The following is a 72,089-nucleotide window of genomic DNA, read 5'->3' on the forward strand; positions in this document are numbered from 1 at the left end:
ATGATAATGACACTGATGATGCTGATGATGATAAAATTGATGATGATGATGATGATGGTGATATTGATGATGATGACAGTGATGTTGCTGATGGTGATAACACTGATGATGATGATATCGATAATAATATTGACACTGATGATGATGGTGGTGCTAACACTGAGGATGATGATGATGATGATGATAACATTGATGATGATGATGATGATGGTGATAGTGATATTGATAATGATGATGGTGATATTGATGATGATGACAATGATGCTGCTGATGGTGATAACATTGATGATGGTGACATTGATCATGATGATACTGATGATGGTGACACTGATGATGCTGATAGTGATAAAATTGATGATGATGATGATGATGACATTGATGATGGTGACATTATGATGATATTTTTGATGATATTGGCACTGATGATGATGGTGCTAATACTGATGATGATGATGATGATAATAACATTGATGATGATGATGATGATCATGATGACACCGATGATGCTGATGGGAATAACATTGATGATAATGATAGTGATATCGATGATGATGATGATGATGACACTGATGATGATGATGATAACACTGAGAATGAGGATGATTGATGATGATGCAGCTCTCAGTTTCCTTAGACATTTGGTATCTAAAGCTCTTCACAACTTGGCTCCTTTTCATCTTTCTAGTTTTGTTGCACTTTCCCCCCGACTAAAATTGTTTCGGTGACATTGGCCCACTTGCAGTGACTTGAAGGAGGTTCCTCATCTCTCCGCTGGGCCTTTGTCCTAGCTGTCCTTCATGTTTGGGCTTTCTTCAAGACTCAGCTCCTCTGAGAGGTCTTTATCCTCAAAACACCCCAGCCCCATCCCTGCTAGTGCCCTTCTTCCCCAGAATGCTCCGCATCTACCTTACGTACACCTGGCATTTGCCTAGTTGTTTACATTCTGGCACAGACCTGGAGTCAGGAAAGATGTGAATTCAAATCCAGTCTCAGACACTTAGCATCTGACCCTTGGAAAGTCACTTTTTCTCTGTCTAACTCACTTTCCTTATCCATTCAAAAGAGGAAAATAATAGCATATGCTTCCCAGCATTGTTGTGAGAATAAAAGGAATAAATATTTCTTTTTTTCAATTAAAGCTTTTTACTTTCAAAGTATATACATGAATCATTTTTATCATCCACCCTTACAAAACCTTGTGCTCTAAATTTACTCCCCTTCCCTTAAATGGCAAGTAACCCAATATATGTTAAACATGTACAATTCTCCTTTTCATATTTCCACATTTATCATGCTGCACAAGAAAAATCAGATCAAAAAGGGAAAAAATGAGAAAGAAAACAAAATGCAAACAACAAAAAAGTGAAAATTCTATGTTGTGATCCACACCCAATCCTCATACTCCTCTCTCTGGGTGCAGCTGGCTCTTTTCATCACAAGATCTTTGGAACTGGCCTGAATCATCTCATTGTTGATGAGAGTCATATCCATCACAATTGATCATCACATAATCTTCTTGTGGCTGTGTACCATGATCTCCTGGTTCTGCTCATTTCACTCAGCATCAGTTCATGTAAGTTTCGCCAGGCCTTTCTGAAATCATTCTGCTGATTGTTTCTTATAGAACAATAATATTCCATAACGTTCATATACTATATCTAGGAATAAGTGTTTCTAAAGCACTTTGTGAACCTAAAAGTAGTAGATAAATGCTAGTTATGAGAATAAGGATGATGATAGTGAGGATGAAGATGATAATAATGTACTGCTCCAGTCTAACCCTATGATCCTCTGATCTGTGTGACCATGAGGAAAGGTGGTGGGAGTGGAAAAAAGCCATGAGTACATACTACTACTATGAAGGGTCCAAAGACAGTGTCTGGACTAAGGACCGAGGAGTAGGAAGTCATTTGGAAAAGAGGAAGGCCACATAAGGGAGGTGTATGACCACTGCCCACAACCTCAAATTAGGCTTTTTTTGCTTTTTTATTCATTCATTATTTCCTGAAGGTGAGCCTGGATTCTTCGATCAGACCATGAGCTCAAAAGGGGATGCATCTGTTCCCTTAGCTCTTATCTTTCCTTAGTCTCCCCTGCTCCTGGGCACAGGGCTCAAGAAGATTTACTAAAACTACCATATTTAAATAGTGGGGAAACTGAGGCTGAGAAAGATGAAGTGACTTATCCAGGGGTCCCACGATTACTTTACATCATGAATCTAAATCAGGAAAGGCTCCGATAAGTTATCTAACACCACATCTTCATTTTCCAGTTGACAAAACTAAGAACAATGAAAGTTAAGTGAGTTTTCTAAAATGACACATGTAGTAAAAGCACATGAGAGATTTGAACTCAGGTCCTCTGATTCCAGACCCAGTGTTCTTAATAATAACAATAACAAATGTTATTATTGTGTTGTAAGATTTGCAGAGCACTTTACATATGCTCACTCAGCAATCTGGGAGAGCAGATGCTCTTATCATCCTAATTTTACAGATGAGAAAACTAAAGAAGTCAGGGATAAAATGACTAGGGTCACAATTGTCTGCATCCAGATTTGATCTCAAGTTTTCTGAACTTCAAGTCCAAGGCTTTATCCACTGTCCTACCAAGCCACCTTTATAGCATACATTCTTATTGTTCTATTCAATTGCGTAAGTGGGCATTCACCCAGAAGCTACTGCTAAGCCTCCATACCTTCCAGACAGAAGAGTTGGATCATGACTGTGGAGCTCTGCCTACAGTGTCCAGTTTGGTTGGTATGTTGGTTAGTTTTGTTGAAATGCTTTTTTTTCTCTTCCTTTTTTATCTGTTATAAGATTCTTTTTTACGTGACATGGGGGATAGATATATCAGGAAATGAAAGTGATTTAAAAATTTTGCAATAGGTTTGTTTCTCTCTCAAAATGCTGTTCCTATTATGTTCAAGGAATGGGGATACAAAGATAAATCCATTGTAGACCCTCTTCTCAAGAGACTTACCATGTGTTGCATGGGTGAATCAGACCTTCCCAAAGGCTGAATGGTCTGCCCCCTCCCCAAAGCCAATAGATTTTTACAGTTTCATTGTCAACCCACAAGAAGCCTTAAATGCTTGTCAATGGATCGATTGGTCCATTTATCGAAGGTCAGTTTTGAGAGTTAAGACTGTCTTGGTAACCCTACTGCATGGCACATAGTGGGTGTTCAGTTAATACTTGCTTGCCTGATTGATTGATTGATTGATCAGAGCCACCAGTGAGAATAAGGTCCAAGCTCGGTGACTCTACTTATAGTGAAAAACTCACTGATGAAATGCAAAGATGGGTTCCAAACCTCAGTGGCTGCAGCCTCAGCCCAGGACTCATGGAGACTGGGAGAAAAGAGAAAGGGATATATTCCCACAGATAGAGCTAAATTCCTCTCCTTTAATTTATCCAGACCCTCCACTGATCAGTCAGTCAACAAATATAATAGCACCTACTAGAGATGCAAAGAAAGGCAAAAACACAGTCTGCCTTCAAGGAACCCATTTATTGGCTAGTAGTGTGACCTGATCAAATCAAACCCTTTTGGAACTGCATTTATCATCTGAGTGAGAAAAGAATAGCAACTGATGGGACACAGAGCAAGAGAGAGAGTGAGGAGCCTTGGATGGCACATAGCTTGGGAACTTGGGTGACTAGGAGAATGATGGTACCCTGGACAGCAGCAAATTTAATTCCCCTAGATTCAACAGACATTGTTAAAGGTCTACACTGAGCAAAGCATCGTGCCTTAAAAATCCAATTGAGGAAGTCCCAGGTTGGTTTGTACCATCAGGGCTTCATCTGTCTTCCTAGTCCTGTGGATCATGGGCCTCTCTTTGAGGCATCTCTGTCCCCTAGTAAAGACTTCCAGGAGCCACACATTTCGCCCTCTCCTAGAGCCTTTTCTAGCCAATGAGACCTGGGAGAGATTAGCTCATTGAGAGTTTTGTGTTTCTAAGCCCCTGATACAGAGGAGGAACTTCAGCTATGTTTATTGGTCTTTCTTCTTAAAATCTGTCCTCACCCTCTGAGTACTGTGTGCATGAGCAGATCCTCTCCAGTCAGAGACTGATTAAAGGCGGTTGGTCACCAGGATAGAAAAGTCATAAGGTGGAGACTGAGGACTTGGGAGAGGGGTGTCTGAGTCTCTTGCCTAGGGGACAGAATTCACTATCTTTCCCGGGGATTGCCCACACTTTCAAACTTCCCTTGCCTTTCCCCTCAGCTCATGACCTCAGTTTCATCCTTGCCTCTTCCTCTTCTTGCCCTTCCAATAACCAATCTATTGCCAAATATCATTGCCCTCCCATTGTAACGTCTCTCCAATACATCCTCTTCTCTCCTCTGACACTCTCATTATCTTAACACCCCCTCTCACTTGATGCTGGGTCTCCCTGCCCACTCAGCTGCCAAAGGGATCTTCAAATACAGGTCTTGCCAGGTCACATCCTACTCGATAAACTTCAGGGACTTCTTCTCACCTCTAGGAACAAGCTTAAAATCTGTTGTTTGGACTTTAAAACTTTCATAGCCAGATCCCTTAGATTACACAGCCACAGCATTCTGTGATTCAGCTATACTGGTCTTTTCACTCTTCATTAAATACTACCCGTCATTGCCAGTCTCCATGCCTTTTTCTGGAAAGCTTTCCCTCACCTCAGTCTTCAGACTTCCCTCTCTTCCTTCAGATACAAATCTCAGACTCTTTTTCTGTTGCAAATCAGAGTTGAGTTGTTTCAACCCTTAAAGGCAGAGGTTTCCTAAAAGTCTCCAGTCTGATCCAGTCCACTAAACTCTCTGCCGTTAGGGATTGAAAAACTATGGGGAGATAGGAGTTAAAGCACTCAGGGAGCTGAGAGAGAACCCATTCCTATACCCAGAAAACAATTGAGGAAGAAAAAGCATACCCTTGAGTTGGATACAATGTAATGGAACAAACAAGTGACCACAGACCACAGATTCTCTTTCCTAATTGCCTTCCGCCTTGTAGTATTTATTTAACTCTTCTTTTAGAAGAGCTTTGCTTTCCATAGCATGTCTCTCATTTGAAACTTTCTCCCTGCCCTCCACACTTCCCTTTACTCCCATTACAATCTAAGACCATTACCATTGTAAGAAGGAAAAAAATAAATCCAAAACCTTTGAAACAAACCCACATAATCAACACAGCTTCCTATATTGGCCATTTCCTGAGATCTATATCTCATCCTACGCCCTCAATCCATCAATTCTCTGTCAAGAAAGGGATAACATGCTTCATCATTGGTTCCCTGGGAACTTGTTTGGTTTTGATTGGAGTTTTAAAGTCATTTAATGTTATTTGCCTTTACAATATGTTATTATTATATAAATTGTTCTCCTGGATCCGTTCACTTCACTTTGCATCAGTTCAAGCAAGTCTTCCAAAGTTACATTGAAACCATCCCCTTTATCACTTCTTAAAGCACAGTAGTATTCCATCCCATACATATGCCATGATTTATTCTCCCTTTTTTGACTCTTATATTCCCGCCACTTTTAATTATCATTCTCATACAGATTAAGACAACTCTGAGATATCACTATACAAGTGGCTAAATTTGACTAAGATGACAGGAAAAAATAATGATGAATGTTGAAAGAAATGTGGGAAAACCGGGACACTAATACATTGTTGGTGGAGTTGTGGACTGATCCAACTATGCTGGAGAGCAATATGGAACTATGTCCAAAGGGCTATCAAATTGTGTGTGCCCTTTGATCCAGCAGTGTCTCTATTGGACCTGTAACCCCAAGAGATCTTAAAGGACAGAAAGGGACCCACATATGCAAAAATGCTTGTAGCAGTTCTTTTTGTAAGAAACTGGAAACTGAGTGGATGCCCATCAATTGGGGAGTGACTGATTAAGTTATGGCATATGAATGTTATGGAATATTATTGTTCTATAATAAACAATCAGCAGGATGATTTCAGGGAGGTCTGGAGAGATTTGCATGAGCTGATGCTGAGGGAAGTGAGTAGACAACATTGTACAGAGCAACAGGAAGATTATACGATGATTGGACATAGCTCTTTTCAACATTGAGATGATTCAGGCCAATTCCAAAAGTCTTGTGATGAAGAGAGCCATCTACGCCCAGAGACAGACTGTGGGAACTGAGTGTGGATTACAACATAGTATTTTCACTTTTTTTGTTGTTTTCTTGTTTTTTATTTTATTTCTCATTTTTTTCCTTTTTGATCTGATTTATCTTGTGCAGCATTATTTGTAGAAATATGTATAGAAGAATTGTACATGTTTAACATATATTGTATTACTTGCCATCTAAGGGAGGGAGTGGGGAGAAGAGAGGGAAATTTAGAGCACCTTTTCTTATGGCTAAAAATGATTTGAACTTCTTCATCCGAAAATTGTCTGTTCATATCCTTTGACCATTTATCAATTAGAGAATGGCTTGAATTTTTATAAATTTGAGTTGATTCTCTATGTATTTTAGAAATGAGCCCTTTATCAAAACCCTTGAATGTAATTTTTTTCCAGTTTATTGCTTCCCTTCTAATCTTGTCCACATTGGTTTTGTTTGTACAAAAACTTTTTAATTTAATATAATCTAAATTATCTCTTTTGTGTTCAATAATGAACTCTAGTACTTCTCTGGCCACAGAGTCCTTCCTTGTCCACAGATCTGAGAGGTATTGCTCTTTATGTCTAAATCACGAACCCATTTCAACCTTATCTTGGAAAATGATGTTAGGCGTGGATTAATGCCCAGTTTCCTGAGCAGAAGTATTAAACACATGAGCCTGCACCCAGCAGCTCATTTAGTTTGAACCAGATTAAAATGTATTGAGAAAATGTTTAATAAATAAATAAAAATATATTAGAACATAGATAATGTTAATATAAGGCCTTCTAAATTAACATGCAGCCTGCAAGAATCTTTATGTATAGTTTTAGTGGCCCCTCTTTTTATCTGATTTTGATATCACTGATTTGGAGTATTTTTTTCATATGTTGTTAACTTATATTTCTTCCTTCTAAAACTACTTGCTTATATCCTTTGAACTCATCAGTTGGGGAGTAGCTCTTGTGCTTATAAATACACATCAGCTACTTAGGTGTTTTGGAAAAGAAATCTTTATCAGAGAAACAATGAAATTTTTTCCCACTTAAGTCTTTTTCTCCTGATTTTTAGTTACAATGGTTTTATTTTTGCAAAAACATTTAAATTTTATGTAATCTAGATTGCCAATTTTATCTTCTGTATTTCTGTATTTCCATTTAGTCATAAACTTTCCCCCCATCCATAAATCAGAAAAGTAATTCCTTTCTCACTTCTTTAATTTATAATGTGAACTTTATGTTTAGTCATTTATTCACTTGGAACTTAATTATTGTGTGTGAGAAATGTGTGTATCATGGTAAATAGACTCTCATGTATTTTATACATTTTATAGTTATTTTAAATGGAATTTGTCTTTTTTTTTCTCTTCCTGCTGGGTTTTGTTGGTAGTACACAGAAATGCTGACAACTTAAGTGAATTTATTCTTTCAATTTTAATGAAGTTATCAGCTTAATTTTTTAAGTTAACTCTTTAGTATTCTCTTACCAGATCATTATATTATCTCAAAAAGTGATAAATTTGTTAGTTCTTTATGGCTATTTCTTTCATTCTTTTTCTTGTCTTTTTTTTTTAGCATTGATAGCACTATGGTAAATAGTAATGGTGATAATGGATATCCCTGTTTTCACCCTGATCTTATTATTAGGAAGGCCTATTATTTATCTTTATTATGTATAAAGCTAGCTCCAGATTGTATATATAGATACCACTTACCCTATTAAAGAAAGATTCATCTATTCCTGTTTTCTAATGTTTTGACAGAAATAGATATTGCAGTGTCAAAACTTTTTATACATTTGTTGATATGTGATTTTTCTTATTTTTCTTATTAATATCATCCATTATGTTTATAGTTTTCCTAATATTGAACCAACCCTGTATTTCTGGTTTAAAAAATCCATCTTTGGCATAGCATATAATTTTTGTTATATGTTGCTGTAGCTTATTTGCTAATGTTTGACTTAAAATTTTGCATCCAGTTTCAGTTGGGAGATTGTTCTATAATTTTCTTTCTCTATGTCTCTCCCCAGTTTTAAATATTAAAGATATTCAATATTCAAATATCAAATATTAAGACCATATTTTTCTCATAGAAGAGATTTGGTAGGACCCCTTTGATTATTTTTGCAAACAATTTATATGATACTGTACTTAATTGTTCTTTGAGTGTTTATTTATCTGCTTGTGAGGTTTTTCCCTCTTTGGTAATTTATATATGGCTTGTTCAATTTATTCTTCTGACCTTGAGTTATTCAAATTCTCTGTTTTTTATTCTTCTAATAGAATTGTGATCAGAAGCAAAACACTCAGAGGAACAGAAGAAAGAGAGATAGAGAAGGATAAACAAGGGGAAAATAAAATGGAGGGAAATACAGTTAGTAGTCAGAAGCGTTGATGTGAATGAGCTGAATTTACCCAGAAAATAAAAGCAGATAATAGAGTGAATTTTAAAAACAGACTTCTACAATGTGTTGTTTACAAGAAACACATTTGAAGCAGAGATACACACAAAAATTAAAGGTAAGGAGGTAGAGCAGAATCTATGAAGTTTCAGCTGAAGTAAGAAAAAAAAAGCAGAAGTAGCAATCATGGTCACATACAAAACAAAAGTAAAAATAGATCTCATTAAAGGAGATAGAAAAAAAAAACTACATCTTGCTAAGAGGTATTATAGACTATCGATACCATATGTATATATATCCAAACTTTTTTACTTTGGTTGAAATATGAAAATTTGCTCTAGCCCCTTATTTTAACTCTGTTCGTTATAAATGTTCCTTGTAAATGTTGGATTTTGCTTTGAAATCCATGATGATCTCCTCTTCTGTTTTATGGGTGAGTTCATCCCATTCACACTTTCAATTATGATTATTAACTGTGTGTTTCCTTCCATCTTATTCTCTTTAATTTCTTCCTCTCTCTGCTCTTTGCCCCATTTTTACAAAGAAGGTGATAAGATTGCTTTTAGCTTCTGTGTTCTATGCTTGATACAATCTATATTTTCTCCAGTGATCCCAGTGATAGATTCTTACCTTTTCTTTCTTTCCTTCTAAATCTCTCTTCGAGATCTTCCAAGATCAGAGTTTGTTTTGCTTATGACTCATCATTTTTACCTACTTATTCCCTTCCCTCTTCCTGTTTCTTCTTATTTCTCAAGTCCAGAGAAATATCTGGCACAGTAAAAGTGATAGCAGTATTTCTTTTTGACCAATTGACAAGGAAAGTTACTCAGAGAGAAAGGACAAGGCAGGCAGAGGAAAGAGGAAGACCTGCCTGAGTCCGCGGTGGAGAAAGCAGCCCTGCTTGGTCAGAGTTGGAGGGAATCAAGTCATAGAAAATCAGAGCCAATTTGTGAGTCCCCAAGTCCACCCCACTTCTGTTTTCCAGGCGAAGAAACCGAGGTCCATCCAGATGAAGGGATTTGGCCAAGATCGCCCCGGCAGCAAGCGAGAACACAGACTCTAGAGCTGGCAGGGATCGTGAAGGTAGTTGAGTTCAGCCTCCTTACTATGCAGGTAAGAGAACAGAAGTGCAGATTTGTGAAGGAACTTACCCAATAGCTCATAGCTTGTGAGTCACAGAACCGCACCACAAGTCGGTTTTCCTGGCTCTCCGAGCTGGGCCCTGCCCCAGAGCAGCTCCAGGCTCTCCCTGGCCTGCTGCACTGCCTCAGCAGCGCCTTCTTCCTCAATGATCAGGGTGGTTCCTGAGATTTTCACACCTTCATACCTCCAGAGGAAGGGGCCCCCTTACCTTAAGCCGCTGAAATCTCCAGCTGAGAAGAAGGAGGTTCTCTTCAGGCAGGGATCACCAGCTCGGGGGCCTTGTCTCCCCTGGCTTCCCCACTCTCCCAGATGGCCCCTGGGGCTGGGAATCAGTGAGCTGCTAACTGAGCGCGAGGGTTTCAAACATCCTGCCCAGCTCCGCCCACAAGGCTCCTTTCTGGAGTGGATGCTAGCCACAGCAGAAGCCCCTGCCCCTTTGCCCTCCCCACCACCCCTGCTGCTCTGACAGCTGACACCTGTTTTTCTGCCTTCCCAGCACCGCTTCCTGCCAGGCTGCCCAGATGCCCTGAGCAGAGCCTAGGTTAGGCACTGGAGTTAAAGGGAAGGGACCCACACCCATTCTCACGCCCACGCCCCCCCCCCCACGTGCGCGCGCCCCGCCCCCACATTCACATCCACACCCAACCCACTGAAGATTCACCTTTTTTACCCATAGGGCATAGATTCGGGACCACCCATACCTCTTCCCTTAGCCATAGCCCACCCCTCATGCTCCCAGCACCGCCACTTATGGGAAGCCTTTCCTGATCCGGACCTCAGGAGGGCAGGGACTATTTTTAACTCGGTGTGATAATCCCAAAGGACCCAGAACCATGACTAACTGCAGACAATATTCTTGACTAACAGTTTATTGAATTGAATCAACCTTTGGGTGGATTGTGTTGGGTTAAAGGTCTGGCTGTGATGCAATCTGAGTCCCTTGCGACAAATCACTTTTATCTCCGGGTTAGACTTTATACATTCTGCAGCAAATTTTAATCTGTTCTCAATCTCAAACTTTTCCGGGCCATGCTTTCTTCTGTTATCAGTTGTGCACACCTAAACGTGAAGGAAGGTACTGCTTGGGGGCACCGTGAATGCAAAAGGGCTACAGATCATGAGGGACCCGAAGGGATTGGCAAATGATGAGGAGCCCAGGGAGCCCCAAAGAGCTGTTTGGATGCTCTGAGTGTGTTGGTGCAAATGCACATGTATCCTAGTAGACCAGACCCTGTGAAGGTGGGAATAATGCTCTAGCATCTCTAGAATCTAGAAGAAGGCAGAGTACACATTAATGGCGGATTTACTAATTTATTCAATATGAAACTCACAGCTGTTGGACTACTTCTCTGCCCACTTCCCAAGTGGCTGAAGGAATATTCAATAGTCCGCCTTATCTCGTAGCTGATCATAGATCCCAAGACACATTTCGGCTCCACCTTCCATTGAGCTACCCAGCCAGGCCATCTCATCATGTATTTGCTGCCTTCTTGTTCCACTGGCAATCTCCACCCGATGCTGCCTCCCCTTGCATCTTCTCTTCTTTTTCATAGAACACAAGATTAAGTCTGAAACCACACATCCCAAAAAATAACCCTTCCTAAAAGGGACCTTAGAAATATCTAGTCCAGTCACTTCATTTTAGAAGTGAGAAAATAAGCCCAGAGAGGGAGAAATGAATTCTGCAAGGTCACACAGCTAGTAGATAGCAGAGGAACCTAGGCCCTCTGATGCAGAGGTCAATGCCCAAGCCACCATACCATCCATTGATCACCCCCCCCAGGTCCTGGGAAATCACTTCTTTAGGCTCCAGACATTGATATTCTCAATGAGGAGAGCCTCACAACAATGGGCTGTGGGCTCAGGTACCATTCTTCCCCTGGGCTTATTTAGTCCAATCTTTTCATTTCATAGGTAGGTAAACTGACACCCAATGAGGAGAGATGATTTGGACCATTGGCCTAGAACAAAAAGGGCCAAAGGCCATCTAGTCCAAACCTTTACACTTATTTTTTTAGTTTAATAAAAATCTACTTTCCTTTCTCCTGTTTCCTGCTTTATTGTGAAGAAAGCCCAATATAATAAATGTTCATCATTAAGTGAAACAAATTTTCACATTACCCCATCCAAAAATATGTCTACTTTCCTCTCATGAGCCCATACCCTGTCAGGAGGTGGGAGGGGCTTCATCCTGGGTCCTTGGGAATCACAGTTGGTCATTGTGTTGATCAGTTTCAAAGCCATTCAAAGTCTTGTTTGTGTTGCCAAGGCTGTTGTTACTGCATCATTGTTCTGCTAATTCTGCTCACCCCACTCTGCATCCATTCATCCAAAACTTCGCAGGTTTTTCTAAAACTATTCCTTTCAACAGTTCTTACAAACCAGTAATATTCATTACATCCACATATTATAATTTGTTTAGCCAATAAATAAATGGCCACCCCCCTTTTGTTGTTGTTAAGGCATTTTTTAGTCATGTCTATTCCTTGGGACCCAATTTGAGATTTTCTTGGCAAATACTGAAGTGATTTGCCATTTCCTTCTCCAGCTCATTTTACAGATGAGAAAACTGAGGTAAATGTCCAGATTTGAGCTCAGGGAGAAAAGTTTTCCTGATTTCAGGACTGGCACTCTATCCACTGTGTCCCGTCCCTTTCCATTTATTATTCTTTTGCTACTATCAAAAGAGCTGCTAGATATTTTTGCATATTTGAGTCCTTTTTTTCTTTATTTCGTCTTTTGGGGTTTCAATCTAATCATGATATTCAACCTAATCATGATTGATCAAAAGGCATGCATCACTCAGTGTATTTTTATCAATTTTCATTTCAAGAGATGATTAAATTGAGCCTCCCAGAGGAGATGACATTAAAATGAAAAAAGATCCCACAGGAAATTTATTTTGACCTTTTCATTTTACATAAAGAGAAATTGTGGCCCAAAGAAGAAAAAGAAACTTGGATCATAGATCCAGAGCTGCAAAAGTCCCTAGAGGACATTCATTTTAGAGGAAGTCTCTCTAGAAAGTATAAAGTTAAAAAATCTCATAATTGGAAGAAAATACTTTACTTTAAATGTTACTTTTGGGTTGCTGGGGAAATTCCATGTGGGAATAGAAAAAAATACTGAAGGTCACATAGGTAGTAAGTAGAATTGGAACCCAGCTTAGTGCGAACCACCTCTCCCAGTTTGATGTCATAGGAAAGCTTGATTAACTGTGTAAGCATCCAGTAAGTCTCCACGAGGGATCTTCCTCCACGAGGAATCGAGCTGACCCCAATTCATGAGTCACCTATGGTTCTCTCCTTCTGTCTAGTTCTGTAGTCTTGAAGCTGGCCAACTTCTTTCATCCAGTCACATATCTCCATCTTGCATAAGAGCAAAGTGTGCAAAGACTTTGCCAAGTTCTCTACTAATCCTCTCCAAAAAGGAAAATGAGGTTAGTGTGGCATGGAATGCAAATTACAAATTCCAAGGTGGCATATTATGGTAGAAAGAGGTAGAAACTAGAAATAATTCAGAAGTACCACAGCCCCACCTATCCCCCCCCCCAGTTGGTTTGAGGCTTGTGGTAATCAGTGACTCATGATTCTTTATTAGATATCTTCAAGAATTTTGGCAAGAATTACTAGGAAGTCACTCTGGAGACTATAAAATTCACCTTGGTAATGGGAAGGAAATACTTTCCTTGAAATGTTGCTGCTGGGAAATTTCATCTGGGTATGAAAGCATGTGTGTATATGAGGGAGGAGTTATAGCCTTAGAATACTGGACTTGGACCTTTGGACCCCTACTCTTCCATATCCTAGAAGTCTTTGCAAATGGTCCATCTGTTTGAGTAAGCAGATATGATGTGAACTGAATAGACATTAGTCTCCCATATCCATCTGTTACTTCTCTACATGTCAAATGTGAGAAAAGGTTGGTGGGTCTCAATTCTCTAATGGATCTATGATATAAATGGGAAGTTCTCCTCAATGATGCATTTTGTATCCATGTCAGCAACCTCTGTCCATGTCTTCTCATGAATTCACCAGGGGGAGCTGCCCAACATTCCCTTTTTCCTATCGTTAAGAGAGCATGCGTTCTAAAGAACAATTTGGAACTATACTCAAAAGGCTATAAAACTCTGCATATCCTTCAGTCCAGATACTGGGATCTGTTACAGCTGCTATTGGGTCTGTATCCCAAAGAGATCATAAAAGAGGGAAAGGGACCCACATGTGCAAAAATGTTTGTAGCAGCTTTTTTGTGGTGGCAAAGAATTGGAAAATGAGTAAATGTTCATCAATTGGGGAATGGCTGAATAAGTTATGGTATATGAAAGTAATGGAATATTATTGTTCTATAAAAAAATGAACAGATTGATCTTAGAAAGACCTGGGAAGATTTACATGAACTGATGCTGAGCGAAACAAGCAGAGCCAGGAAAATAAGATTATGTGATGAACAACTACGTCACATTTGGTTCTCAGCAATTCAGTGATCCAAGACAATCCCAATAAACTTTGGATGGAAAATGCCATTCACAGAGAACTATGGAGACTGAATGCAAATTAACTCATTATGTTCATTTCCCCCTCCCTTTTTCTTCTGTTTCGTTCTCTCTCATGGTTTCTCTTTTGTTCTGATTTTTCTCTGCCAACATGATTCATAAGGAAACATATTTTTAAAAAATGAATGTACTGTATTTGGATATCTAACATTTATATAGTGCCTTGGTAGATATGAAGTGCTTAATAAATACCTGTTGCCTGCCTGTTAAATGTAGAGTCTGAAATCCATAGTGACTGCCTTAGACTATGGAAATCAATGAACAACATACATGGCGGGTCAATTTGTCGATCTCTAGGCTCAACTTTCTCCTGCCTCTCCTCCTGAGAACATCTATAGGGAGATCTGTGTCTTTCTTCTTTCACCTGAGGTTCTACTACCAATGAAGCTTCTGGGTCGTTTAGCTGCAGAACAGTGAGCCATAAACCATGATTATAGTCCCTCAGCCAGTGAGCATTTATTTATATGTGCCAAGCACTGTACTAAACTCTAGGGATAAAAAAGGCAAAAGATAGTTCCTTCTCTTCAAGGAGCTTCCAGTCTAATGGAAGAGACATGTAAAGAATTCTGTAAAAGCAAAATGGATAAAGGCTTAATTAATTAGAGATAATTAGAGATAATGTTAGAGGAAAGGACTAACATTACTGGGGATTCAGAAAACACTATTTGCTAAAAGATGGTGGGAAGGACAGTAAATTGGGGTCAGATTGGGAAGAGGGAAAATTAAGTGATCTTCACTTTTTTGGGGGGGCCATGGACTCTTGGGGCAGTCTGGTAATGCTTATGGACCACTTTCCCATCTGTCTTCTAAGAATTATCATTAAAAAATAATTGGCCAGAAGAGACAGGTCTCAGGACCTCAGAAGTATCCTTCAGGAGCTCCAGGGCTCCTTGATGAAGTGACCATGCTTCTAGTGCTTTTTTGGAGTTGGTGGGTGCTGCTGTGGTGCTTCTGCAGAGGACATGCTCTGGAGTTTCTAATGTGGGACCTTTCTTCAAACAATAGATCATGATGACCAGAAATATTTTTTGCAAAAACTGGATAGTTTTGATCTGGAGTCCAATGAATTCTGGAGAGGGTAGATTTTTTTAAAATCAATGATAGGATCTATAGACTGGGTAACCCCATTTTCTTTCTACTTGGAGAAGAAAGTTCTGTCATTCAGTTATGGACCACTAGAACTTCCATGTTAAGATACTCTAAAAGAATGAGAGCCTTATATGTTTTACTGGAATATAGATATTATGGTAAAAACCAACCAATCCAAAATATTTCTACAAACAACCTTTGCTTCCTTAGCATCAGGCAAGCCTTGAAAGATGCTATTCACTTCTGGAAATATCTTATAAATAAATTAAGACTCTTTAAAAACACGGATTGTTTTTGGTGGTTCATATACAGGATCCCTTGCTGCCTGGCTGCGATTCAAACATCCTAGGAGGTTTCATTGAGCAGTAGCCAACAGTGCATCTATTCATGTAAAGGCTAATTTTTTTGGATATCTGGAAGTCATCCAAAATGCTTTGGTTAGAGAGGGTCATTCTGGATGAGTAGATGCAATGTGAAATGCTTCACAAGTTCTGATGTATATGCTTAAACAAGAGGAATACCACTCTAGCATTGCAAGTGATCTTAGATAATGTGAAGATTTCTGGATCGACACAGAAGAGAAAATATCCCATTTCATGAAGGTTTTAATAGACAACATTGGGTTTTCTTGTCCAATTCAGCAGAGCAGCATCTTTGAATCAGAAGCAAATGAATTACAGTTTTGACCAAAAGGTGACAAAATCCATGATCATTTTTAATTATTTCTGCGGAGAAATCAATGACTGCTGAGTGAGTTGGGACGCCAAAGGAGAATATATACATTTTTATATGAAGATCTTAAAATCAATGAACTCTCTTGCCTTGATGTAAGTTATAATAATCACATTGCATACTGAGAAGCCCTAAATGAGATGGAAAAGATGCAAAAGGATCAAGGTAATGGTTTTATCTGACTTGCATAGAATATGGATTATTCCAGATCACTGATTCAAAACATCAGCTTTTCTAAGGATAACTTATGAGTTGTAATATTGATAAATGTGAAAAAAAAGTATTTGACTTGAGATTTGATGTTAATTTGTGGTTGAATCTGTTAAGGATACCAACAAATAGTTCTACAAGCTCTTATTCAAGACTGGCAGAAGAATCCTATTTCTAGTGGTGATTTGGATCCTGGGGAGGTATAAGCATCGATTCCAGAATGCAAAGAAACTTCATAGGGATCTTTGATTAAAATAGTTCCCATTGTGATTTGATTTTTGAAAATGAAAAGAATGATTTTCAGAATTTCAAAATCACTTACCGATCGATCCTCAGAATCCTGTTTAGTTGATGCCCTAAATGGAGGAGTTGAAATGACAGCTGGATTGATAGAACTCAAATGTCCTCTAAGTTTGTTGCCGAGCAGGTGAAGTGGAAGCCCAAGAAAAGCTTGACCTAGAGAATCAGATCCCTACAAGAGATATTTTTTTTTACTATAAACCTTGAATTTATTTCCCACATTCTCATATTCCATTAAAGGTAATAGTAAATCGCTGAGCATCCAAACATGGGGCATTCACACATGAGGACAAGAGCATTCATCCAGAGACATTTTATCCACAAGAAAACGTATAAGCAGAAAGTAGCACGGAAAAGCAACTCACGTCAATCTTGCGGAGCTGCTGTTTCTGATGATGTTATCTTACCACTCTGCTGTTTGATACTATAAGTTTCTGTTTAAATCACATAAATAATTTTCTTTTTACAAGACATTTTAAAGCAACAAAGTTTTTTGTTGAAATGAGATTTTCTTCTGTTCTGTCTCTTTTCCATCTCCCAAAGGATGTATTAAACTATTCCAGTTTTTTTTTCCAATTAAAAAAGTAATGGAAGGAAATGTTCAATTTCAGTGAGAAATCAGTGAAAACAAAGTTCTCATTTTTCTTCCTGTCAAAATTCATGGATAGCCCTGAAATCTCTTCCCAGTTAAAAAAAAAAAAAACTTATGGTATAGTACAGAGGAAAGAAGAAAGCAGAGAACCAAGCAGTAGATGGTTAGCAGTATGATAAGAATGATCCAATACAGGGGGCTGAGAAAGAATGGTCAGAGGGGTAGGGGAGAACCATGAGAAAGGACAGGATCTTGGACTGAAAAGGGACCTGGGACACCTTTGAGTCCAATCCTTTCATTTAGTAAAGAAACAGATGCCCAGGTATGAGGAAATAGATATAAGAAGGATAATTTGAACCCAAATCTGGGGTCTTTCCACTGTGCCCCAATGCCTTCTTGTGTCATAAATATAAAGAGAGGGGGGAGAGGGGGACAGAAGGGGGAAGGGGAAGGAGAGAGGGAGGGAAAAAGAGAGAGAGAGAGAGAGAGACAGAGAGGCAGAGACACAGAGAGAGACACACACACACAGAGGGAGAGAAAGAAAGAGAGAGGAAAGGAGGGAGAGAGGAAGCGAGGGAGGGATGGAAAGAAAGAGAGAGGAGAGAGAGTGAAAGAGAGAGACAGAGACAGAGAGACAGAGACAGACACAAACACAGACAGAGAGAGAGACAGACACAGATATAAAGACAAAGACAGATTCACAGAAAGAGACAGGGGGGAGAGAGAAAGAAAAGAAAGGAAGGAGGGAGAAAGGAAAAGAGGGAGAAAAGAACATCTAGAAGAAAATTAGGGGACAGAATCCAAGGTAGTAAGGAGTCAGAAAGTCTGAAGCTTGAAGAAAGCCATTAAAATCGAATCACCATGTGATCACTGGTAGCCCTAAGGTGGGGGTGGGGGTGGAGGGGGACTGCTTCAGTGGGGTGATGTGACTAGAAGCCAGATTGTAAGAGGCTGATAAGTGAAAAAAGGGAAATGGAAGTGGAAGCAACATATGTAATCAGCCTTTTTTTCTCCCTAATTCTGAGTTTGTGAAGGAGAGGAAAGATACAAAGTGATAGCTTTCGGCCCAGCACGAACAAGTGGAAGGTTTTTTTGTTGTTGTTGTTGTTTTAATTTTAGCTCCCTAATAAATAGACAGTTCTTCTTTGCAGGAGACATTTCTAAAAAGCGAGACTAAAAATAAAAAGTGAATAGATGAACATTTTCTTGTTGAATACCAATCAGAACGGTGACAAACAAGTGAGGCTGTGTTATGGGTCAATCATTTGTTGGGCTGGCAGCCGCCAGGCCTTCTGGGAATACAGCAGGTCACTGAACTTTACCTTTTACTGCCCTCACCTGGTGGAATGCAATGGGAGTTTCGGTCAATGCTAGAGGAGAGGTCAGAGGATCCCACGTTTTAAAGCTGGAAGAGACTTAAGAGATTGACTTTATAGATGGAGAAACTGAGGCCCTTAAACACAGAGTGACTTAGGTCATGAGATCATAGGGAAGCTGTCAGGAACCTCATTCAACTTAACCCTCTAATTTACATGGGAAGAAGTTGATGCGCATGAAGTGACTCTGATTATAGAATCCCTGATTAAAAGCTGGACATTATCCTAGAGAACATCTCTTACACTCCCTGTCTCTACCCATTGCCCCCATCCCCCACTCATACTTTACAGAGAAGGAAACTAAGATCATGAATAATTTCAAGATAGAGATTTTCAAGTATTTCAAAAGAGAAAAGGTTCACAAATAGCCTGGTCTCTTCTGAAGAATCAAATCAGATTGTACTTGTTGATAAATTTTATAGATTTAACAAAGGAAGGCCTTCAGGGCCTCTTAACTAGGAGCCGGGGAACTTAGAAAAATTATTGATGACTAAGTACCGGTGACTATGGTGGCCCCTTTCCCCCACACCAGGGAGGTTACATTTCACCCTTCCCTTGAGTACTCTGGTATCCTTAAAGGGGTTGGGGAGTGTCTAGTCTCTCTCTCATTGACTCAGGCTCCCAGCAGTTGTGTAATTTAGGATTACACAACTTAGTTGTGTAAATTAGGATTAATTTAGGGGTCCCATGTATCCCAGTTCCAGTTTACCATTTAACAGTCAAAGTAGTTTTTACAAAAAAATGTTTATTTCTCATACATACAAGCATTTCCTCCCAATAACACCTGTGAACTTCCTTTTTCTCCGGGGAGAGGAGAGAAATTAAGTTTACAGCTTCACTCAGAGCCTGCCAAGCCCAGTCCCACTGAGATCCAACATGCCCTTCTCCCCCTTCCAGTATGCCGGGAAGCTTCTCAAGCTTCCCTGCCCAGCTGGCGGCAACATCGGGCCTGGTATCTTCCCTCCAAGATTGCATTGGCTTGAATTCTGGGAATCGTGGGGTTCCACTGCCTGGACCTAGAACTGAAAAGGACAAATGAAACAGAGCCAAATCCCAAACCAGCCTCATGGAGGCACAGGGGCAAAAGTGGGGGAGGGAGAGTCGGAGACAGAGAGATTGGGGGGAGAGAGAGAGAGAGGGAGGGCAAAAGAGAGAGACACACACACACACACACACACAGAGAGAGAAAGAGAGAGAGAGAGAGACAGAGAGAGAGAGACAGAGACAGAGACAGAGACAGAGACAGAGAGACAGAGAGAGAGAGACACAGAGTGAGAGAATTCACTGAAATAGAATATACGCCCCCTAGGCCAACCAGTCCCCTGCCAGGCCTATACCCAAGGAGCCAACTCATACTGATAAATAATGATCCAGTGTTCAGTGTGAGCATTTTCATCTCAGAAATCAGCAAATGCTACAAATCAGGCTTGATTTAGTGTCTTGTTGCTTATCTGGATTTAAGAAAGTGGAGAAAAAGCTAACAGTAAATTATACATACTTTTTCCCCACAGAAAGTGATTGTTCAAAATTTGCCAGCATCTTGCTGCCTATAACCCAAGGAGGTCAAAGAAAAAAAAAAGGCAGGGGCAGGGTCCTATGTGTCCAAAAACATTCAGAGGAGCTTTTTTTTTTTTTTTACTGATAAAGAAGTAGAAATTAAGGTGTTGCTCATCCATTAGGGAATGGCAGAAGAAAGCATGGCTCCCTTAGGAGAGGGCAGAAGAGATCATGGCTCCCTTGGGGAATGGCTGAAGAGATCATGACATATAAATGCCATGGAATTCTCTTGTGCTGTAAAGAATAACGGGCAGTTTCTAAGCAATCTGGGAGAATTTCTATGAACTGATGCAGAGGAAAGTGAGTGGATCCAGGAGAATAATTTGTACACCAGGAGGGCAGTTTTAAAGACAATAATTCAGATGAAAGATATTCTAGAGGAGGAGGATGAAGCCATCCACGCTCTCACTCCTGCCCGAGAAGGAAGGCATCCATCTGCAGAATGAGAAGAGCCTTTTGGAGCAGGCGAGAGGAGAATTTGCTTGACCCTGAGCGTTTGTTACAAAGGTTTGGGGAGTTTGAGTAGGACAGAAAGAAGATAAAATTAAGTGTTTGATAAATATTTTAAAATAAATGCAATTTTAAAATGTATCTTAAAAGATTTTATAAGCCGAATATCATGGCAGCGTCTTCACCTGTCATTAATGCCGTGTGTTAATTGGCTGGGCTCTTTGGGGTCTGACTTGAGAAGAGAAGATTCTGGTTAGTTGGTGAGTCAGTTATTTTAGTCACAGGGAGGAATTTTAGAGAGGAAAAATTTTCAGCCTGGGGAAATGCATAGAATCTACAGGCAGGGAAACCAAGTCATTATTCAATTCAGGTCAGCATGCTTTAAATGACAGGCCCAGTGTGAAGGGCTGAGAAACCAAGGATAATAACCAAGGATAAAAACCAATTCCTCCCCTGTAGGAGCTTGCTCTGTACGTAGGTACATGACATCACCTGGGCTTCTCAGAGCACCCTGTCCCCTCACCTCAGCCTCTCAGAACACCCTGTCTGCTCTCCTGGGCCTCTCAGAATGCCCTGTCCACTTTCCTGAGCCTCTCTCTGCAGGCCCCCTTGCCTGGTCCTCCCACTGTGTCCCTTTTGAGCTTATCCCCCATCTTCTTGGTCTCTCCCTTTTATGTATCTAGTTACTCACCTGTGTGAGCCCCTGAGGAAAGGAACCATATTTTGCCTTTCTTCTTATCCTTAGCCTTTAGCACAAAAGGTACACAGTAAGAGCTTCATAAATGCTTATTTACTATTTCCTGACTTGCCTGAGTTCACACAGCCTGTAAGTGTCAGGATTCCGGGACAGCTCTCCCACTCCCCCACTCTCCCAAGCTTTCTCTCAAAGACAAAATGACTTCCTGGTAAACAAAGTGCAGAGCGGAAGGGCCAGAAGGGCCTGGGAGGAAAATAGGGTCTGGGGTAGCTTGGGAAGAAAAGAGGGATTGTAGCACGGAGCACCTAGAGAGAGGAAGGCAAAAATAAGATGGGGAGATGGAAAGACAGCAAGCTTAGAGACCAACCTCCAGTGGAACTGGGAGCCCTCTGTCCCCATGGGCCTTTGGGAAATGGCCCTGCACTAACCACCTCCCCTGAAGTTGCTGCTGTTGCTGCTGCTTGGTGGGTGACTTCTGATAAAACAGCACTTTCCAGCTTAATTAATCCTTTAATAAGCAAGCACTGACTAAGGATCTAGTACTTTCCCAGGAGCCTTAAGGGGTGTTCAGGGAGGACTAGCACCTCCTGGGAGGGCTGTTGAGCTCTTTTTATGATTCCTCATCCATCTTTGGTGTCCAGCAGCCTCACCCAACTCTCTCCTGTGGCTCCAAGAGGCCGTAGCGGGTGTGTTGGTACATAGATCATCTCGGCAGATGGGCTAAACCAGGCTAAGGGTCACCACCAGGCCCCAAATCCATCGTGAGGTAGGTGGATGTCTACCCCTCTCCCCCAGAAATGGGCAGGTGAGAACAAATCGTTCCAACAGGGAGATGGAACAGCGTCCCAAGCAGGAGGGACAAAAGGACAAAGTGGGCCTGAAGTTACATGAGGCGAGCAGGAATAATGTATGTGAGGTCTTGGGCTCCAACTAATCACAATCCGCCACTATCAGGGCAGGGCAGTAACCAAGACTGGCAGAAATCTGGAGCCGATGGCGACCGACATGAGAGGCTGCTTCAGAGACAAGCTCTCAGTGGTTAGGAGAGGAGCTGGGAAGCCAGAGATCCACTGTTCTTAAGTTTATACTGGAGGAATACAGGCAAGGGCAATTAACAATTATCTTATGATTTCTAATTGATCATCGATTATTCATCCCAGTGCTTATGATGTTCAGCCAGATGACCGCTCAGGTTGTGGATAAAATAAAAAGGAGTTTAGTTCTGCCCCAAATGCAGTTAGTCATGAGAAAATGGAATCAGGGAAGCTTTGGGGTTAGATAGATCTTGCATATCAGTGACCATTGGGAGTTAAGGTATTAAAGCTGCTAAGAGGGATAACATATTTTTTTTTTGAGGCAGTTGGGGTTAAGTGACCTGTGACACACCTGGACACACAGCTAGCAACTCTTAAGTGTATGAGGCTACATTTGAATTCAGGCCCTCCTGACTCGAGGGCTGGTACTCTAACCACTGCACTGTCTCTCAACGCCCTCAGATGGCATCACTTTCACATTGCAAAACCTCCTCACTCTGGACACCTTGGACTTCTCACACAGGAAGTGCCCTTCACTCCCCGTTTCGTTTTCTAGAATCAGTTGCTTCCTTCTGGAACCTCCATTTTCAGACCAGTTCCAAGGCAGCCACCTAGTTGCCTCCTGCTTGTTACATACTATGTGCTTAATAAGGTTCCAAATTACGACCAAGCTCAAGCCTCGGAGGGGAATCTCGAGGAAGGGCCTCTAAAGCTGGGCAGCCTCAAAGGCTCTCATCCAAGCTCTTATTAAATAAATGAGGAAATGGAAGGCCCAGAGAAAGGAATGAATTTATCCAGGGTCACATAGGGAACAAATTAAAAAGACAGGATTTGAATTCAGAATCCCTGACTCCAAATCCAGTGTTCCTTTCCATTCACTAGTGTTTTGAGAGCATCCTAAAGGGTGAAAAGTCATTTCAAAGGATAGAGAGTAAATGGTCAAATCAGGGAAGGCTTCTTGGAGGAAGCAGTGCCAGCACCAGAATTGGGTCTCAAGGCCTAGGAGATATTTTTGTTCTTTTCTGAGAGCAGGGCAGGTTCTTTTATTGTGCCTCCCTTGAGTAGGGAATCTGGTTTTAAATGAAATTAGAGCAAAAGAATGACATGGTTGGCCAGGGCTGGCATTTCCCAGATGGGTAAGGGAGTGGAAGAACAGCTCTGGGGTCTACAGAGTGGGAATGCTGGGTCCTGTCGCTCTCCCTCAGAAATCCCTCTCCTAGGGACCAGCACATGGTCTGGCCCTAGTTCATTTCTGAGGGGAGCCCAGCCTCCACTGAGAGTACTTTTTAGCTCGTCAACCCCCAAACCTGATGGCCCAAGGACAATTTTTTTAAATTTAGGTTTAGATTCATATCTAGGATGTCCCCAAAAGGGAGCGATAGAAAGATAAATAACATACCACATGAATCAAGTATGGGACAGCTATTTATTTTTCACATACACCAAAGGAACACTAAATAGAATACACATAGACATACACTTGACAAAACAAATGTAAGATGGCATCCAGTAACTCAACTTGTAACAATCTCCTAAAAGTCTTTGGAATCCCCAGAGTTTTTCTGGGAATAAACTCCCTAGGAAGGCCTCCAGAGACCAGTTCAAACTCTACTAAAATAGAATCTTGAGTTACAAAGGACTTTGAACCCCTCCTTTGAAAGAGAAAGGACCTAAGCCACAGAGACAGGAAGAGGCTTGCCTGAAGTTAAATACACAGGAAGAAAAAAAGGTAGGTTAGCCTAATATTTTAGGTGTTAGATGAGTAGAAAAGATGATAAATTTGAAGCTGGGGATCTGGTGTCAGTGACCGGCTGGGTGACTTTGGTCTCTGGACTCTTTTGTCTCCGGACCCAAGCATTTCATCCATAAAGTGAAGGGTTCAGATTAGATCAGTTAGTCAATGAGCATCCAGTGAGTCCCTTCCAGGTGCCAGACTCTGCGAGGCAGCTGTCAGATAAAGACAGAAAGGAACCTGCCACTTACTGCGGAAGTAACACGTTCATACAAATACAAAATAATAAATAAATACGACGTTTAGTGACTCAATGTTCTGAGTGAGAGGCCCTCTGCCAATGTGGAACGGCACCGGCCATATAACTCAGTCTTATAGAGTTGTCCGGGAGCCCGCCAAAGATTGTTCGCAATCACCCGGTCAGAATGTCAAAGGCTGGCCCAGAAGCCACATGTTTCTCACTCTGAGACTCTCTACAGGTGTCACATCGCTTCTCTGTGGATACAAAGTATGGAGCCGGGTGTGCTGCTACTATTATTACTACTGCTACTGTTGCTGTTGCCATTATTATTATTCCTGCTACTGGTGTGCTACTGCTGCTGCTGCTGTTGCTGCTACTAATACTACTGCTAGTGCTGCTGTTGCAGTTATCACTATTACTGCTGTGCTACTGCTGCTGCTGCTGCTGCTACTATTACTACTGCTGTTGTTCTGTTGCTATTACTAATACTACTGCTAGTCCTGCTGTTGCTATTATTACTACTCTTACTCCTGCTGTTGCTACTGCTGCTACTACTCTTACTCCTGCTGTTGCTACTGCTGCTGCTGCTATTGCTACTACTGTTACTACTGCTAGTGCTGCTGCTGTTACTGCTGCTATACTATTACTACTGCTGCTTCTGCCGCTGCTGTTACTGCCACTGGCCCAGCTCAGCCCCCTGGTCCTCCAGAATTCAGATATATTTATGGATCAACTGAGACTCTAACTCCCTCATTTGCAAAATGAGGAAACTGCTTCGGAGACCGAAAGTGACTTGTCCAAAGTCACCGGAACAGGTGATGTCTGAGGCAGGATTCGCACCCGGAGCTTCCGGGCTCAGGGTCAGCCCTCTCTTCTCTCGCGGGGCTGCTGGCTTGTTCACCTGAAGTCAGATTAGACAGGACGTCTCTAGATGTCAGGCTTCTTTCTAGCCCCTACCCCCTTCCTCTGGCAGAGTTTCCCAGGCGCACCAGGGCAGGTCCCAGAATCCAGGCTCTCTCCAACTCCATCCCTCAGGAACGCCCCGGGCCCAGACCTCCCCTCTTGCAGCCCCACCCCAAGCGCAGCAGCTGAGGCAGAGGGGAGTGGGGGGTGCCGGGAAAGGGGGGAACGTGTGGGCGCCCACCATGCACGTGGTGCTTGTGTAATGCACACGTGTACATATATATATGCGTGTTACACACGTGTGCAAACTGCTGTTCATATGTACGAGTTGTGTTTGCGCACAGTGTTTCTGTATATTGTGAGCACGCACGACCGTGTGAAAACTTGTGTCTGTGTCTGGTGTGTGTCGGGATCGTGTGCGTGCGCGTGCCTTACATAGTGCAGATTATGTAGTAGGGAAGAAGGGAATTGAAGACCCCAAAGGGCTGAGGCTGCTCCGATTCCAACTCAATTCAAAGAGCGTTTATTAAGGACCCAGACAGCCTGGTCTGGCCCCAGGCCCAGAGACCTCCACTCTGGAGGGGAAAGTGAGACTGGGGCTTTGCCCCGCCCTCACTCCAACTCACAAATCTAGGCGCTCACCTCCCTGAGGTCAAGGTCAAGAATACGGGACAAATGACACTAACACGTGCCCAAAGACCCTGGAGGACTTGTCGGGCTCGGAGCAGCTCCAAGGGGCGCAGAATCTCAGCACAATGGCGTTTACAGGCTACATGGGGATGGCGGGAGCGCGTGTAGCAAGATCCAGCTGGGTGCTGGGCCCTGAGGACTCGGGGTTAAAGCCAGACTGTTGTCACGGTCATTCCAAGCTTGTACCGTGTTCAAGGTCAAATACGCCCACGTGAAACATACAAATACATCCAAGTGACCGCAGGATGCAAACATTGACGAGGAGGCATCGGGAAAGGCGAGCTGGAGATTACAGCAGCCACAGCCTGGGCAAAGGCCCGGAGTCCAGAGGTGAGTGATGGCTGGGGACCGGCAAAAAGAGCCATCTCTCTCCAATGCACTGTCCAAGAAAGGGAGGAAAGTGTGATTCCTCTGGGAAGAGAGCCGGGTTATTTTGGGAAGGACGTAAGTCCCAGGCAAAAGGCTGGTTTTATCTAAGAGGTGATAGGGAGCCAGCGAAGCTTTTTACTTTCAACAATGTCATGGTCTAGCTTGCATTTGTATCCAAGCTAAAACAGACCTTCCCCCATCACACAAGGCTGCTTTGCCAAAGCATTTTCCCATGGCTATCATCTTCCATCCCTGGGACAATCCTGGGAGGCCTTCAGCCCATTTTACAGATGAAGAAATAGAAACCCAGGGAAGCTAGATTGTTTGCCCCAAATCATACAACAAGCTAGAGGGGAGATCTAGATTGACTAGACTCTGGGTCTTGGGGGGTGATGGTAAAGCTGGAAGCACCAGCACAGCATGTGGTCCTCTGAGATCAGAAGCCCCTCCTTCTCCAGTCCACCTCAGGGTTGATGGCTGCAGCCGCTCTGCCGTCTACACTTGCTAAGCGTTGGATGTCTGTACTGAATCTTGGAGCTTGTGGGATTTAGATAAAGAGGAGATAGTCTGAACCGACGCCTCCTGGAATTCCTTTGCCACAAAGTAATAGCAGATGGCGTCCAGGCAGCAGTTGGCGTTGGCCAACTGGGAGGTTATAAAGATGGCGTTCCTCCAGATCCGTTTGCTGGAACAAGTCTCCATCTGCAACACGTACCGGACGCTCAAGGTCACGTACAAGGGCAGGAAGCAGGCCAGGAAGACCAGCAGGTTGGCAGTGATGATCCAGATGACCTTCTGGATGACCTTCTTCTCGTGGGCATCCGTCTTCTTCTTCCTCACCAGGTTCACGATCACCTGGATCGAACAGAAAACGAGGATGCTCATGGGAATGTAGAAGCCGAGCACGGAGGATATGGCTGGGTTGGACGGTTTGCGCTTCTCGTTGTGGAAACAGAAGTTGCCCTCTTGGATCTCCTTGGCCCCGCTGGTGACCGTGAAGATGATGACCAGAACCCAGAGCAAAGCGCAGATGCCGACGGAGCGGCCCGGGGACCTCAGCCTCTTGGCCTGCATGGGGAAGCGGATGGCCACATAGCGGTCCACGGCGATTATGGTGATGATGCTGATGCTCATGTACCTGTTCATCAGGTAGATGCTCTGGGACACCTGGCACAGGACGGTGTCCTTTTCCTTGATGTGTTTTTGGGAGTAGAGCATGATGGGCAGGGCGCACAGCAGGCAGAGATCCGCCACGGCCAAGTTGGTCATGTAAATGACCGTCTCCGTCCATTTTTTTCTCATGCGGCAGCAGAACACCCACAGGGCCAAGGAATTGAACATAATGCCCAGGATCAGCAAGATGATCATGTATACAGTCTGCATCTTCTGAAAATGGGTACTGTTGTCATGGGGACATTTCTCAGTGCCATTCATCCTGGACCGTTTCTGCAGGGAAGAACAATTCAGTCAATACTCTGTGAAGAAGGGGTCGCTACCTGCCTGCCCAAACTCATTGGTTCCTGAGATTTGTGGCTCCCAGCCCATCCCTTCCTGCCTCCCCTCCTTCATCCAGCTCATTGGCCACATGGAAGGGAAACTTCCAGCACTTGCTCCTCTTGAACTGAAATGACTTCATTTATCTTAACTGACTTCAGTCACAATCAAGTGAGCAATTATTAAGCACCTACTATATGCAGGATACTTTACTGGGTGCTGGGTACAAATTGGAGCTATCTCTAAGGAAAGGCAAAGGGAAAAGAAGAGGGTGGGGAGAAGTCTGGGCAAAGCATGGAGATATGTTTGAGCAGCCGCAAGGGGACGCATTTATCTAGAATTTAAAGTGGTGGTGGTGGGGGGGGGAGGTGTCGATCACGTACGGTTGCCAGTAAGAGCAAATCATGAAGAAAAAATCAGCTGGAGCTGGACAGGGGGAGCCTCAAGTCTTCTTCAGCAGGGGAGCCTTACTCTGACTTGCTAGCCTTAATGTGACTCGGACAGCAGCTGTGGGGAGGATTATTTGGAGTGTGAGAAGGGTAACTGGGAGACCGGTTAGGAGTCATTGCAATAGTCCCAGTGAAAAGTGATTTCATGTCATGTGGTAGAAGAAAAAAGATGGTGAGAAGGTGCAATAGCCCAGGCAATAAAATTCACGAGGGCCAAGGGGTTCATCATTTAGAGAAAATTTATTTTAGCCGAGCCGGGTCGGACCTCCGGTAGCATTCTGGCCCGGTTCCGTGCCCAACTGAAGTAGGGACAGCCTTATAAGCATTCTTGCTCCCTCTTGCTGTCACTTTTTGACATTAAACAGGGACTGGCCTTTACAGGAGGAAAGCTACAATGGCAGATGTTTGATATAGATTATAGGTCAGGGTTATCGATCAGATCCCCCTCGTTGTTGAGCAGGCACTTTGAAGTGCAAAACACTTCTTTTAATCTAGATGAGCAGACCCTTCTCTGCCAGCCCGAGGCCCTTTAGCCTAAGATTGAGGTCGGAGAGGGAAGGCCAGTCCTTTGTCCATGTCAAAGGTAACCTAAGATACCGGGAAGGGGAGAGAATGAATGAGAGAGGAGCAGAGAGGAAAAGCTACTAATTTTAAGGGCTCACATTTATCGAGCCCGCACTATATCCGAGGCACTGGGCTAAGGGCTTCACAATGATTCTCTCATTTAATCCTCACAAAAACCCTGGATGTTGTTCTTATCTCCACTGAAAGGATGAGGAACCGGGCAAACAGAGGCCAAGTGACTTGCTCAGGATCACACATCTAATAAATGTCTGAGACTGGATGGAAACTCTTCTTCCCGCTCCCAGGCCCGTCGCCACCCAGCCGCCTCCCAGGTCACAAGGCTGGGTACCCCGGAGAGACATTGGGAAGGTGGGGGAAGGGTTAATATGGGACAATGGGAGAGTCCAGTTCTGAGATTACATGGGACATCCAGCAGGCACAGCCGAGGGGAGCTGGAGCTCAGGTGAGAGCTCCTGGGAGATACCGGGGCTGGGGATCTAACACTTGCAGCCACCCATGGCAGCTGATGAAGTCCTGATAAAAGAGAGAGTCCAGGACAGAGCCCTGAGCGATCTCTACAGAGGAAGCCGGAAGTAAATAATGATTTTTGCAAAAGAGACTGAGAGGGAATGATGGTGGGGGGGGAGAGGGGAGGAGGGGGATAGCCAGGACAAGACCAGGCCTTAACAACCTGAGAAGAGGAGAATGCAAAAGGAGAGGGCCATTCCTAATACCAAATGCCACAGAGAGACCAAGGGGGAGGAACACTGACCACGATGCACCGGGTTCTCTCTCTGAAGGCCTGGGAGTGGTGGGGCCAGCCTGGAAGCCAGGTAGCAAGTGCCTGTGGAGAAGGGCAGTGTAGACGGCTTTGACTGAGAGTGTGGCCGGGAGAAGAGAGGATAAAGAGTGGTTGATATTTAAGTTATTTAAGAACAATGCTGCCAAGGATGGCACAGTGGGTATAATACCAGCTCTAGAGTAAGGAGGACTGGGCTCAAATCCAGCCTCAGACACTTGGCACTTACTAGCTGGGTAACCTGGGCACTTAACCCCAATTACCTTGGGAAAAAATAAAAGAAAGAGTGATTTGGGGCAATAGGATAAGGAGAGCAAGGAGCTATTGAGAATTAGGGAGAGAGAGGAGGAATAATGGCAAGGGCAGGCTCATGGAGAAGACTGGAGGAAAGGGGATCAAAAGGACCTGGAGGGGTATTGGCTCAAAAGCTGCCTCATCCTCCAAAACTGGGGCAAAGACAAAATGGAGACTATCACCACGCCGACACTGAGCATTTCGAGTTAGAAGGGACCTTGGCAGCCATCTTGTCCAATCCATTGACCAAATGAATTCTGTCTCTAATATCCCTGACAAGTAATCTCTCCTGGGGGGGGGGGGGGATCCACCTTCCCAGGCAGTGCTTCATATTCAACCTAAATTGTATTCTTTGTAACTCCCTCTCCTCCCCCACTCCTGGCTCTGCCTCCTGGGGCTGAGCAGGACAAGTCAAGGCCCATCTGCACAATCCTTTTCTTCTGACTGAGAGGAGATGAGCTCCAGGGACTCAAGGAGAGAGACAGAGACATAGAAAAACTGACAGAGACAGAGACAGAGAAACAGAAACAGAGAGATAGAGACAGAGACAAACAGAGACAAAGAGACAGACAGAGGCATAGAGACATATTTTTGGATACAGCCAATGTGGGAGTCTGTCTGTCTTGATCACATTTGGTACAACGGTTCTGTTTTGGAGAGGGAGCTGGGAGGGAAAAGTGGGATAGCAGTAGAGTGATATGCCCCACCCCAAAAAAGAAAGCAAAGAAACAAAAGAGGGTCACTGAAAGATTTTTGAAAAGCCAGAAAGAATCGGAGACAAGCAGGAGAGTTGCGTGCTGAATATGAGTTACGTGACTGAATGTTGAGTTTGAGTGTTACATATTGTGCTGCTTATAAACCTGAAAAGAAACGGAGGCAGGGCATTAAAGAAGTTTGGAGGTGCACGTACACTCCTCATTTTTCTATTCTACTTTGTACCTAAAAATGCTCACTTTACTTACCATTTGTTAAAACCAGAATGAAAAAATAAAGAAATGGATGGTCTGAGGGTTTGACCAAAGTTCTCAAAAGAGCAGTAAACCACAAAGAACCATTTGAAAAAAATCCTCCAAATCACAGTAAGAGAAACGAAAATCAAAACTGCCGTGGGACCTCAACTCCAGCAAATAGACAGATGTGACAGGAATCTGGAATTACACAAATAAAGGCGCCCCAAAGATCCACCCCCTTTGTCCCAGAGATTCCATCTAGTGCTAAGCAGATATACATGTACACATATGTAAAGACCCCATGTATGTATGTATGTATGTATGTATACACACACACATCAACAAGGTCATGGACAGAAAGAAAGGGTCCACAAATACTGGAATCCATATCATAGCACTCTTTGGGTAGCAAAGAACTGGAAACAGTTGCTGCCCATCAGTTGGGGACCGACTAAGCAAAACGAATGTAATGGGATATTACTGAGCAATAGAACGACAAATCTTATGGCCTCAGAGGGGGAAGAAATTGGGTTCAAATCTTGCTTCTGACACCCCCTGACTTCTAAAACCAGAAGATGCCGAGAAGATGCCGATCTGCTTTGGTGGGGGGAGTTTCCTGCACCAATGAAATTACAGGGCCAGCCCTTCCCCCCATTTCTAGCATTTATGGAGCCCCGAAACACTTGACAGATATTTTGTTTGATAGACACTCTGTGAAGTAGCTCTTATTATGATTACGCCTGAAATAACTAAGGGAAGGAAAGAGACTTCCCCAGATCATACAGCTGGACGATGTGTAACTGAGGCCTTAACTCAGCTCTCACCTGGCTTCATGGCAGTAAGTGACAGAAGGAACAGCCCAGAGCTTCGCAAGGGTTAATTACTTTGGGAACTTGGCTCGCTCAAAGATGCAGGCTCAGCACTCGTTCCATAACCAAGCTTGAGAACAGGACGCGTTGACCTCTCGCTGACCTTAGTGGGATCTAAGAAGCGCTGCTAGCACAAGGAGGCCATAAATCTGGGAGTCACCTAGGGGAATGGGAGCCTCGGGAAACCCTGTCTGATAGAAATTCCCGATCACCTTGCTGATGGATGCAAGGAACAGGAACAAAGTATCCCAGAGCAGATACAAAGTATCCCAGACCAGACACTTTGTGACTGTGTGGCAGTAAACATTGTTACTGCTAGTAACTGTTTCATGTTAATGTCTAGCTAGAATGCAACCATGGGGTATAGTAGTAACTTAGAGATATCTGGGTTATTGCTACAAAGTATATGAACTCTGACTTTCAGATCAATAACCAGACCCCGGGAGCCATACTTTCTCTTCAATAAGGCCCTTGGGCTGATCTTCACTTCAAGTATAGCAAGTATAACTACCTCCAGGAAGGGGTTTTCTTTGTCTGGCTCTTTTGCTCTATCATCTCTGTTTTACAGACAAGGAAACTGAGACTCAAAGGAGTGGTTTCCAGGATGGAAGTTCTGGGTATTACTTCCGAGTCCCGAGACATCCTCCTCCCCAGCTAGGATACATTAAAACCTAGAGATGCAGGAGAAAATGGTGGTCCATAGACCACCATGATCATTACTTCTGGTAGGAGATTGAGAAGGATTACAGCTGCCCTGCAAGGGTGTCCAGAGAGGATCAAGCCCTCTAACTCCAGCCAAAGTGGGTCCTTTTCTAGAAAATGTCTAACACTGAGTCGGTTGTTCCTTCGATCCATCGTTGATTCCCCTTTATCCCAGAATTCTGTTTTACTGACTTCTGCTTGGAGTCCTTTCCATTTTCCCACACTGCCAAAGGCGACAAGGATCCCAATGAGAGTCATGGATCTGAAGCTGAAAGGGATCTCCAAGGTCCAAACAAAGAGCCCTGCCCTCTCTACCACAGATCTCTTGTCAAATTGATGCTGAGCTATTAAATATTACTCTTAGAGTCCAACCATTCAGCCACTTTATAATCCTTTTACTAACCATCTCTAGTCCATGGCAGACTAGATAGTAAAAATGTATTAATTTAACAGATGAGAAAATTAAGTCTCAGTTACGTGCTCCACCCACAGTCACAGAGCTGGGACTTAACTTCGAGCCCTCTGGCTTTGGATGCCGGGTTCTAGTGTAACACGTCCCTGAGTCAGTTTCCAGAAAATATCATGCCTCAGGCTAAGTGGCCCCTTCCCTTCTGCTCTTGCCAAAGAAGACAAGGTGGCAAAGGATGGCCCTCCCCCTCCTCAACAGGGTCCTTCCTGATGCTCACAGAAATGCCCAGGACTTTCCTTGATAGGAAGTGAGATCAAGGCAGTCTGGAGTCCCCCAAGAGAACAAAAAGATCTTCCTAGTACCAGGTTGTAGCTGAGTATGAACCCCATGTCTGGGAGGGGACTCTGGATACAGCAAACTGCTTCCTCCCCTCTCCCCTCTAGCCCAAAGATCCCTGAGCCTCAGATGTTCTATCCAGGATTTCCTGGGATGTGAATTTCTTGGAGATTCCCATCTGGGATCATTACTTTTATGATGGAAGGGACCACATGGGTCATTGAGCTAAACTCCTCAACTCCTTCCTTTACAGGGGAAGAAACTGAGGTTCAGAGGGGTTAAGTGACTTACCTGGAATCACATGAGCAAGGATTTGAATCCAGGTCCCCTGAAAACTAGTCCTGTCTATACTCTCTCTATTGTGACATTTGATACCTTTACCTCCCACCACCATCTCCAAGGAAGTCATTTAAAGGATAATATAATAATGAGAGGAAGATTGATACTTCTGTCCCATATTGGTTGTGTGACTCTGGGTTAGTCACATACCTTCTCAAGACCTAGGCCATCTCTAAGAGTAGAACTTAGAGAAGACTTGCCCATTAGCAGAAGGGGCTTCCACACAGGGAATGCCAAATGACACAGAAATCTCACAGGCCAGGCCATAAAGATTAGATGCCCTAGAGATCTTCTCCTTAGCCTGGTCCCCTGGACTCAATGCCTCATTCCCTCTACTCCCTCTTCAATCCTATCTTTCCTGTCCAGTTTCATCCCATCCTGAGGGGGAGGCCCACCTTGAGAGCAAGCTAGCAGCTTAAGAGCTGGGGGTCACGAGGCTGACAGCTTAGTTAGCTGCAGATCTGCGTGGGTACTGCCAACTGGCCTGGCCCTGAGCTCTGGCTCAAGGAAAAACACTTGGAGCCCGGGGGTCTCACCTGTGGCTGGGCCCCGATGCCCCTCCTAGTCTGGCTGAGGGGATCTGCTCCTTAGTCTCTGAGCTCCTCAGACAGAACGCCTTCCAGTGTGCACCGCTGCTTCTGCTTTCTCTCCCACCCTCCTTGCTTCTGCTCCTGCTCCACACTTCCCCCCCACACACACACTTTCCACCACTCCCTTTCCCTGGGGGCACCTCCAGCAAGACTAAACATACTCAGCTTTCCTGACTTGCTCAATTTCATTTCTTCAGCTATTTGTCATCAATTTCCTATTGAATTCCTATTGGCCCTTCTTAACTGGACATCCAAGTAGTACTTAAAAGTACAAACAGAGCCCAGGAGCTCTCCCTGAAATTTAATCCTCTTTTTTTTTTTTAAATTAAAACTTTATTTACAAAGCATATGCATGGATAATTTTTCACCACTGACCCCTGCAAAACCTGTGTTCCAAATTTTCCCCTGCTTCCTCCCGCCCCCTCCCCTAGATGGCTAGTAATCCAATATATGTTGTACATGGTAAAAAATATGTTAAGTAAAATATATGTATATATATTTATACAATTATCTTGATGCACAAGAAAAATTAGATCAAAAGGAGAAAAAACGAGAAAGAAAACAAACTGCAAGCAAACAACAACAGAAAGAGTGAGAATGCTATGTTGTGATCCCCACTTCCCACAGGCCTCTCTCTGGGTGCAGATGCTCTCTCCATCACAAGATCATTGTAACTGGCATCCGTCATCTCATTGCGAAGAGCCCCGTCCATCAGAATGATCATTTTAAAATTGCTATAATGATCTCCTGGTTCTACTCACTTCACTCAGTATCAATTCATGTAAATCTCTCCAAGCCTCTCTGAAATCTTTCCGCTGGTCGTTTCTTACAGAACAATAATATTCCATAACATTCATACACCATAACTTATTCAGCCATTCCCCAACTGATGAGCATCCCCTCAGTTTCCAGCTTCTTGCTACTACAAAAGGGCTGCCACAAACATTTTTGTCCATGTGGGTTCCTTTCCCTCCTTTAATTTAAGCCTCTTTTTAACTTCTCTATCACTGATACCCAGGGTACCACCATTTTCCCATGATCTTGACCCACCATCTATATCATATCCTATCAGTTGCCAAATCTTGTCTAACCACCCAACCCCTCTGATTTATATCCTATCCTGCCCACTCACAATGTCATCCCCTGATCCAGATCATCATCACTTCCTGCCTGGATGATTGCCGTAGCCTCCCAGCTAGCCTTTCTGCCTCACGTCTTTCATCCTTCCATACAGGTTTCAAAGTAACTTTCCCGAAGCATAGAACAGACAAAGTCATTCCTTTTCTTCAGTAACCTTCAGTGGTTCCTTATTACCATCAGGATTAATTATAAATGCCTTTTCTTACCTCTTCCTATTTCTCTAGTCTCTGCTCAAAATTCTCAAAGGTACAGCCACACGAGCATCCTTACCAGTGGCTTCTCATACACAACTCTCTTTCCCATCTGCCTTTGCCCTCGCTGTAGCTCATGCTTGTCCCTCATGCTTCCCATCCAATCCCTTTCCTCTTGGATTTTCTGGTTTCCCTCAAAACTTCTCTTCCTGCTTCTTCCCTGGCAAAGCTGCCTTGTATACTTTTTAAGCCCCATCCTGATTATTTATTGTATTTTATAGAGCTTTTCACCAAGTCTCTGAATAAACAAAATAAACCCCAAAAAAGTTCATTTCAGAGGGGATTAGCCCAAATGGAATTCTAGAATGATCTCAGGGGTTAATGGTTATATTTATTTTGTAGTTTTATCATTAAGGGCCCAATTATCTGGTTCTTAGATGAGTAATGGCTCCAAGAGGAGGATGGAGATGGGGCAAAAAGCTAGAAGAGCTTTTACTTCTTTGATTTTTCTAGGGCTGGGTCTTTGATGTCTCTTCTGAAATATAAGCATATCCTGGCTTCCCATAGTTCCTTGATCTTATGGAAGCACAGCGTTACTAAAAAAACAAAGCTAGAGAGGCAGTTAATTCTCTAAGAATGATATTACCAATCAGAAAGTAAGCAGATTGGTGATGAATTGTGCTTGTTTTATTTTACATGTATCATGGGACAGCCTATTTATGTTTTCTTCCCTATTAGAATGTAAGCTCCCTGAGGGCAAGAACTGTCTCCCTTTTGTCTTTGTATCCCAGTATGTAACACAGTAACTGGTACATAGTAAGTACTCAATAAATCTATGTTGATTGAGGGACTGAAAATTCCCTGGCCAGACCTCCTCAGCTGCCCAGAAGACAACAAGCTTTCCAGGGTTGTGCAGTTCAGTCAGTCAGTGAACAAGCATTGATTAAGCAACAACTATATAAAAAGATTGCCGTATTTAAGTGAGAAGTCTTGGGTTCAATTCCCAGTCCAGTTACTTACAATCCACATCACCTTGGGCAAGTTCATCCACCATTGATGAACACGATATGGCTAAAGATCTAACAAAGGGCTCCAAGAAAGAGTGATCAGATGGGCATGGGGAACCCCAAGTCCAGATCATGTCTTCAGCCTAGGGCTCAGCTATCTCAGGGTGGTTCTTCTCAAGTTTTAGAAGAAAAAGGCATCAGGAAGATTGCAGGTGTCCTTCTAGGTCAGAACCGAATTCCAAGTTCAGTTCTATGGCTGACTTGGAAAGGGATCTTGACCAAATCCCTACCCGCCCCATGTTCACTCCACCAACACTGAATGGACACCCATCCAGGGATGTCCCAAACACTGCCAGGGCCTCAGAAGAATCAAAAAGACAAACTCTATAGAGCTGGAATCCTCTTCTTGTTTTGATTCAATAAGGTCCAACAGAGGGTGCTAGCATTTGATAAAAAGGCTAAGGATTTTGCTTACACTCCTCCTGAACTTCAAACCTGTCCTGATGTATTTCATTTGTCTCACAGCCTCCCCAGAAACTTTCTAGGTGATTCCAACAGCTGGATTGTTGGCCGAGTCTCCAGTTTCCATCAGGCTGCTATGGAATACAGGTCCTGGACCCCTGAGCAGCTTCATTTCAGGGCATCTTCCTTCCCTTGCCAGGTGGGCACAAAAAATACAACCAAAAAGGGGAGAAAGATGCCCTGTTTGGTCCTTTTTAATCCCCTCTCTCTCCATACACTGAAGTTACTGCCAAGCCATTAAAACTGGAGGACAAGAATCCAAAGGAACAGAAGAAGAAACAAACAGGCTTTCTGTTTAGATGGAACCAATTAGCTGCTATTAGTGGAGATTCTGAACTCTCTAATTCCATAAAACCAGGTCCATTACTTCCCTATGGGAATATTTTGAACAATTAGGAAAATGAGTGATTAAATTCTGCTCTGATTTAAATCACTCTGAATTCCCCCTTTCCTGTCAGGTCTCTGTTGTTGACATCCCGAGTTCTGGATGTTCTATGAACTCTACGTACAACTAATCCTTTCTCCTCTTAGCCTGGATCAGACAGAAAAAGCCAAAAATGGGTTTCTCCTTTAAGCCTGGACATCTCCCATCAGCTGCATTTCAATTCACTTTTCTGGATCTGAGAGCTAGCAGCCAGCCTACAACCTCGGTAATGATTTCGGGACATCTCGGTAACTCGTCCAGTGTTCTGCCCACACTAACTACAAAGCTGAGAACGTGGACTCCTGGATCCTCTCCATCCATACAATTGACACCAAACCATTTATCAAACAGAAACTTTTGTGCATCGTCAAATCTTTTGGTTTGGAGGAATCTCTTCCAGTCTCCCAAGCAAGCCAGGAGACTCCCTTGTCCCAAACTGATTATTTTTGCCAAAATCATTGTAGTTTCATCCACCATAAATACTTAGTAAATTCTTACTATGGTGGGCCTTGAGCTAGGAGACAGTTGGAGAAGGGAGAAGAAGATTGCATCCTAAGTACTCTTTAAACAAATTATTAAAATTATTTTTAAAAAGTATTTTCAGGTCCAAATTCTCTCTTTCCCTCTAACCACCCCCATCCATAGAGAAGGCAAGAAATATGATATCCATTATGCATATGAAGTCATCTAAAACAATTCCACATTAGCCACGTAGCGGGGCAGCGGGGAGGGGGAGGGAAACCAAGAAAAATAAAGGGAAAATGCATCAATAGGTCTTCTGAGTATCCGTTCTCTCTCTGGAGACAGAGAGCATTTTTCATCATAAATCCTTGGGAATTTTTATGAATTCTTGTATTGATCAGAGTAACTAACTCTTTCACATCTGGATATTATTAGCATTGCCGTTACCATATTGCTATTGCTGAGTACAATGTTCTTCCGATTCTACTCACTTCTTTTTATATCATTGCATATAAATCTTCCCAGATTCTTCTGAAAGCATCCCCCTCTTCATTTCTTACAGCACAATAGTATTCCTTTACATTCGTATACTGCCACTTGTTCAACCATTACCCGACTGACGGGCATTCCCTCAGTTTCCAATTCTTTGCTTCCACAAAAAGAGCTGGCAAGCCCTCTTTGGCAGTAGCTTGGCCTAAGCAAGGCCTGTGGCTCCTAGCTTGGGCCCAGACCTAAAATGTGGTGGCAGTGGTGGAAAAAACCATCCAAAGCATTTGTTAGAAGGCTGGAAGTTTCTTGGTATTTTCCCCACTCTGATGTGTAACCCACAGGCCAAGAGATGGATGTCTTGATGGGCAGAAGCCTTTCCCCGAAGACTGTGGGAAGGGGTAGGCTGCATTCTGTACATGAGGTAGAGAGTCCCTACTCCCCCTTGAGGGGAGCTCCCATTGTCAGGATGGTTCTGACAGCCAGCCTAGAGCTTCCTCTCCACCGCTTCTGCCTGCTGCTCCTGGTTCTCATTTCCGAGGAATTTTGCCAGCCTTTATCAATTCTAAAACGATGTCTGGTTTCCCTCTCTCAAATCAACCTGGAAAAGATTCCTTTCTTGATATAATTAAGTGATAGCTTTTCAAGAACAAGGAAGAGTAATAACCTTCTTCGCGATATCCTAAAGGGAGTAGAACTGTGACGTGCCTAAGAAAAGGAAAAGATCTCTTGAGGAACAAGGGAAGGAGATGCCTTGGTCATAGAGGGATTGAGTGGTTTTAGGGAAACGATTCTTCAGAGTTAGGCCCCAAAGATTAAGACGTTATTATTCTACTTGATGGAATTAACTTGGACCTGTGTAACTGTTTCATTGTGACATGAAATTTTCTTTGTTCAAAATGTCTTTAAATGTTACTTCAAAATGGTCTTGTATTAGAAAGGCATGTCCAAGAGAGACAAGGAAAATGCCAGTTTGAATGTGTGTGTCTCAAGAAAAGTGGTATTTGGATCTAGAATAATGATTAATAAATGAAAAAATTGTTTCTGGCAGGCTTGTCCCTTCAACATAGGTTAAAGTATGAATATTTTTATCTTTGATACTGTGATCTCCTCTTCAAGTCTGAATTGGCTGTATTTCAGGTAATGAGCAGTAACTCTTAGCTGAAAGTTCATAAGATCATAAGATTAAGAGCTAAAAGAATTCTTAGAAAGAGCTATAACTAAGCCAGGACAGCCAGGACTTTGTCTCAAGGTGTCAACATTTAGTCAACATTTACACTCAGCCATAAAAACACAATTTAGTATAGCACTTGATTACCAAGAAAAATGGAAGCACTCTCTCTTTCCATCTCACTCCTGTGCTTAAAGAACTCACTGGTCCTAGGATCAGGTTTTTCCTGTTTCTCTTCACCATCACATCTGCTTGAAAAACTGATTTTATTTTTAGAAAGTCAATGAGGATATTCTTTTTGCTCTATATCTCTGACATGTTTTTGTGAAGCTTGTTCTGAGCTCAAAAAAAAAAAAAAACTAGGCAGCATGGCTTAGTGGGTAGGGCATTAAATGGGGAATCAGGGAGTAAATTTCACCCAGACTTTTGCTGAATATAAATTCATACTGAGCAAGTCACCTAACTAACCTGTTTCCTAATCTGTGATGAGCACTTGCACTCAATAAGTCCTAAATCCATGCTCTTATGCTAGTCATCACCTAAAAAGTCACCCTTTCCTTTTTAACCGATGAAGCAGTTAAGGATCCAAGAAGTTAAGAAATCACTGGACTTGCCTAATGGAGTTTTTTTTTATTAGAGCTTTTTATTTACAAAGCATATGCATGGGTAATTTTTCCAACACTGAGCCTAATGGAGTTTTATTGAGCATTAGGACCTACCCAACTGAGTATGGAGAGCACTGTGAGGCAGGGCTGTCCAGAGAGAGATGTAACCTGACTTTAAAATGACTCCATTGCTTTCCTTGATTTCCCAAACAAGGACTCAGGGGGGACTCAGGACCCAGGCACTGAAAGGGGGTTTTAAAGAAAGTATGTGCTTCAGAGCAGGAAATGTTGGCATTTCATGGGTCCTTAGTGCCCTTGGGGAGGGGGCCAAAGCTGGGAGAGTGAGGGGCCTTTCTTCCTACCTCCTCTTCCATTCTCCCTGATTCCTTCTTGCATTTCCTTATAGGGAATGACAAAGCAGTTTCTGCTCTGCCCTAATCTTGCGGTAGTGGGACTGGGTTCCATTTCCCAGAGGGCTGGCCATCTGTGACCACAGCCTGCAGATTCGGCAGCCTGCCATTCCGGCCCTAAAATTAATCCCTCTCGTTAGTCACGCGTCTCCCCAAATGATTAGTCTCTGGGGTCACTTCTCCTCCTCCTTCCCTCCATAGGCCTCTGGCCACAAAGTCTGTCTGGAGAAGCACAGGGAGGAGAAGAAGATGGCAGGGGGAGGCAGGCGTGCACAGGGCCCTGCCCAAAGGCACTGTTGAATCAGATGACCATACTCAGTTCTGGAAAAAGGTCATCTGGTCATATCTCCTCACTTTACAGATAAGGAAACTGAGGCCCACAGGGATAGCCAGCTTGCTTGTCGCCTTCTCTGCACCATCTAGACAGGAGCTAAGTTTAGGATTTTGCCACCTCTTTCTTGTCCGGCCTGTAGCAAGTCTCCTCATTGACCCCCATGCTTTGAGTCTCCCCCTCCTCAATTTAACCTGATTCCCCAATCACTCCCTGGTTCAACGGCCTACAATTGCTCCCTGCTGCCCTTAGGATCAGTCTCCTGTGTTTGACACATACAGTCCTTTGTCACCTGGCTTTAGTCCATCTTTCCAGTTCCATTAGACACCCAACCACTCTACAGCATGGCTAAACTAGCCACTTGTTGTTCCACATACATGACAATCTGTGTCCTGCCTCTACATCTTTGCTCTTAGCTGTTCCTTCTGCCTGTCACCTCCCGTCTTTCCTCTCCTGAAATTATCTATGAACAAAGGCTTAGCTTTAAAGCTGGCAGGGAGTTTAGTGTCCAGAGAGTTATTTTACAGAATAAAAAAGAAAACAAACAAAGTCTAGCACAGAAGTGATTGACTAGGATCACATAGCTGGTAATTATCAGAGGTGAAATTTGAACTAGGTCTCCTTGACTCCAGAGTCAGTTTTCTATCATCCTTCCTTGTTTCTTTTGGTAGGAAAGGGAGCTTCCTCCTCTGGAAAGTGAAAAGATAATTCTTGGCTTCTGAGGTTGCTCTAGATCTTAGGGGCTGTGGTCTTATGAATTCTCTCAGCCTCAGTTTCCCCCTCTGTAAAATGAGGGGGGAAGGGTTGGACTCTGAAGTCCCTCCCAGTTCTCAGGCTAGATTCAGTCTGGTTCTAAGTGCTCTGGAAGTCTAGGGTGACTACAGAAAGACCTGTTTCTGTCATAGCCAGGGAAAGATAGGGGGTCAGAGGGTCAGAAACTGGGGCTACTCATGGATGCTAGGAGGACGATCCCCCAATTTAGACTAAGTCTGTTTCTCTGCAGAAGTAGCCAGGTTTCATCCCACCCCCTTGGGAGCCCAGAATGGCCGCTACCCTGGGTGCTTTCGTGAGCCTGGTGGCATCTACACTGGGTGAGTCAGAAGAGGCTAATTTACTTTCCAGGTCATTTCCTCCATTAAAAATTCCCATGGCAGCCTCTGTTTGCAGGCTGTTCTGCAGGAAAGCCTGGGGTTCTGGAAATACTCAGCCAGAGCAGGAGCAGCCAGGATGGGGGAAAGGTTCATCCTGGGCTTGGAGCCCCTGAATCTGAGTTTGAATGTCCGGTGGTCTTGGCTGTCACTCACCCTGCTGACCTTTAGTAATCAATTCTGCAAAACAGAGGACCGGATTCAGGTGAAGATTGGGAAATGACAGAATTTGGATGAGGAGGCTGGGAGCTGCTCAGCACCCACGTACGAAACCCAAGGCTCTTTCTCTCACTCAGGGACCAGCCAGGTCCCTTCCTTGCTTCACCTCAGAGATAAGGGAGAGGTTATTCAGACTGTCAACCAGCTCTGTGGTTCTCGCTCTCACCCAGCAGATTGTAGAGATTACAAAAAAGACACATGTTGGAGGGAAAGGTGTGCAGAAGAGCCAAAAGGTCACAAGGAGTTGTCTCCAGGGGTTCAGACCTAGGCCAGGTGAGCACAGACCTGAGAGGGTATCTTACCATCAATGGACAGATGGAAACTGAGGCACACAGAGATTTCCCAGGACACACAGAGCTGACAGGCTATTTTGGCTCTGATCTAATCTAATGTTGGAGGTTTATTTTGTTTAATAACCAACATTTTATTTTTTTCTTTCATTTTTTAAATTTATTTTTAATACACATTGCTTTATGAATCATGTTGGGAGAGAAAAATCAGAGCAAAAGGGGGAAAAGCATGAGAAAGATTAAAAAATAGAAAAAAGAAATGAACATAGTATGTGTTGATTTATATTCAGTCTCCTTGGTTCTTTCTCTGGATGCAGATACATTTTCTGGCCAAAGTCTCTTGGGATTGCCTGGGATCACTGAACCTCTGAGAAGAACCGAGTCTTTCATAGTTGACCATCACAACATTTTTGCTGTTACTGTATTCAATGTATGTTCTGTCTGTTTCACTCTGCATCAGTTCGTGTAAATCTTTCTAGGCTTTTCTAAAATCAGCTTGTAACAACCAGCATTTTAATCCAAGAGTATTTTCCCAAGTAAAATCCTTGGAGTGTCTAACTATGAGGGCCTGGACTAGGCCCTGGTCATACACTCCCCGCTGTGACCTAGGTACCTCACGAGTTAGTTAAACATATGGAACAACTTTGTTTGGCAGCAAGGTGGTTGCGGTGGATAGAGCACCCGGGTCTGAATTCAGGAAGACCTGAGTTCAAATCCAGCCTTGGATGTTTCCTAGCTCTGTGATTCTCACTTCACCCTGTTTGCCTCAGTTTCCTCATCTGTAAAAATGAACTATAAAGGAAACGGCAAGTCATTCCAATATCTTTGTCAAGAAAACCCCAAATGGGAAGAACGCACGCGAACACCAAATGACCGAGAAATCAAAACAACTCTGAGGTTTTAGCTTACTCACAGCAAACTGGCGAAGCTTGCCAAAGTTGGGAACATTATATGTCAGGGGGATTGTGCAAAGATAGGCATCTTAATGCATAACTGGTGGAGCTGTGAATCAGTCCAGTCCTTCTGCCAATACTGGTAAGACAGAGACAAAAATATCCAGTCTCCCTGACACAAAGACCCCATGGCTAGTACAGACCCCCAAGGAGCTTGGGTCCAAAAAGAAGGTCCCTGTAAACACCCAGATATTTATGGCAGCATTTGTGTAGTAACAAAGAACTAGGGATCAAAAGATACCCTTGGCTGAGGGAAGGGACAAACAAATTGTGGCCCATGAATGTGGTCGGAAAGAAATGATACGTGTGATGGGTACAGAGCACTGTGGGATAGTAGATCTGAGCCCAGGCAACTAGATATGCACAAAGGTTACAGGAAATGTAGATGCAAAAAAAAAAAAATCCAACCTAAATGAGCCCCATATCCTAACTGAACCCAAAGGAGAGATCTCCAGAGCGACCGATGGTAGGACATTTCCTATTACCATCCAACTCAGCTGGGATATGTCTTTGTTCTCATTTTTTTATTCTTTATTACAAACCCTGGGTCTCTCGGGAGGGGAACGAGAAAGGGATATAGATGAATATGGAGGTGATGCAAAAACAAGCTGGATACCTTTTAAAAAGAAGCAAAGCCACTGAGACTTTCTGTGCTTCCAACTGGCTCCAAAGAGAGCTTCTAGCGAAGTTCAGAGCTAAGTTGAGACCCATTGCTCTCATGGTTCCATTTTTTCCTCCCATTCCCCTTGTGGTTTACTCTTCCTTATTAAACATATGCTTGGTTTGCAATAAAAATCTGTTTATCTTTCTCTAGAAACAAGACCCATAAGTACAAATAACAACAACAAAAAAAAATTGTTTTGTTTTGTTTTGTTTGAAGAAAGCAGGAACCTCCCAAAAGATAAGCAGAGCAATTTCACTAGAGCAACAATGAGGCAGGAGAGAAGGGTGAATAAATGCACTCAGGAGTGCAAGCAAAGTTGAAGAAACAGTAAGATTCTGTCCAAGCAGTGATTTGCAAAGCTCATAACTGTATTCAGTTCAAGGTAATGCCACCTTTTATTTACAATGGTCTTGCCACTGGTTCTTATTTTCACTCCCAGGCTCTTTTCCTCCCACAGAGCTTAAAAGCTCCTGAGTTTCCCTTGAACAGTTTCTCCTCCCTCTCCCATGATTCTTCAACACCTCCTTACAGCTGAGAATTCTATTTTCTCAGCCTTCTGGTCAATAAGGAGCTACACCACTTTGTGCACTTTAACAGTGGTAACTAAATGTCACTTAGGAATCATTTTTCATTTCAATAAAATTTTTATCAGCTATAATCTGCAAGGAGATATCTGCCCATTAGTCCTTCAGTAAAATGAGAGGTCGGAAGAGGCAAAAGATTGAAAATGTAAAAAGGAAGGAAGTCATTTTGATTATAAAGAAAGCACTCCACACCTTGAGAAAAGGTCTGAGTCCTGATGACTCAGCTAGGTGGGGCAGCGGATAAAGTCGAGCCTGGAGTTGGGAGGCTCCCAGAACATCCGGGAGCCCGTTATCTTCTCAGGGATCAAATCAGGAAAGGAGGTGACCTGGTTGTTTCCCACCTGCTCCGAGTTTAAATCCAGTCTCAGACATTCGGGAGCTGTGTGACTCTGGATACTAATAAGAATGAGAAAGTCTTTGGAAGGTGTTGTTCTCAATATCGTGGTCATTATACAAACCCACTATTTTCCTGGTCCTGCTCTTGTTCAGAAAGATCTTCCCTCTTTCCTCTGAAACAATTTCATAATTTCTTATGGCAAGATAGTATTCCATTATATTCATGCAGTCAGATCAACAAGCATTTATCAAATGCTCACTAAGTACCAATCGCGGCACTAAGCATTAATGTACTGAATCATTCCCAAATACGCTAGGCTCCTGGTTTCCAATTTTGGCTCATGTGAAAAGAGCTGCTGCAAATATTTTGTGCATAATAGTAATAGTAAATAACTAAATAGCACCTTGTTCAATTGTGTCTGACTTCCCATGACCCCACTGGGGATTTTCTTGGCAGAGATACTGGTTTGGTTTGCCATTTCCTTCTCCAGCTCATTTGACAGATGAGGAAACTGAGGCAAACAGAGAAAAGTGATTTGCTCAGGGTCACACAGCTACTAAATGTCCAAGATAAAATTTGAACTGAAGAAAAGGAGTCTTTCTGACTCCAGACCTGGCACTCTCTTTCCTGCATCACCCAACTGCCCAGTTATAGTGCCTATATATATATATATATATGTTTGCTGAGGCAATTGGGTTTAAGTGACTTGCCAGGGTCACACAGCTAGGAAGCGATAAGTGTCTGAGACCAGATTTGAACTCAGGTCCCCTTGACTTCAGGGCTGGTGCTCTACCCACTGAGCCACCCAGCTGTATATAGTGCCTAGGTTATAGCAAACACTGTGCTGAGCTCTTTCTAAATATGATCTCATTTGATCCATACAATGTCCCTGGGAGGTAGAAGCTATTATTATCCCCATTTCACATATGAGGAAAATGTGACATCAGAAAGAAGGGATACGTGTGATGGGTTTTGTTTGGCCTTTAATTTATTGTAATATAAATAGAAAAGAATGTTTAAAATGGAATAATCCCAGAAGTTTATTCATGACATTGTCTATAATTTAGCTTTTGTTTTTGAACTAAAAGGCTTTTCCTTTGTTGATGTTAGGAGATACTCCTTATCCTAGGTTCGTCTTATTATAGCAACCTTTATTCTTTTCAAATCTAGCTAGTAGGTTTTTGAGGCTGGATCTGAACAAGTTTTCCTGACTCCATTGCACCTGCTAGGTGCCTCTACCTAGGAATTCTTTCCATCTCTCCTTGCTCTCCTTAGGAAGCAGGAGCAGTAATGGCATAGCTGACACAAAGAGTCTGGACAGCCGAGTAAGCTCATGGGTACAGTTCCAATTGCTTTCCAGAAAGGCTGGCCCAGTTCCCAGTTCCTGGATGGCTCATCAGTCTGCCTGTTTTCTTGCAGCTCCGCCCATATTTGTTATCTTCCAGTTTTTGTCATCTTTGCCAATCTCGTGTCTGTGAGGTGGAACTTCCAAGCTCCTTTCGCTTGCATTTCTTTCATGGATGGTGAATTGGAGCATTTTTCCCCATGGTTATTGATAACTTAGATTTTTCTCTTTTAAAACTGTCCCTTCCACTTTTTGTCCATTAATGGTCAAATGGTTCTTTTATATATTTGAATCAGCTTCTTAAGTATCTTGAAATGATCTTTATCAGAGAAACGCTGCAAAGATTTTTTGCTCGCCACTTACCTATTTCCCTTTTGATTTTTAATTAAATTGATTTGTTTGGGCAAATCTTATTAATTTTAATTGCCCATTTTCTCTCGTGTGATTCTCTCTTTTGCTTGTTTAGTTGTGACCTCTTTCCCTACCCAGAAATGTCAGATATCATTTTTTCTTTACTTACAGTATGACCTTTTATGCCTAGTTAATACCTCCATTTATATGCTATCATAGCCATAGAAGGAAGTATTGGCCTAACCCCAATTTCTGCTAGATAGCGACTGACTTTTCCCAACAGTTTTTGTCAAACAGCGAGTCCTTCCCCCTCTATTTAGCTCTTAAATTCTTCATAACCCAGCCTTACCCTAGTGTTCCGACCAAACTGGTTTTTCCCTCTGCTCCTCACATGAGACCTTTCATTTCCCAGATCCTTATCCTTCCAATGTCTATTCCCACTGCCTGCGATGCCCTCCTTATTTTCACTTCAGAGACTCTTTCTGATTCTTTAAGCTGGGGCAGCTATGTGACACAGTGGATAGAGTGCCAAGCTTAAATCAGAAAGACTCATCTTCCCAAAATGCATCAACTCCAGTCTCAGACACTATGTGACTGTTTGCCTCGGTTTCCTCAACTGTTAAATAGGCTGGAGGAGGAAATGGCCGACCACTCCAGTATCTTGCCAAGAAAACCCCGAATGGGGTCACGGAAAGTCAGACACGACTAAATAACAAGAAGATGGGATTCAAACATTTCATTCCACATGAGACCTTGCCTGGTGATGCTCCCTAAATATCGGAGTTCACCCCCTAAAACAGGCTTATATTTGATTCTTTCACATTTATTGTATTTATTTGTTATGTATATACTAATACGTGGATCAGTATAGACATAATAAAAAGATTGATATCCATGAATGGAGACATAGATATAGGCATAGATATAATTGCTCTCCAGATATAAGATATCTAATAGATAGAGATGATATAGAAATAGATATAAATAGACAAATATCCTGCTTGTCACCTGCATTTGAATGTAAGGCCTTTGCAAAGTCTTGGTTTGATATCCCCAGTGCCTACCACAGTGTTTGGCACTAGTGACTTCAGTGGCCCTCTAGCCCAGTCCATCCACTGGAGTCTCTGTTGGCTAAGCACTGCAGATGGATGCTGAGCTGGGCCCAGAACAGATTTCAGGAAAGAAATATTCTTTGTTTAACCACATCCAGAGTCCCTTGTCTTCTCAGGGACCAAGGGCAGGAGGTGATCATCTGCTAGCCAAAAAAGCCCCCTCCCCCAGGTCACCTTACTCTTGTTCAGTTTAGAAAGTAAGCCCTGAGCAGCTCTGCCTGAGCTTCTGTTTTATTCACTGGGGAGATAGTCATATTTCATGATTCCTGTCCAAAGTGACAAAAGGCCCGGGGCAGAGGGCTTTCTGATAAGAGGAAAACTCAGAGGGTCAGAAGGGTCTCCTAGAAGAATGTACAGGAACAAGTCCGTAGGGGAGGGAGGAGAAGGGATCGTCCATAAAAAGTATTATGGGACACAGAAATGGAATGAACGAGCAAGAATGGGGACAACAGGACAAGCCCAAGGCATTCGTGGATGCCCACAGACCTGGTGGTTTGAATTAGTATCTTTTAAGGGGAATTTCCCAGAAGCCAGATCCTTTTACTTGAATGTTTTATCTCCCACTGTTCCAAAGTCAGTCCCTCCTCCAAATACTTGAAGAGTCTCTCGTGGACTTCTTGAGGCTCCTCAATTCTGGCTAAATAGCCCTGGTTACCCCAATTGTTCCTCATCTATGTTTCTGTGGAGACACAGTCCCACCATCATCACCACCAACCACACCAACTGGGATGATGCCGGGCTACGGGCCTGCTGCCCCATGAGAAACACAGAAGAAAATATAGACAAGATCAAAAATACCAGCACCATCTCCCATCACACCCCTTAACCAAGAACCCCATAAGGAGCAGCAACTCCCCCACTCTAGCCATCAGCCTTGTCTCTAGCCATCATCCAGGCAATAACCCTTGTTGTTGCTATTCAGTTGTGACTAACTCTTCATGATCCATTTTGGGATTTTCTTGGCAGATACTGGAGTTTTTTCCTTCTCCAGTTCATTTTATAGATGAGGAAACTGAGGCAAACAGGGTGAAATGACTTGCCCAGGGCCACACAATTATTAAGTGTCTAAGGCCACATTTGAACAGAAATCTTCCCACCTCCAAGCCCAACGCTCTATCCACTACAGCACCGGGCTGCCCTTGACCTGGAAAGTGTTTCTGCACATGCAAGATAGAGCTCAACACCTGAGTCCTTGGCACTGTCAAATGGTTCCATCTCAGCAATGGACGTAGCTTCATTAATTGAAATGATATTAAGTTGTACATCAGCCTTCTCTCTCCCGGCTTTATTCCAGCCAAGGACCGCATTGCTTGTCATCCAGATTCTGGAGTCTCTCCATCTGTCCTTCCAATGCACCATAAGGCTCTCAGGGACTTTCCATCTGCCCTACACCTGAGCCTCCTAACTATTAGAACAGGAGCACTTTGAGAGCCAGACCTGTCTCTGCTTTTCCATTTGCATCCACACAATCCTTAACACAATGTTTGGCACACAGTAGGTGCTTCATGGATACTTTGGTATTCATTCATTTATATGACCCACACTCATCCTCCTCCTGGTTCTCTCTAGTCTACCAGTGACTTAATTAAACCATGACACCTGGATCTGGACCAGATGTGTAGTTGGACCAAGGCAGAAGGAAGGGAGAAAGAAAAAAGAAGAGGAAAGAAAAGAATAAATGAGAGGATTTAGGAGCTTTTCTTGGTCATGTTCCAAGTCAGAATTCTGTCATCAGAGGGAAGTTAGAAAGAAAGTCTCCTGTGGTGCAGAAAGTGGAAGTGCCTGACCTTTAGGGATGTCCCAGCTCCCCGCCCCCCCCCACAGACCTCCTACCTCTAGAGATGGAAGTTCCCCAAGCATATGCCTCCGACAGATGGTCTCCCTACTGCCTGGCATATTGCCTGGAACATAGTAGGTGGTTAGTTGAATTAAAGTGTGACTGCTTTCTTCCGAGCTTCTTCCTTTCTGGCCAATGGTTTCTTTCTCAACCCTGTTCATGTTTTATGGTCTTTTTTCAGTTTCTTGAGATAGGTATCCCCTAAAGCCCAGCTACAGCCCTTTTCTCTTGTCCTTCTTTATTCTCTTCCTTGATGATCGCCATTCAAAGGAAGGCTCCTTGATGATTCTTTGTCTTGGTATTCCCAGAAGTCAGCCCGTGGCACACAGTAGATACTTTTTAAACACTCACTGAATTGACTTGAATCTGAGCAAATTCATTTCTCCGAGCCTCAGTTTCCTGGTTTGTATAATGAAGGGCTGGGGTTGGCTGGCCTTCAAAGTTACTTGAAGCTCTGAATCATGATTCTAAGTCACTTAAATTCTCTAGCTTCAATTTCCTCATCTAGAAACTGAAGAATTTGAACTAAATTTGGCCTCTTCCAGCTTGAGATCTTAATCCTGCAAACTGAATTGATTGGAATGTGTTGTTTAGTATTTGCAAAGTCCTTACAATTGATACTTTGCACAAGTATCGTGATCTCTATGTAACAGATACCAGAAAACAACTGAGGCTCATATTTCTAGTCATATTAAAAAATGTTCTAAATGACTCTTGATTAGAAAAATGCAAATCAAGACAACTCTGAGGTACCACTACACACCTCTCAGATTGACTGAGATGATAGGAAAAGGTCATGATAAACATTGGAGGGGATGTGGGAAAACGGGGACACTAATGCATTGTTGGTGGAGTTGCAAAATGATCCAACCACTCTGGAGAGCAATTTGGAATTAAAGAGCTATAAAACTGTGCACACCCTTTGATCCAGCAGAGCCTCTACTGGGTCTGTATCACAAAGAAATCATAAAAGAAGGGAAAGGGTGTAAAAATGATTGTAGCAGCTCTTTTTGTAATGCAAGGAAATGGAAACTGAGTGGCTGCCCATTAGTTGAGAAATAGCTGAATAAGTTATGGTATGTTAATGTAATGGCATATTATTGTTCTGTAAGAAGTGATGAACAGAGGGAGGATTCTGAGAAATAGGCAAGTAGGTTGATAAATTTCAGACTCTCCCAATTTCCCCCACAAGTAGAACAAATTTGCACCTCAGGGCGAACGTAGACTGGTGAAAAATCAATAAAACTTGGGGCAGAACAGGGGCCCTCCAGGTACAACCCAAAATGATTTGATGAAAGACCCAGGGTGGGGGATTAACTCACATGAAGTACAAACACCTCCTGAGTAGCCCTGTAAAAACATCAAGAGGGGAACCCTGGGCAAGCTAAGTTTGGCTGGGGCTTCAGCTCCTGGACAGCAAGTGGAGGCAGGGATCTGCATGCCAGAAGACTGAGGAAACTTCCACTGATTAAGAACATCAGGCCCAGCTGCGCTACAGAGCCTTGGCCCTGGGCGGGAAGGAACCAGCACACTGGGAGTGCAGAGGCAGTGGGGCAGGGACACTACTGGCTACAGGCACGTACAAGAAGATGGAGCTCTACAATTAGAGGAGCTTACATCCATTGATGAGGATTGAAGATAATCCACAAATGGCATTGTGTGGAAAATGTAGGTCCCACAAAGAAGCCAGGCTCATGGAGCTAAGGCAAGGCCTGATGGGGAGCAAGAAAAACACAGGAACCACTTTTCCTTTGGGATCAAGACTCAAAGACTTAAACTCCCCTGAAGCCTTCCATGAGGTATGAAGGCTCCCACTGCTGTTGCACCCCAGCCATTCCTTCCCGGGACTCTGGACTTACTAGCAAAATGGTCCTTATGGACAGGACAAGCATTGGGCAGGGGCAAATGAGAGGTCAGGTGTGTATGTATGTGAACTCATAGAGAAACCTGGCTACCGGGCAGAGCTCTAAAAATCCACATTTGTAAGGTGATTGTCCTGATCTCTTCCTGCCCTAACATCATCTCATCAATCAACAATAAATATTTATTAGAGTTGGGGGGGGGGACATAAGAAGAGTCAAAAGACAATCCCAGAATTGTGCAACCCCTTCGATCCCACAGTGTCTCTATTGGGCCTTATCCCAAAGAGATCTTAAAGGAGGGAAAGGGACCCCCGTGTGCAAAAATGTTTGTGGCAGCCCTCTTTGTAGTGGCAAAGAACTGGAAAGTGAGCGGATGCCCATCAGTGGGGGAATGATTGAATAAGTTATAGGAGTTAAGTTAAGTTATGGAATATTATTGTTCTGTAAGAAACGATCAGCAGGAGGATTTCAGAGAGGCCTGGAGAGACTGACAGGAACTGATGCTGAGGGAAGTGAGCAGAACCAACTAGTACAAATCAGTAGTACTAATTATACTAGAAAAATAGGAGCCTCATCAGTAGATAGCAGAACCAAGAAAACATTGACACAGTAACAAGATCACATGATGATCAACAATGATGGACTTGGCTTTTTTTTTTTTAAACAATGCAGTGATTCAAGGTAAATCCATTAGACTTGGGATGGAAAGTGCCATCCACATCCAGAGAATGAATATAAATTGAAGCACAGTATTTTCATCTTTTTGTTTGGTTGGGTCTCTCTCTCTCTGTCTGTCTCTCTGTCTCTCTGTCTGTCTGTCTGTCTCTCTGTCTCTTTCTCTCTCTCTCTTTCTCATCTGATTTTTCTTGGACAACATGACAAATATGGAAATATATCTAAAATAATTGCATATGTTTAACCTATATCAGATTGCTTGCTGCCTTGGGAAGGGAGAAAGTAAGGGAAGAAAGGAGAAAATTTTAGAACACAAAGCCTTACAAAAATGTATGTTGAAAACCATCTTTACGTGTATTTGGGAAAATAAAATGCTATTAGAAAAAAAGATAGCTCCTTTCTTCAAGGAGCTATATGTTGGGAGAGGCCACAGGCAACATCTAAACAAATTCCCCACAGGATAAGTAGGGGCTACTTAACAGAGGAAAAGCAGTGGAATGATGAAGAGCTTCCGAGGCTTTATGGAGAATGTGGGATCTCAGTTGGGACTTGAAGGAAGACAGGAAGGAAGTCCAGAGCAGAGGAGGGGGAGCAATTCAGGCATGTGGGACAGCCAGAAAGAATTCCTGGAGCCAAGAGATAGAGGATCCTGTTCATGGGCCAGCCGGGAGGTCAGTGGCGCTAGATTGAAGAAATCATGTTGGGAAACATGGTATAAGAAGACTGGACATGTAGGAAGCAACTGGGTTTTGAAAGGCCTTGAATGGCAAAGTATTTTATATTTGTTCCTGGAGGCCATAGGAAGCCACCGGAGTAGGGGGTGATGTGATCTGAGCTCCTTTTAGGAAAATCACTTTAGTGTCTGAATGGAGGATGAACTGGAGTGGGAGACACTTGAGCAGCAGACACCCTCCTCCCCCAGAGCTGTTGGAATAGTCCAGCCATGAGGTGATGAGGTTGTACCAGGGTAGAAGTGGGATCAGAGGGGAGAAGGGGGCGTGTTAGAGAGACGTGACCAAGGTGAGATTGAGACGACCCTGGATCTGTGCGAGTAAGGAATCTAGGATGACTCCTGGTCGTTAGTCTGGGGGGCAGGAAAGATGGCGTCCCTTTCACAGTATCAGGGAAGGCGGGAGCTTGGGAGGGTTTAGTGGGAAGGATAATGAGTTCTGTTCTGGACATATTGAGTTGAAGATGTCTCCTGGGCTTCTATTTCAAGATGTGAGACTGGAGATCAGCAAGAAGTCACAGAATCACAGAACCGCTAAATTGGAGGGACTAGAACCCTCTAATCACCAGGGCATCCAGCCTCGGCTTGGAGGACCTCCATTGGGAGGCAGCACTTCCACTGCTGGACAGCTCCAAGGATTAGGCCCTAGAACCTGGATTGGGTTCTGCCAGTTGTCCCCAGGGTTCTCTTCCTCTCTCTGGGACCAGGCAGAACATATCTAGAACCTCTTCTGTGCTGGAAGACAGCTCCCTTTCCTCCCTGCCCCCAGTTCTCTCCCCTGGCCCATCCATCCCAACATCTTCCAAAGCCAGTGCTCCTGTGGCACAGCCCGGAGGCCCCTCTCTGCCCTGCCCGCCCTCCCTGCCTCATTTCTGGTTTCTTGACATCCTTCCTTTCTCTGGAGCCCAGAACTGCCTGCAACCAGAGACCAACCGAGCCAGTGGGGGCAAAAGCCGAGGGGACTGACTGCCTCTTCCTCACTCTGGAAGCCCGGCCTCCCTCCAACCACTCCCATTCACTCGGGGCTCCTGCCCACCGCGCGCCGCCGCTGACTCACGTTACGCCCAAGTGGATCCCTAGAAACCCCCACATTTTTTCCAACCTGCTTCACTGACACTCCAACCGTTACCTAAATTTGCTTCCTATGACGTGCATGGGTGAAACAGACTTTTTTCAGCTGAAGGGGAGGCCTTTATATTTAGTCCTATTAAATGTCCCCTTCTTCGGGTCAGCCTGACAGCCCGCAGCTCCTAGGGACTCTTTTGGACCCTGGCTCTGCTGTGGGGTGCGGTAGCTCTGTGTCAGACACGGACGGGCCACCCATGCGCTCCTCCCTCCCAGGCGTCGGTACCAAATATCACGTGGATAGGGCTGGATCCTGGACCACTCCAGCTGACATCAAATCACCATAACTGCAGGGGGGAATCCAGGCATTGATGGGCCCTTGCCCAGACCACTTTTCTCCATCTTTTTCACAAGAGCATAAAGGGGGCAGCTAGGGGGCGCAGTGGGTTGAGCCCCATCCCTGAAGTCAAAAGAACCTGACTTCAAATCCAGCTTCAGACACTTAACACTTCCTGGCTGTGTGACCCTGGGCAAGTCACTTAACCCCAATTGCCTCAGCAAAAAAAAAAAAAAAAAAAAAAAAAAAAAATGACATGAAATATTTTATCAAGTGTTTTGCAAAGACAGGGATACCCCACATCAAGTTCATTCAGCTGCATTTTTATTTCTTTGGAAATATTTCTGATTTCTTTGATTTAAGTCAAAGGCAAGAACTTCACTTCAATGGCTTCTTCAGCTTAGAAAATGACCTTAGAAAGTCTAGTCACTGGACAGCGCCCAGGGACATATGGACATGGCTGGGACAGGATTTGACCCCAGGGCTCCTGAGCTCCCTTCTACTTCCAGTCTACTACTCCCAATAGCCATTTATTCTTTGGGGGTCCTGGGGGGAGGGGACTGGGAGTCAGATTCTAGATTTTCTCCTTAAGTAGAAGATCTGGATGGGAACAGGCCCCTCCCCCACGACCCTCTCTCCTTCCCCAAGGACAAGGCAGAGAAAAGGAGGGAACAGGGGTCAGAGGATCAGCAGCCTCCAGGCAGGACGCTCCCCGACCAAGCTGAGCCCCTGCCTGGCCACGTGGCCGCTTTCCCAAGGTTCAGCCCAGACACCCCCTCCCTGTCCCTCTCTCTCCAGGGGGGCCATTACAGCTCCCTCAGGCAGACGCCTCACACACACCCCCATTCTGAGAATGGAAGCCTCCTCCCACCAGGGACTTTGTGGGGTTCTGTGTCCCCGGATGAAGCCCATTTTATTGAGAGCCAGACCTGGTCTTGCTGCCTTGGGGAACTCCCAGTGGGGAAAGTCCCTCCCTGCAGCACCAGGCCTGAAAGCCATTCTCAGAGCTGCCTGGGGACCTGGCAGGGGCCGATCTTCCCAAGGATCTCAATCTTTACAATCAATAAGCCAGTCAACAAACATCCATAAAGCTCGGGGAATAAAAAGAAGAAGCAAACCAGCAGCTATTCTCCGGAAGCTTATATTCCAATGGGACAGAAGGCAGAATCAAGCTTTCCTGGTGCCTGAGGGGGAGGGGAGGGGGCTGGGCAAAGACTGGAGAGAGGGGCTGGTCACCGGGCAGGTCACCCACACCATCAGGGCTGGGCGGCTTCTCAGCCTCACAGAGCTAGCTGCGTGTGAGAGCACAAAGCCTGCCTCTGATGCCTTCTGCTCATGTGGCTGGTCACCCTGCCTCAGTTTCCTCCACTGTAAAATGAAGGGATTGACAAGGGTGTCTAAAAAGCTTCTTGGGAAGGGCCCTCACAGGCTCAAGGCCAACCTGTGGCTGACCCATGCCCCCACTGACCTTCTTAGTAGTGCTCATTCAACCCCTGCTCCAAGACCCTAAAGGGCGGGGAGCTCCCTCCCTCCCCAGGCATCCCTAGGAGCTAGAGCTACCAGTCAGGATGCTTGGGCCCAAATCTGGCTCCTTCCAAGCCCCCCTTCCCAGCCCTCCCTGCTCCTAGCACTGCTCTGTGCCTTTCCCCGTTTGCATGTCCCCGGTAAGCCACCCTTCTCCAGACTAAACAGCCTTTGGCCTGCAGCCGCCCCTTATATGGCCAGGCCTCCCTGCCTGGGCAGTCTCTGTTGGTCAGTGGCCTTCTGCAGGGCAGAACGAGCGGAGGGGACCGAGGCGGAGGTCAGAGGTAGGAGCAGATTCCATCCTTTCTCGCCCCGCTCTCTGACGGCCCCGGAGGCCTGAGTCGCCCTCTTCTCTCTTCCCCTTCCATCCCCTTCCCTTTTTTCTTTGGGGCTTGCCTTAGTGCGGTCCACTCCTCCCTGGCCAGCTTCGGCCCAGCCTTCCTGAGGGCAGTTCCCAGGACCCCCCAGGAAGGCTGGGTTTAGCCCGGTAGCAAGCATTTGCCAGATTTTACTTCAGGTCGGCAAAGTGTTTTACAGAGAGTATCCTCCAACAGGCTTGGGGAGGTAGGCTCTATTATTGTTCCCACTTTTTTAGAAGGGGAAACTGAGTCAAACAGAAGTTACGGGACTGTGCAGAGCTTACATAGCTGGTAAGTGTCCGAGGTCGACTCTGACCTCCGGTCTCGTGAGCCAGCATCTGTGCCCTGAGCTCTAGCTGCCTCATTTGCCACCAGCCTCCTCACCCCCAGACCTTCAGTTTTCTGAAAGATCGAAGGATTCTGGAGTCATTGGCTCATGGCTGTGGAGCTGAAAGGGACCTCTAGTAAATTGCCACATTATACAGATGTGAAAACTGAGGCCTGTGGAGGTTAAGGGGTGGGCAAGGTCAGGGAACTGGAATTTGGATCCAGGACTCCTGGAGTGTCAGACTCAGTACTCAGTTTTCCCACTGACTCCGGAGAGGGGAAGTCTCGTATTCACCCATTTCCCTCAAACACATAGGTGGGGGCTAAGAATACAGTAGTAATAAAATTTTAAAAAAGGTATAATTATTACTGTATAATTCAAAACTTCCTTCAAAGTCACCTTAGAAGTGGAAACTGGGGCCCAGAGGAGAGGAGGGGACGTGTCACCATGGTCTGGCCAGGGCCGAGAGCCAGCAGGCTGGGGGGGGACGCCATCTGTTTTACCAAGTCCCCCCCCAAAAAATAAAAGAGATTCTTACCAGACATGCAGGAGGAAGTGTGGAGGAAGAACATTTTTAAGGGGGGAGGATGGCCAGGGTGCAGCACCTCTCACTCTGAGCAAAGAGCTGGGGACTCTGGGTACACAATAGAGAAGTTGCCCACCAGGCCCCCGTGCTGGTTCAATTTGCTCAGTGCCATTGTAAGCCTGAAGCCATCTCCATTGAAGGAGGGCTGGTGATTGGGAAGTGACGATTTCAGGAATTATGCCCAGCAAGGATTATTTAGCAAGAAGAGGATGTTTAAAAGGAGATAAACACAGTGACCTCCTAATTCCAGGTCCTGGAGTCCATCCTCATCCCCCACCCCCCCCACCCCCGCCATGGCTGTAGGGGACTGGCGATGAGTAATCTCCTTCCCCCTCCTGCAGAGCAGTGGGCTCAGCCTAGAGGGCACCCGTGACGCACAGGGGCCCCTCCGGGACTTGCCCACAAGAGGAGGCAGAGGAGAGACTTGAACTCTTTCAGATTTGGACAACAGTCCCTTGGCTGCTGCTTCTCCGGTCCATCCCTACTCAACCCAAATAGAAAGAGTGCTGAACTTGGACCCTGTCTCTGTGCGGCTCAGGGTAGGCTGTTTAGTATTTTATGAGACTCAGTTTCCCCTGCTGTAAAATGGGAATAATAATGCCTATCCTGTTTAATTTACAGGCTTCTTGCTGTCATTTTTTTTTCAGTTGTGTCTGATTCTTGGTGGCCCCATTTGAGGGTAAATATATTGCAGTGGTTTGCCATTTCGTTCTCTAGCTCATTTACAGAGGAAACTGAGGCAAACAGAGTAAAGTGACTTGCCAGGGTCACACGGCCATGAGGACGAGACACTGTCACATGGGAGCTCCTTGAGAGCAGAGCCTGTCTCATATCTGTGGCATCGCCCCAGAACCTCGAAAAGTACCAAGTGCAAAGGACGCCCTTCCTGAATGCTCGATTACCATCTAAACTGCGTGTGCTGGCAAATGTTCAACAACTGGCTGTCTAGGGAAAGAGAAAATAACTAAATCTACCCAAGATCCACTTTCCAATTTAATCTGTATTATTGCAATTTTCCCCATCATTTTCTTAAGTCTAGACAATTAATAAAACAGTAAATTAAGCCCTATTTGTAGTGTTTGCTGATCTCTACAACATAAATGCTCACACTGGGAATTTAAAAACTGGCTTTCCAAGTATATGCGCACACTAATAATTTAAACAACTGGCTTTCCCAGTACATGTTCACATTGAGAATTTAACAACTGGCTTTCCAAATATATGATCACACTGAGAATTTAACAATTGGCTTTTCAAGTATATGCTCACATTGAGAATTTAACAACTGGCTTTCCCAGTACATGTTCACACTGAGAATTTAAACAACTGGTTTTCCCAGTACATGTTCACACTGAGAATTTAACAATTGGTTTTCCAAGTATATGCTTACACTGAGAATTTAACAACTGGCTTTCCCAGTACACACAAACACATACACACACACACCTCCCCTTGCTTCTAAACCAACAAATGAGAACTATGTACAAATAGCATTCTCTTCACTGTGCAGAGGAGGAAAGCGAGTTCAGATGGTTTAAGTGTTTTAAAAAAAGCAATTATAAGGCTCCTAAATGTCAAAGCTGATGTCAAATGTCAGGGCTTCCCATCAGCGCCCAGGGCTACTTCAGTCCTAGGTGTCAAGCAGGACGGACTGTGGCTGTCACACAAATAGGCTCATGCTCTCTCCCTCTGCCCCCTTTGTGATGGAGACTAGTCATAAGGCTATATATAGGTCTAACCTTGAAGAGGCTGACTGGTCTAACTCTCTCATTGCATAGAGAAGGAAACTGAGGGAAAGAGGCTGATCCTGAAAGCAAGAAGGATCTGGGGCAGGTCCCGGGACTCCCAGGGCCGTGTTCCTTCCGTTGCCTTCCCCAGAGCACCAGGTCCCCCGGGACACCCTGCGCCCGCCGCCTCCCTCAGAGCACCGGGGTCCCCCGGGGCAGCCCGGGCTCAGGATCCCGGAGCCAGGGCTGGGAGGGACCCCCTGCATTTCCCAGAGGCACAAAGCGAGGCAGGCTTCACGCCAGACCTCAGACCCCCGAGAGAAAACGTGGGCTCCCACTGCTGCGGGACACCTGAGAGTTCCCTCCCGCTCTGGCTTCCCCAGACTTTCCCAGGCTGAGGGGCTGTGGAATTCCCAGTCATCCCCACTGCGGAGGGAGCCTCCCTCATCCCCCAGTGATGCTCCCGACAGCCTTGCTGTTTTAGCTCCCTTTTCCCCAGGGGAAACTGAGTGACTGGCCCGGCCTCATGTCTGGAGCAGGATTTGAACTCGTGTCTCCCTGACCCCGGGCACCTCAGCCCCGGTGCCTCCCTTGGCAAACTCCCAGAAGGCTCCTTTTCCCCGAAGGAAGCCCCAGCGGGGTTGCCCTGAGCTGCTTCGAGCCCCTCTCTCAGAACTGAGGTATTCTGGGATTTGGCCTCCACGGACGCCTCCATCCCAGCGATTATTGCCACTCTCTGCGTAAACCCGGTCCCCTTTAATCTTCGGGGGGAAGGGGCGGCAAGGAACCTTGGGGGGCCCAAAGGCTAAAGGGGACCCACAGCCTCGCCCCAGGTCTCACGCTTACTGAGCCGCACGGTCCCCCTGGGCGTCCTTTCTCTCCCCCAGAGAAACCCAGCCCTGCGTCCCTGGCCTCCGGCCGCATCCTCACCGCCAGGAGCGGGCGCCGCGCGTTCCCGAGGAAGCCGCTCCCGTCTCTGTTCCTCTCCTGGCGCAGCCGAGCTTGACTCCAGCCTCGCTCCTCAATCTCTGAGCTCTGAGCGCCTTCCTCCAGGCTCGGCCCCGCTCCGAGGCTGGGCGGAGCTTCCCGGGGGCCCTGGCGGGGACGGGCCGGACCCCCTCCGTCCTCCGCAGGAGCCTCCCCCAAATTTCCTTGCCACGCTCCGAGGGCGCTTCCTTCCCTTTTCACAGAAAGGCCCCAGACTGCGGTCAGAGAGCGGGGAAGTGCCCCCGGGCAAAGGGTGTGGGAATCCTTCAGGGCCCGGGGCCGCCCCGGCCCCAGTTCCTCTCTCACCGAAAGGGGAGGGCGTCTGGCCGAGTGCGGGGTCCCCGCGGCCCCGCCAGCTGCGGGCTCCGGGCCGGATCCCGAGCCCCCGCCGAGCCCCAGGGAAACAAGGAGTTGGACTATTCTCCCCTCTGGCTCAGAGCTCTCCGTCGGGGAGACAGGCGGCAGGGGGGCCACTCAGAGCACTTACTCTTCCACTTCTTGCTACTCTCAGAAAATTCTGCCAAGGAAGAGCCCACGTCCGGTGCAGGCCCGCGCCCCCGCTCCCCAGCCGCGCCCCGGGCTCCGGGGGCTCTCGCCTCTGTCGCCAGCCTGTCTGTCCCCACCTCGCTCTCTGGGGCGCGCATCTGCGGAGCCCCCAGCCGCGAGCCTCTGTCCCGGCTCGCCGGCTTCTCCTCCTCCCCCCCACCCCCCCTTATTTTACTCCCTTTTTGCGGACTCCGGGGGGGGGGGCGGGAGAGCACAGGTATCACTCAAGTCAGACCCCCGCCCAGCCCTGCCCTGCCTGGTTTGGTGTCGGGGTTTGTGTGTGTGTGTGTGTGTGTGTGTGTTTTAACAAGATTTGGCAACTGGCAGCATATAGCAGGCAAGGAAAGGAGAGCCAGAGAGGAAACTGAGGGGGTAGGAGGCCGGGAGGCTGGAGAAAAAGGGAAGGGGCAGCGCAGGAGAAAGAATCAGTCCGGGTGCGCTGGTGGAGGTAACTCCCAGACACCCACGCGGAGCTGTCCAATAGGCAAAGGATGATGATGTCGACGGCATGAAGGATGCCAAAGGACAAACCAAAGGATGAAGGGGCGGGGGAGGGGGAGGAGGGAGGGGAGGAGGGATACCCTGGGCTGAGGGATTTGCACAGAAATGACAGCGGCGGCCCTTTGGTGCATCAGGTTGCCAGGAAAGAGATGGAAGAGAGGGAGGAACCAGAACAGATTTTTGGAAACCCCCCCCCAGAGCCGGTGATGTAGATGCTGACCCCGGGGAGACCGGGGAGAGGGAGACAGGGGGAGGGAGAGAGAGCGGGGTCGTGATCACCCAGGGAGGAGAAAGTAACCAAGGGGAAATGGGCCTGCACAGATCCCCTAAGGAGGGAGAGGAGGAGGAGGGAGGAGAAAAGCCTCTCCCTCAGGCTGGGCAATTAAAAGAACAGAACAGCCTCCTTCCCCGGCCTTCCCTTCTCAGATGTGAAGACAGTAAAGTCGTGTTTAGTTCAGAAGGAAGAAATTCCTCTAAAGGGTCATCCTTGCGAATAACTGGGCTAAAGCAAAAAGCAAACCTCGTATTCGAAGGAGGGTGTGAGCTCCCCAGAAGGGCTCCATCCCCCAGTGCCTGCGACACCTTCCCTCCAGGGGCAGTCTTCAAAAACTGCCCGAGCACAAGTGACTTGGCCACAGCCACACAGCCAGTCCATGACAACACAAGTCTTCCTAACTCTGAGCTCCATCTTGTGCCTCCTCCCCGACGCTCCTTCCCATCCCGTTGTCCCTCACGGGGAAGACACTGGTGACACGACCCTCTGAGCTCCCACGCTCTCTCCAGACCTTCTGCCGTTTTGGAGGAGGTCCCCGGGCTTCCGTGCTCATTTTTCAGAAGAAAAACTCAACTTCAAGTTGGCCGCACAGGTTCCCTCACGGTCACATTCGCTGGTGTGGGGGAGACTGGAACCCAGATCTTGGGACTGTGGGATGTGCTTTCCACTGCCCACAAAGCTGCTCGCTGCCTTTTCACTGCTCAGCACAGGCACACGCACACACACTCATACACTCACTCACTCACATAGACACACATCCAACTTACCTACACACACACATACATGCAGTCACATATCCTCACACCCATTCACGTATTCCTGCAGACACTTACACGGACTCATGTACACTCACACATGTTCACAATTCATACCTACACACTCACACACACTCATACACACACACTCACACACACACAGTCACACATACACATACTTACACACACACACACACACAGTCACACGTACACATACTTATATGCACCCTCCCCTCCGCCCAGAACCCGCAACCTGCCACCTTTCCTCCCATTCTGCCTCAGCTCTTCTTCCTGTGGGGAGGGGGGAAGCTGGGGAGGGTCCTTAGGGAAGTACTTTGGGGGAACAGCTGTTTCCTGTAAACCAGCAGCAGACCCCCCTGCCTCTGGGAGCCAGGGACGAATGGGAGGCTCACCTCCAAACCACAGACAGCATTTGGGACTGACTGACTCTAGGCCCTGACCTCCCTTCCAGGCTCAAGAAGAAAGCAGGCCCGGGCTTCCCTCTTTAACAGCCATTGGAAAGCACAGGGGGGGGAGGGCTGCCCTCCCTTGCTGTCTGAGCCTTGGCTCCCAAGGCCGCCCAGGAGGAGAGGGACGGATTCTGAGCCACTTTGCACCCTGGACTATGCCAGCACTGGGGGTAGGGGGTGGGGGAAGGGGAGCCCAGCCCCTTGCCCACCATCCTCCATGTGGCTCCTAAAGGATTTTCCTAAAGCCCAGATCTGGCCAACATCAGGCCCTGCTCAGCCCCCTCCGTGTCTCCTTCTCGGCTCTAAGACCAAACAGAAATACCCAAATCCCTTCACGAGGGAGCCCTTTGTGCCCACCCAGACTCTGGCTCTCCCAGGAGAGCCACCCGTCTCCACACCCAACCCGCCGTCTATTTCTCTGAGCCAACCCCTCCATCCCCTCCCCCTGGACATGTGAAGGCCCCTCTCCTTCTCTCTGGAGCCCTATTTGCCCTCAAAGCTCAGCCCATGGGTTCCCTTCTACATGAAGCCTTTCCTCCCCTCAAAACTGCCTTGTATTCATCTTGACCACATGGTGTGGACAACTGAGTTCCTGTTGTCTCCCCCCCACCCCATTCAAGCACCAGCTCCTTAAAGGGAGGGAGGGTTCTAACTGGGTTTTTGTGTCCCCAGAGCATGGCACAATGTCCAGTAAGTAACAAATGCTTCACTTTTCTTGGGCCTCAGTTTCCCCATCTGTAAAAATAAGGGACTTGGACTAAATCACTTCTGAGGTACCTCTTGGATAGAGAAGTAAATGTCAAGGCCCCTTCCAGGGAGGTCTGGCCAGTCCACCCTTGGGTCGCTACCTCCGGTCCTCCAGGGGACCCTCAGCGGCTTCTCCTTCCCCTCAGAGGCAGGAGTGACCTTACCATTTCATCCAGGTCAGCTCCGTGGACCTCTCTCCTCTCCCTGTGAGGGAGTTCAGGGCTGAAGTCCAGCTCCCACAGGCCAGCTTGTGGATGTCCCAGGGCTTGTTATCCAAGCGAGTCAGCTGGACCCAGCATGTCTGCAGCCTTCTCTCAAGCTTGCTGGGAGAGACACCCACACACTGGCGCTGGGACCAAAGGCCCCGGGCGCTTTCTCCCCAGAGAACCCAGGCTGGAGAAGGAGACTGGAGCAGGCGACGGAGGAAGAAATGATCTCAGAAGGACAGAAAACTGATCCCAGGGGAGAAAGAGATAAGGATCGAGAAAGGAAATTAAAGCAAAAATGAAAGCACCTGATTTTCCAGGTGCCAAAGTCCACCCCGAAGCACATAGGTCATGTTTTATAGACTGTAAGTCTTGGGTTATCTGGATGGGACAAACCCTCAGCCTGCTGCCGTATCCCAGCATCTGGGGCCCCTGGGAGCTGGGGGCCGGTGCCGCTCTGGCCTGGATCTCGGTTCATTTCCGGGAGCCCGTCTGATGCCAGACTAGCCTCCAATACGATGGACTTTGGAGGATCCGAGTGTCTGTCACCTTCTCTGGCCACTGCCCCCATCTTCCCTCCCACCTGAGGTACTGGGAAAGAGGTTGAGAGGATCATGGGTTGGGCGCAGGATAGGGGCCCGAGAGCCACCTCCACCAGCTCCTGCAGCTCAAAGGCCTCGGTTCTGGCCATTGCACCCATTAATGCCCAGCCTCTCCCTCGGCGCCCGAGGGCTGCTCCCCTCTGTGTGTCGTGGTTCACTCTGTGGCGCCCAAATTTTCCCAGGCTTTCTAGATCAGGAGTCGCTGCTGATGGGGAGAGTATCTGCCTGAGTCCTTGGCCCATGGCCAAGGGTGGGATTGGAGCTGATGCATAGGAGTCACACTCCCCACACAGCTCTTGCTTGGGCCCCTCAAAGCTTCGGGGCCCCTAAAGCCTCGCTCCCGGATATGGCCAGTTTCCAACAAACCCCCTTCTGATTGGATGGAGATGATTTTTGGGGTGAGTTTTTTTATCAGCTCACCCAGTCATTATTACATCAATAACTCGTCACCTCTCACATCTGCCATTGTCTGCTTTCTGGATTACATCGAATGAACCCAATTCCCATCACCCTTTACAGAAGTAAAGCTAATCCAGGCAAGAGCCACACCAGCTGAATTCCACACTCAGAGTCCCTCCCTCTCTGTGGAAGAACACCATGTCCCTGAGCCCGTTCCCTCCTTCCCCCTCCCCTCTCCCCTCTCCTCAAGCCTTGAGTGTCATTTTCTGACATTCAGATCGTAAGCTCCTGGAGGGCAGGAACTGGCTTCTTTATATCCCTAGCCCTCAGCACAAGGCCTGGCACACAGTAGGTATTTAATAAATGTTTATTGACAATAGACTGTCTTAAAATGGAATCTTGTCTTAAATGACCTTTAAGAACCTTCTGGCTCTAACTCTGGAAATCTATGACTCCAGAGGATGGAGAGTGAAGCTCCCTCTTCTGGGCGAGGAGGCAGGGGACCACAGGTTCAGAACAAGGCGTACATTGTCCCAAGGAGCCCACGTGCTTGTTTGCTTCAATATACTTTAAGTCCAAGGGAGAGTTCTAGGAAGTGACAAGAAAAAGGGAAGGGATCCAGCATGAAGAACGAACCTGGGTTCAATTCCTGACTGATGCTCATGGTGTGACCGTGGACCATGGACCATTAACCTCCCTGAGCTTCTGAAGACAGAAGACTGGTCAACGGCACTGAATCATTGTGAGTTCACACAAAATGGTACATGTGATGTCCTTTGTAAGCCAGGAGAGCTGACGTTGGTTCCTGTGGCATTTTCAAAGGTGGGTTGTTCACTGGATGGTATGCCATCACAGAGGCAGGACGACCTACTGACTGCTGAATTCCACCCCCGCCTGTAGTTCCCCCCCATCTGTGCAAGAACAAATGAACCAAATTCCCTTTCCCATCCCCACCCCCACTCTGATCCCCGGGCAGTAATCTAAGACTCCAAGGCATTGATCAAGGTGTCGGGAATGTCCTCGGGGGATTTCCCATCTCAGTGGAATCACAGTTTGGGTCCATAAGAACATGGATCTTAGCAAGAGAAGGCTAAATAAAGGTTGGGCACTTGCAAGTCCCCTCAGGTTGCTGCAAAATGATGCTTTTTCCACCTGACAAAACATCTCCCACATTGCAGTTGATGCATCTTTTAGGTGAGCCAGGACACTGCCCCCTTCACCAGTGCTCTGGCAGGCTGATGAGGTCTCTGAGAGTTCTGAGACTGCTGTGGGAAAGCTAATCCTGAACTGGGAGGGCACAAAGGGCAGCAAGAGCTAAGCTTTTGGTCAGTCTCTCTCAGCCTTCTCTGGACCTGTGGGGCAATAATGAAGAACAGTTGACACTAATATAAAACCTCAAGGTCCAAGAGTATATTTCCTCATTTGCCTGATGAGTCCCATGCTTTCACATCATTGAGAAAAGTCTATCCATTTCTCACGATAAACTTCTGAAGCTGGTGCATGCGTCATTCTGCCGAGCCACAACCAGTACAGACGTCTGCCTGAGAGCTGGCCTGGGCCGTCGGTGTGACGCTAGAGTCCTCCAGAACATCGCCTGCCTCTTGGGGCTCACAACGTCCTCTCTGCTCACATCCCAGTCTTCTGGAAGTAAAATCCTGCTTGGACAGGCTTGTGTCTGTCCCATGGCCTACTTGTCATTGTCTAGCTACTCACTGCCTGTTTTTATGGACTGGATATTAGGTGGAAGTTGCACAGCTGAGGTTTTAGATCAATGAAAGGAGGCTTCGTAATAGAGCTGTCCCAGAGAAGACTGGGCTCTTTATGGAGAGCGTGAGTTCTCCATCACTGAACCCAGGAGCTGCATTGTCTCCCGGACCATTAGCTTTGCTTATACAGCCACCAACCCCGGAAGACCAGTCAGTCATTCCCATAACACTGTGCCACCTATAGGCACCCTGGCTAAAGCAGTAAAGTGCCTGGTGCAGAGATAGGGGGTGGTACGTGACGGCTAAGTCAAACCACAGCCACTCTCTCAGCTTCTGCTCTGTAGCTGATGGAGAGAGCTCAGGAGTCTGTGTCCAGCATCCAGGAGTCCCAGGAATATCAGTGACAGCCAGAGCCGTGGTCCTACATGCAGCCCAGTCCTTGAAGCCAATATTTGGGGTATCAGCCCTGGTGCTTTCATTACCTGTTAGCTTCTTCTGTGGGCACTGAACTTACCGCCTCCCTCCTCAGCTGCCACAATATCCAGAAATGACCGCCATATATATTCAGAAGAGACAACCACAGAAGGCTCAGAAGAGAAAGTCTTGCCATTGGTTCCACATCAGAAATGGATGTATACAGAAGGATATAAGGAAGATCCCTCATTGACTTTGCTACTGCCTCCTAAGGACCATGGATAGGACCTCTCCAGCTCCCTTACAGCTGACAGTCGGCTCCCTTGGGTGCTGTGGATCCTGACACAAAGAATGAGAGAGTCCCTCTCCCAGAGGGAGACGACAGGGACATATGGAAATGTGTGCTGAAGAAATATGAAGAGAATAATTACAAATAAGTGCAAGGTAATTAGAAAAGGAGGTGAAGAAAGGCATGATGAAGAAGCTGATATTATGTCTTAAAGGAAGAGACTTTTGGGGAGATAATTTAGATTCTGTGACTTGTCCAAGGTCACACAGCTAACAAGTATCTGAGACCATATTTGACAACAGATCCTCTTGATTCAAGGCTAGAAGTCTAGCTGCTGCACCATCTAGCTGCTCCATAAAGAAGGTCTACAAGATCAAGGTGAGAGCATGTGCCACCCAGGCATGGAGGTTAGGGCAGGGCGGTGTCCTGTATGAGGGACAGAGAGAAGGCCATTGTGACTGGGCCGCTGAGGACAGGAGGATGAGGGATGGCCAATGAGACTGGGAAGGGAGAGTGCCTCCAGGTTGTGAAAAGCTTTAAAATTAAACAGAGGGATTTTTATTTGATCCTGGAGGCCATAGGGAGCCACTGTGTTCATTTATCAAAAAAGGAGTACACACCTGGAATAAGGGACATGAAATGAGCCTTCCAGTTAACTTCCTCTCCAGAGCACTGGGGGTGAGCTGAGGAGGGGGGAAGGGGTAACGCAGGGAGATGCTCACCTAAGATAAAAGCTGGGCAGGGAATAAGTCACAGCCCCTACCCTTCCTGCTAACGGTCCTTTTGATATCCTCAGAAGTTAGTACTCTAGGACAAGTCTCCAGGGAGCTCGGAAGGTGGGGAAAGGGCTCCTCTCCGGACAGGGATGGGCAAGCTGAGCAAGGACATGCACCCATTGGGGCAGTAGATCTAAGTCTTTAGAATTCGTGATTAAAAACGAGTCGAGCTGTTTGCAGGGAAACTTTAAAGGGATTGAGAATGTTCTACTTTTTCTCTTTTCTGTTCCACTTAAATGCTTTAATCGTTTGCTTGCAAACCCTTGTGTTAAAAAGGATGCTGCAAAAGAAACCCCTCAAATCAAAGAGCGGAAGGAAACACAGGAAGTAGCTACAGGAAATACCACAGCCCCAAGAGCAAGGGGGCTAGGGGCCAGGTGACTGAGAGCAAGGGGGCCAGGGGCCGGGTGACTGAGAGCAAGGGGGCTAAGGTCCAAGTGACTGAGAGCAAGGGGACTAAGGTCCAAGTGACTGAGAATTCACAGAGATGGCCCTGGGCCCGGCAGCACCAGCCCAGGTGATGCTGAGGAAGAGCCAGCAGATTTGAGAGCTCCCCAGCATCAGGCTGGGCCAGCACTTGGGCTAATGGGATGGATTTACCAGAAAAGAGCCCCCTACAAAGGCCCATGTCTGGTCAATCAGTACCATTGCACAAGGAAATGGCACTGAGCAAAGGATCTCCAGGAAGAGATTTTGTAGGAATTCAAGGGAAGGTGCTGTCTTTCACCTGTCGTGGGATTCCCAGAGCTCAGCCCAGTGTACGGGATAAATTGTTTATTGATTTAGCAGCGGGTGGAGGCACGTCTGGACTCGGGAGCCCATTCAAATGCCAGCTTAATTCCTACCTGTGTGACCTGCTCTGTGAGAAATGAAGGGGCTGAATTTGATGCCTTTTAGGTTCCCTTACATCCCCAGAAGACTCCCCTCTGCTTCCTTCTCTTGCTCTTTGTAGGACCACTCTCTCTTCCCCTCTCTTCTCTTTCTCTCTTCTCTCCCCTACCTTTCCTTCTCTTCTCTTCTCTTCTCTTCTCTTCTCTTCTCTTCTCTTCTCTTCTCTCTCTCTCTCTCTCTCTCTCTTCCTTCCTCCCTCTCTTTCTCTGTCTCTCTCTTCTCTCCCTTACTTCTTCTCCTGTGTCTCTATCTCCGTCTCTGTTTCTCTCTTTCTTTCTCTCTCTCTCTCTCTCTCTCTTTCTTCTCTCCCCTACTTCTCCTTCTCCTGTGTCTCTATCTCTGTCTCTGTTTCTCTCTTTCTTTTTCTCTCTCCCTCCGCCCTTTCCTGAGAGGATGAGTAAGAAGCTCCTGGCCCAGGCTTCCAGTAGAGCAGCCTGACCAATTCCAGGAATCGATATTTCAGAGCAGGTGAAAGGCACTGGTGGAGAGCCAGGTCCTGCACCCAGACCTTCCACACACGCAGCCCAGAGATAAGAGCCTGCCTCTGGCACCAGAGACCAACAGAAAGACAAGTGAAGGCAGAGTCCCAGAGAGCCCCGATCCAGACCCAGTGGCTGAGGATTACTGCACGAAGCCCTCCCCGCCTTTCCTCCCACCCAGATCTCTCTACTGTCTGGCTTCTGACCTCAGCACTCTTCCCAAAGTGGGTTTTTAGTCATGAAGTCTTTCTGTCTGCATCGGGTTTTCTCCTCTGCTGTCAGACACCTTTGATTTCTCCTCAGTTCTCTTTTCTAGGCTTTCATGATGTGGTTCTCTCCTGGATCTCCTCCTACCTGCCTGACCACTCCATCTACAGCATCTTGTTGGCTGGATCTTTATCCATGACCTCTCACCTTGAGTCTCCCCCCAGGACCTGGGCCCCTGCTCTTCTCCCTCTCTACTACATGACTGGATGATCTCATCAAATCCCAGGATTTCAAGTATGATCTAAGTTCAGATAATTCTCTGATTACGTGTCCACCCTAATCCCTCTCAACAATCAGTCCCAATTCTCCCTCTTTGCCACAAAAATTGAAGGAGATACTTTTTTCCAAGGCTTTTTTTCTGAAATTAAGTAAATTCTAACAATTCCATTTCTCTGATCACCAGCTTAAATAATTCTGGCAAAAAAAGGAAATGAAGTTAGTATACTATGACCCAGAGAGACATTATGGCACAGCAGGTAGAACTAGAGCTAGAATTCAGAAGATCTGGGTTCAAATTCTGGCTCACTTAGACATGTGTACCTCAGTTTCCTCATTTGTGGAACAAGGCTATTGAATTATTAGATGAACTCAGGTCCCTTTCAACTCCAAATCTGTTATGACCATAAGTTCATGGCTTAATAAGAAGCCATGCAAGGGTTTTTGTGATCTCCCTTCCTTTTTATTTTTTTAATTAAAGCTTTTTTATTTTCAAAACATATGCATGGACAATTTTTCAACATTAACCCTTACAAAACCTTCCGTTCCAATTTCCCCCCCCCCTTCCCGCCACCCCCTTCTCTAGATAGTGGGCAATCCAATATATGTTAAAGATGGTAAAAATAGAAGTTAAATCCAATACATACATTCATATTTATACAATTATTTGTGTTGCATAAGAAAAATCAAATCCAAAAGGGAAAAAATGAGAAAGAAAACAAAATGCAAGAAAACAACAACAAAAAAGCATGAAAATGCTATGTTGTAAACCACCCTCAGTTCCCACAGTTCTCTCTCTGGGTGCACATGGCTCTCTTCATCACAAGATCATTGGAACTGGCCTGAACCATCTCATTGTTGGAAAGAACCACGTCCATCAGAATTGATCATCATATAATCTTCTTGACCCATGTATAATGATCTCCTGGTTCTGCTCACTTCTCTCAGCATCAGTTCCTGTCAGTCTCTCCAGCCCCTCTGAAATCCTCCTCCTGGTTGTTTCTTACAGAACAATAATATCCTCACATTCAGGTTCCAGAACTTATTCAGCCTCTCCCCACTGACAGACAGCCACTCACTTTCCACTTTCTTGCCGCCACAAACATTTTGCCCAAGTATCATCCATCCTTTTGCAGATGTCATTAACCAGTACTAGAGGATGCAGTTCCGGGATATAGTCACATCCATGTCCTCCGATTCTGCCTTCCATTTGCCTCTTGCTTTGCTTATTTTCCTAGTAAATCAAAATACTAAAAATGATAAATCTGACCATTCCAAGGATGCTGATGATATGATTATTAATTATAAATATAGTAAAAAATAAATAAAATACATTATAATATTACTATAATAGCATGATAACTGAGCATGTGCAGCTTTCAGGTTTCCGGAGCATTAACACAAGTACTTTCTCTCCTGATCCACACAGAGCTCCCGCAGAGAGGTGCTGCCATTTACAGATATGGCTGGTTAAGTGACTGGGTCAGGGGCACAGGTGGAAAATGGTGTTTGATTCTTGGTTTTCCTGAGATTAATCCCAACACTCTTCACTGCAGCGAACTCCCTCACAAGCATCTGCTTGACCGGGGCTCCCCCTGGCTTTAGGGATACACGGTCTGTTGGCCAAGCCGTGTTAAGGTGGAAAAGTCCGAGACCCGAGACTTCCCAATCTCACAATGCCAGATGGGGATTTAGCCAGGTGGGCAGTGCCATCTGGTGGCCACATTGCAGATCACACCCTCCCGAGCACTGTCGTTCAGTGTCCTTGAGAGCTTAGAGCTTAAGGGAATCCATCAACCCCTTGCTTTACACATAAGAAAACCAGTTAGGGAGGTTGAATCACTTGCCCAAGTCACACAAATAAGAAGAGGCTGGGGCCTTGTCATTGCAAGTACATTGTCTGTAAAATGGGGGTAATAATAGAAAGTGCCTCCCAGGGTGGTTGTGAGAACCAAAGGAGGCATTCAGTAGGTGCTTAATCAGTGCTTGTTCTCCTCCCTAATCTTAGACCCCCTGAAATAAGCCTAAGTTCCCACTGCCATGTGCTTGTAGCCTCCATTACTCCTGGGAAAAAAAGGAAGAAGAGAAAAATCCACATCCACATCCCCCCCAACCCAAGCCCAAGGAGGAGCCCCCATTTTTTCATTTCTGTCTCTCAGTTCTGTGATGACAGATGCGTGGCGAAGCAGCAGGTGCAGAAACACTGGGAATCGGAGGCAGCCCTGGCCACAGGGACATCTTCTCACTGGAAGTGGTGGAGGGATCTGGCAGCCCCCTCTCCCTCCCCCCGGGGGTCCAAGCTGTCACGCTGTTCGCCTCCAGGTGTGAGAAGGGCCCCAAATGTTCCCATGGACTGTCTGCGCCCACCCGTGGGGGGCCTTCCCAGCGTCTGATGGGCCACAGTCGGACACACCGTGACTGAACTCTAATGTAATGACGTCATTTTGGTTCTCTTTGAGAATGAAGGACCATGGGACAGCTAGGGGGTGCAGTGCATAGAGCACCAGCCCGGGAGTCAGGAGGACCTGAGTTCAAATCCACCTTCAGATACTTAACACGTCCTGGTTGTGGGACCCTGGGCAAGTCTCTTAGCCTTAATTGCCTAAGTGAAAAAAAAAAAAAAAGCTTCTGAACAGGAAGGATAGTCTAGGAGCATCGGGAGAGACACCTCTGCTCCTATTCCAGGGAGTCCTCTTCCTCTGAGCCTTATGTAGGCACCCCCAATTTCTACTTATCCATTAAGGATTGCTTGTTTTTGTTTGTTTGTTTGTTTGTTTTAAGTGGGAGCTTTAAGCCTGGCC

At 45.5% G+C, this 72,089-nt stretch overlaps 2 protein-coding genes across 2 annotated transcripts in view; both read right to left on the bottom strand.

The window, feature by feature from the left end:
• The window catches only part of LOC100921175 (G-protein coupled receptor 35-like), a 14,830-nt gene extending 2,951 nt beyond the window's left edge, over positions 1-11,879 (bottom strand). The window contains exons 1-2 of the mRNA XM_031968770.1: positions 11,823-11,879; positions 9,868-10,196 (exon numbers count right to left, since the gene is read on the bottom strand). Of these exons, the coding sequence (XP_031824630.1) occupies positions 9,868-10,196; positions 11,823-11,879 (386 nt within the window). The remainder of the gene's footprint in view (positions 1-9,867; positions 10,197-11,822) is intronic.
• A 12,932-nt stretch (positions 11,880-24,811) lies between these two features.
• GPR35 (G protein-coupled receptor 35) lies at positions 24,812-60,212 on the bottom strand. The gene is made up of 2 exons (XM_031968168.1): positions 59,694-60,212; positions 24,812-27,632 (listed from the first exon to the last, which is right to left on the bottom strand). Exon 2 carries the CDS (start codon positions 27,618-27,620, stop codon positions 26,691-26,693), a length of 930 nt encoding a protein of 309 aa, XP_031824028.1. The 5' UTR covers positions 27,621-27,632; positions 59,694-60,212; the 3' UTR covers positions 24,812-26,690.
• Between the last annotated feature and the right edge of the window lie 11,877 nt (positions 60,213-72,089).

The sequence above is a fragment of the Sarcophilus harrisii genome, chromosome 4 (assembly GCF_902635505.1).
Source record: "Sarcophilus harrisii chromosome 4, mSarHar1.11, whole genome shotgun sequence".
In the NCBI taxonomy this organism is placed as follows: Eukaryota; Metazoa; Chordata; class Mammalia; order Dasyuromorphia; family Dasyuridae; genus Sarcophilus; species Sarcophilus harrisii.

Coding starts and splice junctions, on each gene's coding strand:
- GPR35 (XM_031968168.1), bottom strand. CDS start 27,620: ATGAATGGCACTGAGAAATGTCCCCATGACAACAGTACCCATTTTCAG.